This window comes from Seriola aureovittata, chromosome 8 (assembly GCF_021018895.1).
Source record: "Seriola aureovittata isolate HTS-2021-v1 ecotype China chromosome 8, ASM2101889v1, whole genome shotgun sequence".
NCBI classification, from domain to species: domain Eukaryota; kingdom Metazoa; phylum Chordata; class Actinopteri; order Carangiformes; family Carangidae; genus Seriola; species Seriola aureovittata.
In genome coordinates this window covers 3,722,584-3,793,378 of record NC_079371.1, presented here as the reverse complement: position 1 = coordinate 3,793,378, position 70,795 = coordinate 3,722,584, and the positions used below count along the sequence as shown (strand labels likewise).

At 40.6% G+C, this 70,795-nt stretch overlaps 5 protein-coding genes across 18 annotated transcripts in view; 4 read left to right on the top strand and 1 right to left on the bottom strand.

The window, feature by feature from the left end:
- The window catches only part of LOC130173343 (LIM and calponin homology domains-containing protein 1-like), an 89,893-nt gene extending 83,912 nt beyond the window's left edge, over positions 1-5,981 (top strand). For 12 of the 13 annotated variants that reach the window (XM_056382525.1, XM_056382524.1, XM_056382521.1 and 9 more), the window contains 7 exons: positions 43-207; positions 314-408; positions 614-778; positions 1,376-1,471; positions 2,236-2,344; positions 2,701-2,803; positions 3,729-5,981. In XM_056382525.1, the coding sequence (XP_056238500.1) occupies positions 43-207; positions 314-408; positions 614-778; positions 1,376-1,471; positions 2,236-2,344; positions 2,701-2,803; positions 3,729-3,754 (759 nt within the window). In that variant the 3' untranslated portion in view covers positions 3,755-5,981. The remainder of the gene's footprint in view (positions 1-42; positions 208-313; positions 409-613; positions 779-1,375; positions 1,472-2,235; positions 2,345-2,700; positions 2,804-3,728) is intronic. The other variant, XM_056382527.1, reaches the window with a different exon arrangement.
- On the bottom strand, positions 5,526-12,093 carry phox2bb (paired like homeobox 2Bb). The gene is made up of 3 exons (XM_056382536.1): positions 10,203-12,093; positions 9,363-9,550; positions 5,526-8,959 (listed from the first exon to the last, which is right to left on the bottom strand). The coding sequence occupies exons 1-3, from the start codon at positions 10,441-10,443 to the stop codon at positions 8,531-8,533; spliced, it is 858 nt and encodes a 285-aa protein (XP_056238511.1). The 5' UTR covers positions 10,444-12,093; the 3' UTR covers positions 5,526-8,530.
- Positions 12,094-48,278: 36,185 nt separating this feature from the next.
- Positions 48,279-54,810, top strand: tmem33 (transmembrane protein 33). Its single transcript, XM_056383776.1, has 8 exons — positions 48,279-48,342; positions 49,892-49,959; positions 51,170-51,264; positions 51,409-51,596; positions 52,196-52,263; positions 52,589-52,722; positions 53,087-53,170; positions 53,737-54,810. The coding sequence occupies exons 2-8, from the start codon at positions 49,912-49,914 to the stop codon at positions 53,864-53,866; spliced, it is 747 nt and encodes a 248-aa protein (XP_056239751.1). The 5' UTR covers positions 48,279-48,342; positions 49,892-49,911; the 3' UTR covers positions 53,867-54,810.
- Positions 54,811-55,713: 903 nt separating this feature from the next.
- On the top strand, positions 55,714-62,231 carry bbs7 (Bardet-Biedl syndrome 7). Of its 2 annotated transcripts, none has more exons than XM_056382077.1 (19): positions 55,714-56,207; positions 56,543-56,608; positions 56,738-56,800; positions 56,906-57,081; positions 57,186-57,372; positions 57,470-57,542; positions 57,610-57,717; positions 57,951-58,081; positions 58,500-58,584; positions 58,805-58,907; positions 59,050-59,242; positions 59,389-59,463; positions 59,577-59,642; positions 59,931-60,070; positions 60,561-60,725; positions 60,918-61,027; positions 61,128-61,231; positions 61,549-61,672; positions 61,828-62,231. In XM_056382077.1, exons 1-19 carry the CDS (start codon positions 56,172-56,174, stop codon positions 61,959-61,961), a joined length of 2,139 nt encoding a protein of 712 aa, XP_056238052.1. In that variant the 5' UTR covers positions 55,714-56,171; the 3' UTR covers positions 61,962-62,231. The 2 variants fall into 2 exon arrangements, with proteins under 2 accessions (XP_056238052.1, XP_056238051.1); XM_056382076.1 differs by having other exon boundaries at positions 59,574-59,642.
- A 1,124-nt stretch (positions 62,232-63,355) lies between these two features.
- ccna2 (cyclin A2) lies at positions 63,356-67,609 on the top strand. Its single transcript, XM_056383028.1, has 8 exons — positions 63,356-63,973; positions 64,911-65,172; positions 65,319-65,425; positions 65,615-65,838; positions 65,937-66,141; positions 66,313-66,426; positions 66,813-66,946; positions 67,103-67,609. The coding sequence occupies exons 1-8, from the start codon at positions 63,758-63,760 to the stop codon at positions 67,152-67,154; spliced, it is 1,314 nt and encodes a 437-aa protein (XP_056239003.1). The 5' UTR covers positions 63,356-63,757; the 3' UTR covers positions 67,155-67,609.
- The last annotated feature ends 3,186 nt before the right edge of the window (positions 67,610-70,795 follow it).

Sequence of the window (70,795 nt, the reverse complement as noted above, 5' to 3'; positions counted from 1 at the left end):
TGCACGTTGTTGGTAACTCTCCCGACTCCCCCATCACGACAGGAGCGTAAGATACTGGAGGAGACTGTGGCGCCTCTCACTCCCCGCTCCTCAGCCCTGCCCTCCCCCAGCCGAGGGGAGCTGTCCTCCACCGCCGCGCCCCAGGACACCATCGTCCGTTCGCTGGCTGACTGGGAACGTAAACAAGAACTTCTGGAGAGGCAGTCGGTGAGTAACCGATTGATTATGGATAGCTGCTTTGTTAGACGAATGCTCGGTGGCCACGTTTGGCTGTTCGGCTAACTCTTTCCCTGTTTCTGATTGGATGGCGCAGAGGGGGAGCACGGAGAGCGTGGAGGCGAAACGGAGGGAAAATGACAGGACCAGTGACATCAGCACTGCTGACGACAGCATGAAGACAGCAAGAAGGTTGGTGAACGGCGTCTCAACAGTGACTTAGAATGAAATGTTAGAGAATTTTATTGTGTCTTCAACTTTTATCTCAGTTCTGTTTTCAAGTCGGTTTCGCACCGAGGAAAATGGATCTGAATGGGATTGGTTCAATAAAGAAAATATATGTATGTGATGTATATTCTTTTCCTTTCTTTCTTTCTCTTCTTTCTGTGATCCTCAGCTCGTTGAGTCAGAGCAGCAGTCAGACAGGAACACTCACAGCTCACAGTTTGCAGAACGGCCAGAAACTTCCTGCGGTGTCGGCCAAATCCTCAACTCCGGTGAAGAAGCAACAAGATCTCACAGCAGAAAGCAACAAGCCCAGCCGGCCTGCAGGAGACAGGAGGTGTGTGAATGTGTGTGTGTGTGAGAGAGAGACAGAGAGAGAGAGAGAGACCTCCATGAGTCAAAGATTTGGTAGTTTGAAAAAGACGCTCTCTCTTCAAACCAGAGTTCAGTCCTTTTTAAATCTGGCAAAGGCCGTTTATATTGTGTGCATGAAAGTCGTTACCATTTTTGCTGTAAATATTGTTCTGTTTTTGCCATCTTAACATTTGATCCCAGGTGTAAAAGCAGATTTCAGATGGTTAGAATAGCAACAAGTAGAGTTCTGGTTAGTGTGGATCTTCCGGCAGCACCTCCAGTTCACTTGTTTGGCCAGCAGGTGGCATCATGCACCTGTAATACTCCCTCACAGTCCTCCACCATACAGTGCAAAGCTGTATTACTGCATGTCAAGATAAATGTGTTTCAGACATTATCATTACAATCATATTCTGCACACTTTAAAGAATAAAGTGTGGTTGGGTTTTGGCCAAACACCGCTGAGTAGCTTTGGCGGCGGTGGCCCAGGCCTGGATTGGTTCACGTCTGACTCTGGCAACCAATGGTGTCGCTGTATCCGTGAGTCATCATCATGTTGCATGTTGCTGTCCATTTCCAGGAGTGGTCCCATTGATAATAACATGAGCCGCAGCTCATCAAAGCCTCCTGCAGCATGTTCCCCAACTCCAGACACACTGCCTCCAACTCCCAACAGGTACTGCATCACAAACAGCCCACATGGAGGGAGGGAGGGGGAGAGGGGAGGAAAGGGAAGGGGGTCATTTCTGCATTGTCATTTTCTGCTTTGCCGCCTACATTTCTCCATCCATGTCATAACATGCAACCACTGCAACCTGCCTCCAGCCTGCCTGGAGTTTCAGCTCAACAATAAAACCAAGCAGAGGTTTATTTATAGTTTTTAATTCGTTCATTTTACAGGAAGCACATTCATAAACATTGCTGCAAATGCACAAAAATTTTTTCTACAGTTCAAGATCAGATGTCGATAAAAGCATTACATGAAAAAATGGCACACAGCAGAGAGACGTGTAGAACAGTATCAGCGATGGGAACACTGGAGCAGTAAACACGCGATGACGTCAGCTGTGCAGAGAGCGAACACACACTGACCCTGATGAATATTAGTGAACACCAGGAGCCTGATCAATAGAAACACAAACGAAAACAGCAAAGACACAGAGTAACGAGCTGAGCGAGGATGTGGAATATACCCCATATATAAATACACATCACCACACTGGTTTACTATATAATAAAAGTACTTTCTGAAAACTTTCTGCAGCCAGTTGTTACACAATATTTTCCTCTTCTTGTCTTTATTAATTTTCCAGTTTGACATTAACTCTTTGTTGCTTTTCTAATATTCACTGTCGACATGGTTTAACTGGAATAACGGGGGAGAGCGGCACTTTACACGTATCAAAGGTTTTCCATCGCTCTCCCTCCCCTCCCCTGTAGGTCCGTCAGTGGGAAGAAGCTGTGCTCCAGCTGTGGGCAGCCGCTGGGAAAAGGGGCGGCCATGATCATAGAGACCCTCAGCCTCTACTTCCACATCCACTGCTTTAAGGTGGGCGACACAGAAAGGGATGAACGTCCCCAAGTTCTTCCTTTCATCAAAGATTCAGTCGTGTTCTGTGTTTGATTTGATTTAGAAGTTTGAATGCTACGTTCACTAAACACTACAGGACACAGCTGTTTTTAGGGAAAATGACTGAATCTTTTTCTTAAAAGATGAAACTTTTATTTTTAAAGATTAGTTTTTTTTTTAAATAGGAGGGTTTCATGGTATATGTTGACAAAAAACAAGAAGAAAAGATACAGATTAACATCATCTTTATCCTTTTTAATATTCAGCTGTAATAACGACTAATTAATGAGTCATTAATATTAATCTGAATGCCTCCTCTGTTCCTCTCTCTTCAGTGTGGGGTGTGTAAGGGACAGTTAGGCGACACGACCACGGGGACGGACGTCCGAATTAGAAACGGCCTCCTCAACTGCCACCAGTGCTACATCCGCTCCCGCTGTGAGTACCACCCCACCCCACCCCCACCCCCCCATCCTCACCCCTTCATCCTCCTGTGTTTCTCTTGCTTGTCTCTTTATCTGCCATCTCTGTACGAATCTTTCCATCCATCCATCAAACCGATTGAATTCTGAATGTGGTCAAGTTCTGTCAACACGTTCCAAGGAAATCAAAAAAAACAAAAACAAACACAACCACCATAAATAAATCAACAGCCTCCCTGTTACATAACGCTCATAAAGAGAGTTTTATCATTCTCTAACGTTAGCAAAAGGATGAGGCGTTATTGTTCCTTATTGTTCGCTAATGTTAAGCCATATTTCACTTTTAATGAACAACTGCAGTTTTCAATAACGCAGTGAAGACAGTCATCGTGAAGCAGGTAGAAAAACGGACAAAGGTTTGTTTGATTTATTGTTTTCAAAGTAAACGTGACCCTATTTTACGATTAATACATTTAAGGTGTATTTCAAAGGTTTCATCCTTTATTGCAGCCCTGCTGAGAGGCTGATAGGACGAGGGAGATTTTAATATAAAAACTTTTGCCAGAGCAGCTTTAATAAAGACGTGTCAGACACGGTGAGGCGGTGCCGAGTGGAGGGATGGATCAGGCGGAAAGAAAGGCTGGTGATGTTGCAGTTAGCGAGAGGATGACTGTGACTTTCCGTCCCCCTTTCACCTTGACTGCACGAAAGCAAAAGTTCATGCTCATGTGTAAATAACCTCTGAGCAGCTGTTAACATCTGGAGATCAGGAAAACCACCAAATCAAATCAAAAGACTCTGGAGTTTTTATCCACAAATTAAGAGGTTTTCCTTTTTTTCAGACCTTCATGTCCATCACATTAAAATCCCTGAATACAAATGTGATTCTGTAAAAAAAAAAAAATATGGGTTTCCTTGTGTTTCTGTTTTTTCCTTTCAAGCGGCCGGACAGCCCACCACATTGTGACGCTCAACAGAAAAGCACAAGGTTCACGGAAGATACCCCCACCCGCACCCCCCCATCCCCATTTTAACCCGATTATCTGCAAATCGTGTCCTTCACAGCGTGTCGGGATCTCTGCATCCTCTGCAGCTCAATAACCCATGAAGATTCATCATGTCGGGCCGAATGGGGATCTGGGAACAGTCAGACGTTTCAAACAAAAAAAAAAGAAAAAAAAAAAAATATATATATATATATATATATATATATATATATTCTTCGTGTTTATGTCATCTGATACGTGAGTGAAATCTGGATGCGATTGGTCCACGTACCACCACACAGACTCTTGTTTCATCATGCAGCGAGAGAGAGAGAGAGAGAGGGGGAGAGAGACTGTTCCGGGGCGGCGGCCATGTTGAAAAGAAAACACAATAACATTTACAGATGCTTCAAACACAGGCAGGCTGTGTTGACCCCCCCCCCCCCCCCCCCCGCCACTATACTGTCAGAATGAACACACAGAAAGAGAATATGGTGTGAAGTCGGTTCAGATCTAAGTTTCCTAGATGGAAAATATTTACCATTGAGTTCCATATGATGGAAATGCAAATATGTCATATAGTTATTGAATCAATTTTTATCATTTAACAAAAGTTTATTTTCTTAATTTGAGATGAAGCTAGAAAAAAAAAATATGGAAAGATACGCAGTGAGGCAGCTCAGATTGGACGTTTTAATTTCTCTAAACAGGCTGGATCTGAAAAATATTATTAATTTGATTTCCCCTTAATGAAGTACTAGATTAAAACAAAACAATATACAAGCTTCATTTAGAAAAGTGCAGTGAAGGTCACTATAAACCCTCCGTTTAGATCCACAGGCTCAATAAAGAGTAAGTTGCTGTTATTTGACCCTTTCGGCCCAAACAGTGATCTCTCGTGTCTCTCGTTCTGTGCTCAGAATAAAATGATCTTTATAATATAAACACATTATTATGGATGTAGTTCATCGTTAGGGCAATAACACGACTCGTGAGCTGTTGTTGTGCGTCTGGGTCGCAGCAGGTTGTTCCTCAGCGGGTCAGCTTGGAAAGTCAGGACTTTAATGTGCCTTAGGAAAGAAAGGTGATGCAGGAAAGAAAACACCAGCTCTGTGGTGTTTTATTTCTCCTTTTTTGTTTTTTATCATTATTATTTTTGGGGTGGAGGGAGGGATTTGGCCAAATTTGAACTCTTAGAACTGCAGACAGTCGGGCTGCAGCCCTCCCTTACATCACGCTTTACTTCAGTTGATAAGTACAGTTTTATTTTCACATGAACAACAACCTTTGATTTCACATTTCTCCCCTGTGATTCCTCTGTGATTTGCAGTGATAAACCCAGTGCAAAGAAAGGAACACACTTGTTGTCTATCTGGAAGAATACACAGTATAGAGTATATATACACTGCAGGGGGAAACCATTGATTGAACTTTGAATGTTTTACTCTAGAGCGATATAGACTTCTGTATGCTATTAATTGAGGTAATTTTGATAATTGCTCAGTGGTAGGGTTCATTTATAAAATAAAAATGAAAAAAAATAAAATAAAAACATAAAAATCAGCAGTACATGTTACATCTAGTTAAGCAGCAGAGGTAATATGAACACACATACCAGCAGCAGTTGCACCTGTGCAATATTTGGTTGGATGAAAACTAAAGATCTGTGCCGCCAGCTGGACATTTTAAGTCACTTGCTTCTTTTCTTTTTATGATCTTGTATGAGAAGAGCTCGGTTATGTATTGTGGATGTTTTAAAAACAAAAAAAAAACAAAAAAATGCACGTTTAAGCCTAAAACCAAATGATTTGCTGTATGAAAGCAAACTAGCAGCCTCCTCCTCCTCTTCCTCTTCCTCTTCCTCCTCCTGAACTGCGTCCTATAGCCAAGCTTCTCCTCCGGGTTCATCTCTCTGATCTCCAGTATTTTTAAGCTTCTGTTCCGATTGTGTATTTTATTTTTTATCCTCATTTAGTTAATGAATAAATCTCGGCTGAGTCTCTTATAGCGGGATCTTTGAGACGGAGCTCTGTATCCAGACGGTCTTCTTTCACAGGATAGTTGGGGAATGAAAACCTTTACGTCTGTTCTGTATTTATTGTAATATTCACCTGAACACTATCCGAAATATAGATTAATTTGATGTTTAAATGCAATGGCATTTATAGCATACTGTATGTTTATAAATAAAATGTTATAAATTAAAAATCTGCGTCTGTCTTGTAATTTTGCAACAATGCTAAAAAAAAAAAACATGAATTTCCACAAATATTTAAATAAAGCAAAGAAAGGCAGCAAATAAACACTTAAAATATGTAGCTGAACTCTTGCCACCGGCTTCAACACACTGCAGGTGTGTGAACGAGGAAACAGTCAGGTCTTTTTTACAAACCTGTGCTTTGTTTGAAGTTTGTTTCCCCTTCAGCTGCTGCCTGGTTTTCTTCTCTTTAATATAATCCATCAATGACGTTGGAAAATCAATAATACAAAATTAAACAATAAGAAAAGAAATAAACCTGCCACAATGTGTTTCCAATATGACTTAATGTGGCCTATGGACAGACACAACTAACCACTGTATTATTATTGTCACTTATTTATGGCCCATTCTTGGGTAACAGGGTAACTAAAAATAACCAACAAGTCAGAGATTTAGTCCCAACAATAAATTAACTCCTGATTCCAAATTGATCAGTCTGATATCTGTGATCAAGCAACACAATTAATTACTGGATTTCAGACTGGGTCACTAACTGTGACCTCAGAGGAACATCAGTCTCATGAATGTTGATGTGACTGTGACATGTGAGTCTTTTCCTTGAAGTTGATTCTCCAGTGTGTCACAACGTGACGCGGTGCACATTTTCATAACATCTAGTTCAATATTTATATCTAAAAAAAAATGTTATAAATCCATCACTGAGCTTTTAAAATAATTTTTTAAGTTTTAATATGTATGATTACTGCTGTCAAGTTCTGCCGTTTCCTTTCAGCTCAACTTGGTTTCCATTTTTCTCGGTTTTTTAATGTTTTTCTTCTTTCAAATTAAGTGATTTCTCTCGGTGTCAATGAACTTTTTCACACTGTATTTTACTTTAGGAGACTGACACTCACATATGCATGTACTGGAATAATTCGTGCATATAATTTTGTGCATCTAAAGGCAAATATTTCCCCCCTTTTGTTTGTTAAAAATAAATCTTGAAGTCTGGATGAGGCGGCGCGGTGCTGTCCGTGGTGCTGAACCCTCGGCCCTTTTCAAACGACCATGACCGAACAACCTTTGAATTTATGAGCAAGAAAATACAGAAATGGTATAAGGATAGAAAATGCAAACCTGTTTTTATATTATAACCAATAAGCTTGTAGTTTTATCCACAGTTTGTCCAAAGAAAACATGACAAAAACAACTTGGACTATTTTTTTTTTTTTTTTTTTTTTTTTTTTTTTTATCATCAACAACCATTTCAATGGTACACCTGGAAAACTATGTGCACATGTAGAAATATTTCCTTCTTAAATATAAGCATTCATTACCTACATATAAATAACTTTCAGATCCCGGACAAAACATGTTACATAATGCTCACAAAATGGGAGGGAAATCATTGGAAAATCAGACAAAGAGACAACATGCAAATTATATAGAAATAAATACAATGTTTGCATCCATTCCCTTTTTTTACCCAAAATAAATTCTTCCAAGGGAAATTTTTGTAAAACATCAAAAAGACTTGTATGATCGATCTACGAGGGAGTATGGCCTATGGTTCAACTATAGGAGACAATAGTACGTATTAACACTATACAATTTGAGCCACAAAAACACTGCCGTAGAAAGACACACAAAACATACAGATTTCCTGTCAGAGGTGAACATTGCAGTAGTTTGTGCCTTTTTTTTTCTCTCTCGAGGAAATATTTGTGTTTATATCGATAATTTAAAGAAACTAAACTCTCAGCAGCCCTGGAAACGAAACAAACCCGCAGCTGTAAGAGGCTGTTTCCGCACAGCACGTCGTGTCTTTACGGAGAACAGAAAAGCAAAATGGTGTCAGCGTCTTGTTGGATTGTTGTTGTTATTGTTTGTTGTTGTTGTTGTTGTTGTTGTTGTTGTTTTCGAGGGCGTGGGTTTGTGAGAGAGCATCCTCAGTCTGAACGTCTCTCTGACCAAACAAAGCAGCTGTTGAACTCTGACACGTTGCTCGCTGATGGCACGATACGCGTTTTCCAGTGCGCAGACGTCTGTGTTCGCTCTTAAACTTGGCCAAAAAATATTCATCTGAACAAGTCACTTCACCAGTATTCAGTCTTAAACATGTTGAGTTTTTTCTTTTTCTTTTTCTTAAAACACGAAGGACATTTGGATTTGGGATGAGATGCGTAATCTTGCATGTGTGTATCCATGAATAACCTCAACAGATGTTTCATTTTGTTGATATTAGTACAGTAAAATATCTTATTCTGCTTTATTTCAGGATATTTCGTCCTAAATAAGACTGGAAACTTGCGCTTGTAAAAACAAAAATGTTATTATAAGACAATATGACTTGTCAAGGTGGATATTTTTACAGCAAAGGAGTCAACGAGAAACGGCGCAAGGCATAAAAATAAAATAACAGAGTTGTCATCTTCTTTTTAACTGCTTATTATTGTCCGTGAGTCTGTCTTGAGCAATTGCTTTTCAGTCTCCGGGGAGGGAGGAAACTCTTCTCTTTCCCTCTGCTCCGTGTCTCTCCCCCCGCTGCACAGCTTCATTAGAACATGCTGGTCTTTACTAATGTAGCTTTGGCTCCGTTCTGTCTTTGCAAAGACGACAGTACGCTGGCGAACGGCCCGCCCAGTGAGTCCGGGATAGAGGTGATGGTCCCCGGAGCGGTGGCCCAGCCTTGGCTCGGTGCTGTCACCCCCATGCCGGTGGACACGGAGGTCTTCACTTGGTCCACCTGTCCGTTCCCGGTGTTGTTGACCTGGCCTCCGGTGGGGCTCGGTCCGCCGCAGTTTGAGGTGGGCACCGGGTTCGGGCCCGGCCCCCCTGTGCTGTCGGGGTCGGTGGATTTGGTGTCTTTGCTGTCTTCGTCTCTGGAGTCGGACTTCTTTCCGGAACTGGACTTGGCAGCCGCTGCGGCCGCTGCAGCTGCCCGCTCCTGCTTGCGGAACTTGGCACGCCGGTTTTGAAACCACACCTGGGAAACAGAGAGAGGGTTAAACCACTGTGTATGGAATCACCAAAGTGGCTCTTTGGCAGAGTTGATGCCAATTATTGAATCATTTTGCTTATAAATGTGTTTGGTGGTTCGAATATCTGAAAATGTCCCCAAAGAAATGCGCAAACTTTTTATTTTGCGCATTAGTCCTTCACAGTATGAAATGATGCCAGCACGTGGAGGCCAGTAGCTCATCACGTGAAACCAGTAAAGCTTTTATTTCACTAAAATCTGTTAAAAATGAGTGATTGTGTTTAAAGCTTTAAAAAAAAAAAAAAAAGTTTCTTATTTGCATAATAAATCCACCCGTGCGTAATTGTGCGTAATTGTGCGTAACAGGAGCAGGTTGGCGCCTGTTGAGAGAGCCGGTGGCTCCTCGTACCTGCACTCTGGCTTCAGTCAGATCGATTTTGAGTGCTAGCTCCTCTCTGGTGTAGATGTCCGGGTAGTGAGTCTCAGCGAAAACCCGCTCCAGCTCCTTCAGCTGGGCGCTGGTGAACGTGGTCCGGATGCGCCTCTGCTTCCTCTTCTCGTTCAGTCCGCCGTGATCCGTGAAGAGTTTGTAAGGAACTGTAAAAGGAAATGAAATGTCACCGTTAGACCTGCGGTGGTCTTATCAGTGCAGAAACAGGGAGACATAGGAGCGTGTGTAATTGTGATGTTGTCAAATGGAAGTAAATTCAAATTCGATATTTTGTATAAAATCCGGTTAAGGACGAAGGAGCTGAAGCTTTCAATCGCATTATGCCTTTGATTACCTGTGAATTAGTTGTGAATTGATAACGTTGCTGACCTGTGATGTGGTTAATTGTAATGTTAAACTAATTGTTGCTCCTCAGATTGAGGCTCAAGTTTGAAAACTTGTCATAATGTTCCCATCCGCCCCGCTTGTTGCTACTGTAACTCCAATTCGGTGTCAATAATGAGCTTTAGTCTTTGGTTATCTAATTATTTTCGAAGCTTTATGTCTCATCGCAAAGTAAATAAATTATGCCTATCATTTTGGCAGCTTAAGATAATTCTGTTGGCGGTTTTGGGTGTGACTGGGATAGTATAACCCCGTAACCGAATTACCGCTTGCCTGCAATCGCTTCTAACGTGATAAATTCTTTCATTTGTGTAAGCAAATTTCGTTTGGTAAATACTAAACACATTTCCATTTTCAAATGCAATCAAGGCGTCCTATAATACGCCGGGTTGAGGCTCCGGAGCCGCTGCTTACCTGCGGCGTACGGGCTGCTCTGGTGGTCCCGCAGGGTCCCCAGGCTGCAGGACCCCGGCGTGAGGGACGGACAGCCGGAGGTGGCCCCGAAAGTGGTCCTGATGGGATTGTACTGAAACCCACTGGCTTGACTGCACGAACTGAAGTCCGCATAGGCCGATGCCAAGCTCGACGTGTCCATCCCGGCCATACATGACTCGTAGGCAGAGGAATTTAGGTAAGAATACTCCATTTTATACATTTGAGAAAGCTCGGTGGAGATAGAAAGCTGCACTTCCAGGGAAAAATGTCAAACAAAAAACACCCAAAAAATTGGGTTTGAAAGAAAAAAATAATAAAAAACCAAAAATGAGGAGGACGCGCGGTCTGAGATGGGGGGGAAAGATGACTTGTTTGGTTTGAACTGGTTGGAAGGAGGCTGGACGGTGGGTAGATGTTCACTGCTCAGCGCCTGCTCCAAAACTGGCCTCCTTTATAGGAACCTAGCCCTGTTTTATGAAAAGCCCCCTAAGAGCCGCCTAGCCCGAGGTCTCTAGAGCATATAGTCCTCATAATAAACTTGGCTCTTTCCGCTTGGACAATAGCAAAGCGTTTGGTCTTATTGCTAGCGCTTTTTTACATGACAATAACTCATCAGTCTATTGGGCTGGCACTGGGGGCCCGGGCTGTCCAACCTCCCTATCATTGATCCCCTGCATCTCTAATTAGAATTTAATACCACGCCATTACGCACCCCTCCACCGCCGCCGCCGCCTCCCCTCCACCCCTCTACCCATCCACCCCACTCCTCTCCAACCACCATCTTGCCCTTTAATTCAATCACACCACTTGGAAATAATGAAAGTTGGGTGACGATTCTCCCTGATCCAATTTTCTCCAAGCTTTTAAGCCTTTTAAGCGACCGTATACCTTGGGCAGGATTTCACATAGTATTCCCCCTCTGCCTCTTCTTTCTGCCCGTCTGCTCCGACTGTTTTCACTCTGCTTTCCACTCTCCTCTCCTCCACGCACCGAGGCAGCAAAACACCAACATTTTCTATCCAGTGATAACGACCTATTTTGTCTTTTAGATATTTAAAATCCTGTTTTTGCACAAAGAAAATTGTGCAACAAGAGTTACACCACAATCAAGTTGAACTGGTTTACAAAACAAATAAAAAAACACCAAGTGTGACCCGCGTTTTTCTGCCTCCTCTCAGGGAAGACTTGCGAAAACCCCCCGAAACAAACAGACATACACTCAGGTGAATTATTTCTCTTCACTGGATGATTTTTCACCCTTTCCTGTTTTAGAAAAATCAGATTTTAACACTGAATGTGCAGATAAGTTCAGGTGTTCAGGTGTATTTCCCCCAGTGTCTACACACCAACCACATCCAACCAACACCGCGTTTGTTTTGATTTCTTTTTTGTTTTATTCCCCCATAAACTGCACCGGTTATTACTTCTTTGTTTTTAATTAGCAGAGTTTTAAATCAGAATATTATCATTTCTGGTTCATTATGACGAGGCAGCTGAAACTGAAGTGAAATTGTCTCAATGATTTAAAAGCCCGGGACATTCAATCTTGCAATTTACTCACAGTAATAAACACATTTAGCGGCTTCCTTCTGATCATATTAGTTGCCCCCTTTTTTTGCCAAATACACACAACGTTTTCCTAATTCTTCCCCTGCTCTGCTGCAGCATAATCTCTGCTAAACTTCCGGGTGTGTTTTTATGATTCAAATGAGTTTGTAATTGTCTTTATTACTTTCATTATTCCGTTTATTTGGCAAATAACATCTTTCTAATGAAAGTAACGAACTGGCGCGGCAGTCATCGGACCTCTTAGGCTCACAATATTGGCTGAGTGGTTAATTTGGTTTGTGTAATAAGGTGAACCGTTTTGTATGGCGCACACACACTCGGTGCGTTTCTCCTCTTTTTTTTTTTTCATTGGACCGAGTTCAAGTCCTCGTTTGAAGCTGCGGGTTTTCTCTCTCTCTCTCTCTCTCTCTCTCTCTCTCTCTCTATCTTTCTCTCTCTTTCCCAAATTACACGAAACACGAAAAGGCGCAACAGCAACGATGGCGCATCAATTCAGTTTAGTAGATGAGTGTTTGATGTTTGACTTTCTTCACCAGTGATTGATCTGTGTGCTGATGTTCTTCTTCTGAGGCCCTACATCCAAAAATCCCTAGAATATTCTCCTATAATAAAATCCTACAGGGACTGAGAGATGCTCCACACTTGGTTTATATCAGAGTTTTTCTCACGCGTGGCTCTGGTGTCAGTTTGGACACTATTATAAACGTTTGTCTCACAACCTAATACTATTTATTATAGAATTATTATAGATCTTTTGCTTTGACTCAGAGTTATTTGATTTGATTTTGTCTTTCACAGTATTGATCTTATTTTTCATCATAATTAAAAAAATATATATTAAAAAAAATAATTGATATCTTAAAATCGAGACTGAAGGCAGATATTTAAAAACTAATAATATTAATAATAACAGTGATAAACCACGCAGGTCAGTGTGTGAGGTCTACAATTTTGTTTAAAATCTTTTTCTAAGAAAAGGTGATTCTGGCGCAAATGTATTTTAATTTCAGGATAAATTTTCTCCAAACTCAAAAGGCTGCACCTGCTGCTAAAGGCCTATTACAAAAGGAGATTTAAATATTGAATATGGCACCAAACGCTTTTATAAATCAGACATTTTGTCCATAAGGCTTCAGGCCACACGGTGCAGCGCCCGTATAATGTGTTAAAATAGAGAAGACCCGCTCACATTTGCCATCAATTATTTTTCCACACAATTGCTGACGCGCTGCAGTGTGTTTCTCCCCTTTCTTCCGTGTGTACATTGTCTTTTCAACCCGAGTAAAAAAAAGAAAAGTTAATTCTTTCTTGACACAACCCGCGGTCCCTATTATGTAAATGTTTTCTTTTTTTATTTTCCCCTTTTCCACACACGAGCTGGGACCCAAAAGTTGTACCAAATGGTTAATTTGATTATTGAAACCAAAGAGCCAAATGGTTCACCGTCCTCCCTCCACGCGTCTGGCAGCGAGAAAAGAAACCATCTCTGAGAATTAATCTAATAACGCTCAAAGAAACGAGAAGTCTTTTCTGATATTTCGCCGAGGCAAATACAATTATAGCTTTTAGCCATCGGTTTCTTTCACTGCAGCCGCTCTTTATTCTAACGCTCTATAGTCCCTCCACCACAGTCCACCAGCTATTGAAACGCCTCCTCCTTTATAGTTTCAACATCTTTTAATTCTTTCAGCTGGTTCGGGTGAGCAGAGCACGGGATGATGTTTTGATGTGAGAATATCAAATCCGAAAGGCGGGACTCAGTAGTCTGAGCTGATTTAAAGAATTATTATTATTTTTTAAATCTTTTGCAAGATGCAAAATGTGCAGCCAGTTAAAGTGCAGATAGAGGCCTGGTGGCTGCAGGTTGGCGCGCATTTATATGAAGCACCTTGCGTGAAAACAGTGATTTACAGTATCATAATGATCCTTTACTTCAAGTAAAGCGGTAGTTAATTTCTAATTATGAGGCAAATAAAGAGCTTTAACCGTCTGCCTTCACTTAAATAAATCAGCAAAATGCGATGTGTGCAAGACCCTAAATTCCCCCGGCAAGTGCCGGACAATAGCCGGGATATGGGAGCAACTCCTCTCCATTTAGTGCGCACTATCGTTGCTCAGCAATATAGGAATGCGGGTCGACAGGAGGGACAAAAAGAGGAACAAAATGCCATTGTCTCTGGATGGATTGGATGGATCCACTCCCCCGAAAAGGCAAAGGAACAGAGGAGGATAAAGAGAGAGAGAGCGATGGGAGGGTCCCGCTGTCACATTTCACCGACAATGTCTCACTCCTCCGCCCGAGGAAATCCTACGCTTATCAAAACGGTTATTAATAAGGCCGCGTGTTGCAGAGGAGGGGCTCGCGAGCAGATAAAAAAAAAAAAATCATTTTGAGGATGCTCTCGTGACAATTTAGTGTGATGTCTCAATTTGACGGGATGGATAAAAGGCGAGGGTCGCGCCTTCACCTGCAAAATACGTGAGAAGAGGTGGAAAAGAATGAATTCCTGTTCCCACAATAACCATCCAGTTTTCATCCAAAACACTAAATCATAACCCGTTTTTATATTTAGTCTTTTTTTTTCCTGTTAGACACTGAGGGAAAAAAAGGTGTTTCAGGTCGGTGCGTAAACAGGCGCATCGCGTTTCCAAGCACACAGATGGAAAGTGACATCTGGAGAAGAGACGAAATTCAATTAGAAGCTGGTGTCTTCTCTCTGTGTCTGAAGGAAGAAAAAAAAAACGTGCAGCACAAAAGACGTCAGTGTTTGAGGCTGCCGCGTGCAGACAGCCTCGGTCATGTTGTTGTTATTGTTATTGTTATTAGACGGTGTTTTCTGCCGCATTTTCACCTGATGAGTCTTTGGCACAAATGTGTGGGCGCGTGAGTGACGGCGGTCTGCAGGGATGTAGAGAAGAATAAACCTAGATTTGATCTTTGATGCATTAACTGTAGGCTGTTTCTTTTATATTTATATTTATAACTCATGATAAATGTTAAAATGACCTGGGGTAAGCATGAAACCATGGGTGGAGGGGGGCAGTTTATCAACCTTATATTCAGCATGTAGAAATAAAGTGAATCATTTACAGATTCTACACGAGGAACCAGGTAAATCTTTTATTCTCATTCACCACAAGTTGTGTTGTTTTGTTATGTTTCTCTGTTTATCTCCCATTAACTCGTCCCGTTGTTTTTCCAGATGCTGCAGCCAGCTCCTGCACAGCACGGCTCCTCTCTCCTGGCCTCTCCGGCCCCTCTGAGCCTTTATCTGCGCTTCCCAAGTGACCAGGAGACCAGCCAGTGGATTAACATAAAAATCTTATTCCGGGGGATAAGATTAGGAAACATATTACCCTCAAACGCGGCCTTGGCACGGGCGAGAGCCAGGCAAGGAATCAATTACTAAATTACTCCAACCTCTAAGTCGACATTAACGCAGAGAAATGCCATCGACCGCTTCTGAAATAAGATTTCGCAAAGATGTGATCATTAAATCTCTTGCCAGTGTTCAAGAATTTGATTCATAAAATCGTCTGAAATGAGATGGAATTAAATTCTTATCGGAGCTCTTGTCATCGTTTCATCCCGCGCTGTTTAACGTGGGTCAATGGCCTTCATGAGATTTTCCCTGTAAATAAACTTAGTAATTGAATCCGCCTCTCCACGACACATTGTTTGGTTGTTATTAATTTATTGCAGCCGTGCAGGCGCACGGATGGAGCGCGCGGGCCTGAGTGTGGCCTGGATGCTGCTGCAGAGTCTCTCAAAATGTTTGAAATCACAGACACTGTGTTTCAGACTCAGTGGAGCTGCAACAAGCTTTGAGGGTGGGGGGGCTATCTGGAACATCATCTGTCATTTTTCTTTTTCTTTTTTTTTTTTTGCCCACTGCATTTCACCCCCAGTGGGGTCAGGGCATATTTTATTTAGAATAGTCTACTGGCATTACCCCCCCTCCCCCCCAACCCCCACCCCAGCATTAGCAATTGACAATTATTAGCCCCAGCCTCATAAATCAGCTGCGTGACCCGTTATTATTGTTGAATTGAATAGCTGTTGGGGAAGTGAGGGTCAGTGTCATTAACTTGCCCCCTCTCCCTCCCCCTCCCTCTCCACATCCACCACCCCACACCATCCTCGGGCCCCCTGAAGGCATTTGGCCCTCTATACAAGGACCTGCTGGCTAATAATGCCGTGTGGTCGGTCTAAAAGCTTAATCACACATGCATTAAGCGGCGGACAGCGGCCTTTTGTGCGCACGTAGGTTTACTGGAATTAAGCGATTAATGGTCATCTGAGCGGCAGGCGACAAGGCGGCGGATCGAGAATGATGGAGCGGTTTTTAATGTCAAAAAGAGAGAGAGAGGGAGGAAGAGAGAGAGAGAGAGGGACTGCTCTGTAGGAGCGGAGGCGTCAGGGTGAAAGGAAGAAAAGAAGGAGGGAGGAGTGGGCAGCAATTACAGTAGGCCGTGTCTCCCAATCCATCATAAAACGTCAAGGTCATTGTGAATTATATTGATTATTATACAACGCATTGTAATGTTTATTACACCCCCACCCCCCATCCCCCACCCCCTACTTCCACATTATAATATGCAAAAGAAACCACATGTAAACACCTGCTATCAGTTTCTAAAGCTGCTAATTTGTCTCGCCTCATGCATGCACCCCCCCCCTTCTCAATTTCATATTCTTTTAAAACACATGGCCTCAGTTCTACATGAGACTCTTTTATTTTGCCCCCAGCCTCCATCTGCATAAACCATCAGGCGGCTTCTATGAATTATTATTTCCATATAGTCAAAAGAGTCCCAACGAGGGTCGGCAGTAGTCCCGCCACACGACAGGGGACACAGTCTGGTCATGTTGTTTCAAATAAACACAATCATTCATCAATAATTGAACACATCCTTGAATGATCGTGCTGCATGTTGACTGTGATGATTCAATATTATAACAACGACCAACATTTAATACACATTTCTTAAAGCCGCCTCCACTGTTCATCCACACAGGTGTTTTGAGTTATTGTGGCTGATTAGGCCTCTACTAATCAGGTGTGTCTAATTGGCATCTGCCTCATTAACCTCTCCATGCACCTGTTTGGATGGAGCAACTTAAACCTTTATGATTCTTTCCTCAGCAAACTTCCTGCGGCTCCACCCAGCTTCAACCTGAGCCGCCGTCTAACCACCCGTGACTGAAAACACCTGTGTGGGTGAGCAGGGCCTTTCAGCAACGAGCACACTTATTTAAAACTCAGCTTTCTCTGACTTTACAACTTTAAATGAACACACTGTAGGACTACTTCAAATACACCTCAGGCTAGTGGTGATTGAACCTCTCTCTGAGGTCATCCTGATGAGCACAAGCAACATTTAGAGCTCGTCTACATGTCAAATCAGGTTGTTTTCCTCCTTCAAGTTACTTTCACGCAAGTCCTACCTTCAAAACTCCATCCAAAATTGAAAAGGATAAATGTATTAGCATTAAGAAACACACACATTACCAAAAGTAAAAGCAGCCTACTCATTATGCAGATTAATGTCGTGTTTATTACGTTATTGGAATATGATTATTGATGCAGTAATGTGTAATCAACACTAATGTTGCAGCTGATAAAAGCAGGGCTAAGGGGCTGAGTTAATATTAACTAAAGCTTCCAAAAAAATAATTAAAATGTAGAATATTTCCCTCTGAAATGTCGTGGAGTAGAAGAATAAAGTAACGTAAATTGGAAATGCTCAAGTAAAAATACTATTACCTCATAATTGTACTGAAGTATTTAGTACTTAGCTACTGCAGATCAGTTGGAGTTTATTCACTCAGTTGTAACTGATACTGTGTCATGTTTTTCAGATGCATTTGCTTGGAGTTTTGTAGTTTTTTAACTTGACTTTTAAACCAGAACTGCATGAAATAGAACTACAACATAGATATTATAGATTCTACACTTGACAGCACGCACAGACTCTTTATCTTATGTTATACGCAGTAGAACATTACTTTAGCTAGCTAGCTTTCCTGCTGTAAGAATAAACCAAGTACAAAAATAAATATATTTTGTTTCCACTCACTTAATTTTACTTACTTTTATTTGTTTGTATCATTTGCTTGTTTGTCTTTTGATGTGTTATTGTGCTTTAATCAGACTCTCAACCTGCAGTTGATATGAATGATACAGTATTAATCCAAATGGTTCGATAAAAGAGCCATTTTACTTCGCTAATTTCATATTTGTGCAACTCAAGCTGGAAGCATTTCTCATAAATAATTCCTATTAAAAGCAAAAAAGAAAAGTGGTATTGAAATGGACTGAAGTATGAAAATTATTGATAATTAATTGATAGAAAATACTGTGCAGCTCTACTGGGTCTCGTTACTAATAATTTGTGAATAATGAAGAAGGAAACTGTCTGAAATGAGAAATAATGTTCAGTCAGATTAACTCTAAAACAGATCTTAAGATGTTTCTTCTTTAACAAAAGATGGAAAAGTATTGTTATCTACTGTTTATTGTGTTCAGGAAAAGCCTCATTTCAGAGTAAAGGTGCAAAACAACAGCTGATAATATGAGTAAAAACAACAGCTTACACTGAGGCCAATAAATAACTTTATGATACCAGGCGATAACATGAATATTTCTGTTTGTTTGTCACATTCATCTTTGAGCGCTTCGGCTCCTCGCTAACAGAAACCTCAAATTAGTAAACTGTATATTGGACATGAGGAAGTCAAGTTCCTTGGATTTCATGTACGCTTTGTCATTATTGCTCCTCCTCTGAAAACCCATCCATATTGATGGCAGAGGGTGATTTATATTGCCATGACCACCATCCAATGGCAGCGCCTGTTGATCAATCAACCCTAATTTGATTGGATGGAATACTTAAAGAACAGCCAGATGGGAGCCATCAGTGTCTGTCTGTCCACTGCAGACTCTGATTCACTTCCTGTTCCCAGAAGGCCGTTCTCTGGGCTCTGAAGGATGATGCTGCACCACAGAGCTAGAGCAACTAGATTGGATTTTCCCACTAAAAATCAATGTGTGGATCGTGAATTGGCTGCTACTCAAAATGGGTGTTTTGTATGTGTTAGTGTTAGCATTGCTCAGGGCTGAGTAATAATTATTAGCAGCAGCAGAGATCAATGTACAGTGTTTCTGAGTCTACAGACTAATCTGGCAAATGAATAAAAGTCAACAATAATAAATGGTAAGTCACTGAACCTCTATGTTTTTCTCATTGTCATCAAATCCCATAAAAAAACCAAAAACCAACAATATTTCAACCCTAACGAGTCTGTTTATTCTTGTTTCTCTGCCACAGAGCTCCACTTTTTCTAAAACTCTTTAAAACACGTCAGTGTTCGTCTGTAAAAACACTATTTACTCCCAGAAGTTTGAGGAAAGCACGAAATGAATGAAACTGTGCACTTGTGTCCTGTTTTAATGATTTATATCTTCAGTAGGAATTCATTGGGATGAGAGCCACGAGGACGGAGAATCAGACTTACACTGGTTTTGATCTTTTGGCAACACGAGACGGATCAATAGCATTGTACTAGAAAAGAATAGTTTGTACTAGTTCGTACATTCGAAGGTGGGGTGAAAAGCTGTCAGTCACAGCCACAGGGGAGACATGGTGGTAAACATGAAAATTGACAGAGATAGCTGGGTAACAAATTTAAAAAAAAAAAAAAAAAAGAGAGAGAGAGAGAAATTCAAAACCTGGTGTCTTTCTCAATGTTGGATTGTCGGTTTTGGAAAGTTACAGAAATGATCTGTCGCAGCCTCTGAGGAGCATCCTGAAGCTGGATGACCAACCAACGAGCGGTTCAGACGAAGCATACCGACTCTACAGCCATGCTAGCAGCTCTGTGATGCTGTACGCAGCACTACAGTGGTTTGAGGTAAATACTAACATGTCACTCTTAGTCTCAACATCCTGATTTCACGTTAAGTCCATCCATTAATTGGCGAGACATTTAACTTAAAACCACATACTGTAAGTCAACCTCATGGTGATGCTTTAGATAAAGTGAGGGGATCACCAAAAGTGAGTAGGACTCATTGTCTGGGCATCATAAATGTTTGTACAAAATATCCTGGTGATCGATTCAGTAGATCTGACCAACAGCAGCCATCCACAGAGCTAAGTCGCTGCCATGGCTATAAATTTATGCTAGCTGTGATAGCTGTACAAAAAGAGAGTGCAATGGTACGCCTCTTAGCTTCCTATCTATCTCATGTATTTCTATGCTGTGTATCTTCCCTCCCCTGTGGAAGCTTGACGTGACAAATAGCTGGATCTGCACTTTTCTGCAGCAAAACCAACATGCCCCTCATCATCGCTGGGTGCAAATTTGATCAGAACACACCCAGAATCCCTGGGCTGCCTGATGATGAATTGGCATATTAGGGACGATGTTTATGCATCAGGCCAGCACTCTCCGGCAAATGACAGTAAATTGCCTCTCAGACAAATCTCTGGTCTGGGATTCCGGTGACTGGGGATGAATTGAAACTTCTTCGTGGATCCCACTGGTTCCAACAACGCCTTTTGCAGGTCATGACTCGTCTTTAGTTGGTTGGGATTTGCACGTACTTTCCTCTGAAATCAGTCACTTTCAACTCATTTGACGGAAAACAAAGGTGAAATGAAACAAAAACCAAACTGCACAGCAGCTCCTCCAGTGCTGTTTAAATGAAGACTGAGGTAAAGCTACACTTAAAACAACCACTTTCATATCTACACAGTATGGTGTTCAGAGGTGTTTTGACATTTGTTAAAAGTATCAGGTCAAACAAACCTGAATACACAGAAGCACAAGTATAAATTGATGGTTACTGCTACATTCATCCGCAAATTATTATTACTGTTGATTTACCTTTTAATAAACTCTGTCAAATGTTTTGTCCTGTTGATGGAGTGAGCTCGTGAAGTCAGGAGTTGAACTTGGCTGTTCATATAGCTTTTATATGAATTAACGTCAGTGTAAGCTGGTCTAGCTCGGCCTGGTCCGGGTCCAGATTGAAGCCACAGAATGAAAACCAATAGCCCTGGGCTGATATAGAGTAGCAGTGAGAAGACAGAGGGAACCATAAGAGGAGCAATAAAGCTAATGTGATCAAAGAAAATGGCTCTCTGAATAGAGGTGGGATGAAAGCCATACCCCTTAAATCTGGGTTTGCAGGGCCTGGCAGAGGTGACAGCATGATGAAGTTTCTATTGGATTTCCTGAGAGTAGACGCAAAGTAGCCCTAAACCACTGCCACACACGTGTTGGACCTGAAATTGATAGGCAGTGTGTGTTCATAAGGAAAATCACGTCTGCAGACTTGATGAGATTGTGGACCCGTAAAACATCCCAGATTCAAGAACCTGTGGTTTATACATTACATGAATCTATTAACGGTTGTCTGTAGCATTTCAAGTTGTATTGACATCATCACCTGAAGTAACAGAAGTTAATTAGCTGTGGTAGCATAGTATTGTGGTAGTACAGTATGTTAGCCTTTAGCTATAATATACACTAGGTAAAATAATTTTATCGGCTTCAGAGATTTTGGGAATTTGTCAAAACTACAGAAATAGAAATAAAAGAAATACAGAAGTGTGACCTGTCACCTCCGATATTATCGATACAGATATTTAAATCTGAGCTATACTGATTGTTTCTACATAGTCACTACCAAACCACTATGTAACACAATTAAAGAAATAGTTAAATCAGGCTAATTATATGAGTCACTACAGGTCTGGTGTGTCAAGAGGCTGGAGCGTTAGTCCCAAATCAAAATAGTCTTTTTAGTTTATTGCCATTCTGCAGACATTGCATGTCAGAGCAGCATTAGCATGTTAGCATGTTATACATATAGTTGTCATGATAACTTGCAGCCATTTAGCATTATATAGCATGCTAACATTTTTGCATGTTAGCATGCCGTGTTGTATGTTAGCGAGAGTAAGACAGTAAGTCATTGGATGAAGAGGTAAACTGTAATGACCTGTGTTGTGAAAGTGTCAATGACCATAAATGTACATTGGCAATCAATCCAATAACAGACCAACAGTGTCATATACAAGTGCTGCCACAATGTAATTGAGAATTTGATGAATATGTGCATTAGTTAGAGGAATCAGGTTGATTTGTGTTGTAGCTTCATTAGAGTAACAGCTAATCTCATATTCTGATTATGACAAACTCAGTTCACCATGGACGGTCTATTACATTACCATGGAAACACAATGTACTGTCTTTCACTGTGTTCACTGATGGCAAAATACAGAAAGCAGTAAACAGGATTCCACCATGTTTGTTAAGAATACGTCCATCGTGGTCTGTTTGTTTTCAGCCTCTTTTTTTATTTTATTTTCTAAGTTGTTTATGTATCTGATGGAATAATATCACAGATAAAGATGCTTCCATAAAGTATAGAGGTAAACAGCCCAAACTGAATATCCATATCTGTGAAGCCTCTTGAATCCTTTTGGGTTTTACAATCCAACACAAATGATCCTTGTTTCATCTATAGGGTATCTATAGTATTTATTGACCACCAGCAGCATGTAACACCAGTGGGCAACAACTTGGGTTGTGTTGAGGTCTTGTTTAGCCCCCCATTCAAAAGCAATCACAAAATGCCCACCAGTTTGCAACCGGCGTTTGTCCGCCCTCTCCTTCCCCTGGCTGTGTTTGCAGGTTTGCATCTGAATCAGGGGGCTGGCGGGGGCCCGAGCGCTCAGCCACGTGGACCAGATTGATGTCATTGTCTCGGCACACTGACCTTTGCTGTAATACCCACGACAGACATCACAAACTCTCACATCAATTTAGCCCAATTGGATGTGGCATGTCTTGGCTAACTCAATTTGTGGAGAAATGCACCTGTCTCTGCCTTCCCTCCCTATAGATTTACTCAAGGGGAGGGGGGGAGGTGGTATTGCAGGGAAGAGAAAGAGAGAGTGAGGGGAGGGTTTAGGAGTGGAGTTGGCTGCTGATCCACCACCTCGCTCTCCCCTCCTCACCACCTCACCCACAAAAACATTCACCCACATGCATATAAACACCATACACCAACTTCTCCCTCTTTTGCTTTCTCTCAGCTCTTTTCCCTCGGCCATACTTTGCAGATGTAGCTCCTCTGCAGCAGCAGCACACACCCTGAACACTGTGTGTGTGTGTGTGTGTGTGTGTGTGTGTGTGTGTGTGTGTGTGTGTGTGTGTGTGTGTGTGTGTGTGTGTGTGTGTGTGTGTGTGTGTGTGTGTGTGTGTGTGTGTGTGTGCGCGTGTGTGTGTGTGTGTTTTCCAAGGTCTGGGCAGAGCGTCTGGGAGGAGCAGAAGGAGAGCCATTAGCCCAGCAGTAATGAGATTAGGGCGACGTTAAAGGGGGATGTGAATTTAAACAGCCAGCAGAGAGAAGAAGAGGAAAAGTTGGAGGTGTTATTAAGGTTGTTCATTACTCATATGCTCTCTCAGTGTGTGTGTGTGTGTGTGTGTGTGTGTGTGTGTGTGTGTATGAAGCATATGCTGAAGCATGGTCTGCAAGGTCACTTTTGTATGCTGCATATGTTTTTCACTCTGTGTGTTCATACAGTATATGGGATTTGAGGAGCTGTAAAGTATGTACACATTCATAACAGCCTGTTGGTGTAGGTGTGTGCGTGTGCATGTGTGTGTGTGTGTTTTATGCAAAGCAGAGAGTTGTCAGAGATGAATAATATGTGTTGGGATCTGAGCATTAGGTAATGAGCAGCATGCTGTGAGGTGAGGCATAAGCCCTCCATCTGCACTGATACTTGTAACCACAAACACGCAACACATTCCTTCTGCTATCCCTGTGAGGACCTGCGTCTCATTCTCCACCCACTAATCTTTGCCAGAATTGAATGTTAAAGCTGCAGTTTTACATTAACACCGGTTCGTGTTACTTAGACTGAGGTCAGTCGAAGTGATGAGTTGACGGAGATCACCTCCTCTGCAGCTCTTCTGAGCCTTTTAGTCTCTTTGTTTTGGTTTTGTAGCACACAGAGCATGTGCATATTTTTGAAGGATTTATGCCAGGAGATATAGTTAAAGCTGCTCTAATCATCACTTTTATATTAACAATCAATCAAATGACTACATGCATGTGAAAGGAGTCACTCTGCAGCTTTACGAATGATTTCACAATCTTTCAACTCACGGTTATCGCGATAATTTTTTCATTTTTTCGGTCCCTTAGTGGCCAAAAAATGTATTATGGTCCCTTTAGATTTTAACTAAAAGTCAAGTCCTGAACCGAAACTATCAAGGACCATCGAAACACTCCTCTTTTTGAACTATACTCCTCATCTTCTATTGTTACATGAACAACTAGTCTCTATAAGTAGGCTGTAGCTATGCAAGAGGGAGGTACACTGGTACAATACAATGCACATTATAGTTAAGCATATATAAGACCTTTAAGCCTCACACGCACAAGTGAACGTGCACGCCCCACGAACGGATGTTGAGATAACATTTGCAGGCTGTATAGATTTTCCCTGCAGCGGTATTGACAGGCGAGTCAATAAGGCAGCAGGGTAAAGGCAAACCTAACCTTACTATTCACTTAACATTGACTGGACTGGAATCTCCCGGACAACACAGTGAAAAGAGCGGCAAGCCATAAAATACCAAAACGCCTCGCACGTCAAAAATGTTAGTGGTGTTCATGTGATCAGTGTCAAAACATTTAGTGTTTCAACGTGGCTAATAGAGCCGCTATTACACTGCACAGTAGGTAGATAGGATTTTACAGTATATTTAAGTGTTTGTTACCTGCCACTGCTGCAATTTAAGAATGACTGTAAACGCACTGAGGGAATGGACGGACAGCTGAGACAGAGGACTGAGTTTCTGTAGACGTTTAAATTAGAATCCTTTGGATCCAAATTCAGGTTCACTAAAGGTGCCGTTTTCTACCAGCAAGAAAAGTACAATTGTTTTTTTCTTTAAGCCACATTTCAGGCCTGGGGAGTTGAGATTGAAAAGTTCATCCTTGACCTTGGAAACAGCAGTTGACAGAACAGTTTTACCGCACGGTCCATTTAGTAGCAGTTCTGGAGCTTTTGATCGTATCATCCTCTACAGGAGGTTGGAGTTGGCCCAGTTGTCATGAGATTCTTGTTGTCCTCTGTGAACGTTAATGGACTTCTCGCTCATGTTGATGAATCAATCTCACCAATATAATGTGACACAATGAAAATTAATGATACGATCAAAAGCCACTGATTGGACCTTGTTGTGAGACTGTTTTGTCAACTACAGGTACAGGGTGGTGTCTGATACCCACATCATAGCTTGGGTTGGAGGATGTCAAAAGGCATTCTGGGAAATGTAGGAAATCATTAACTGTGGCAGAATTAGACTAAGCAGGTTGAGGAAACGTTGGTTCACCACAAGAATAAATTACAACACTGCATCGCAAAAATGAAATGTACTGAACATGACGGATTTATAATATCTGACGGAGTCTCAGGGCAGTTTTTATGCACGCACACACACACACACACACACACACACACAGACCCTTCCCTTCTTGTTCCCAACCAAAGGTCCAGTCAGTGACCTATTACAGCCAGGCTTCACAGAGTGACCCCAGCTGCCCCCCTCACACCACCACCACCACCCATCCCTTTGCCCCGCTCCCCACCCGAATGCTGAGGCATCACTGCTTCTGAGCACACAGTCCTGTAGCACCCCCTGACCCCGCGCTGTCCCCCATTATAGAGCAGTCAGAAAGCTTTTAGGGGCTCCGGTAACGCTGAAAGATTGATGGCGTAAAATGGGGTGGAGGAGGGGGGAAGAGCAGGTGGTTAAGAAGAGAATGTCCTGCTTAATGGGTTGCCAGGAATGTAATTCAATAATTATGAAAAGTGACTCAGGAGAGCTGGCTGGATGGATGGATGGTTGGATGGCTACTGAGGGAAGCAGGGAGGCTGCCAACCCTCTCCGCACATGCCTGAGCATCCTCAGCCTCCTGGTCCAGCAGAAACAGGTGAACTGATTTCTCTTTCACTCATTCATCCTTAATTTGAAACTTCCACAAACAGCTGACACTTTAGAAACACAGAGGACACAAATTCAAAGCGACCGACTGACACGACCCCGCCCTCGCAATGAGAGCAAAAAAAAAACTCCCATTCAAGTTCCATTCATTTTTCCCATAGACAAAGTTACATGACTGACAGTTGATAAAGTTAACTACAACTCCCAGGGTGCATTTTGGCTCAAACATCCAATCATAATTCTTAAAAGTATTTTAAGTAAGTAGCTAACGGTAAGTGGAAGATAAAGATGACACCGTTTAGGAAAACTGCCTAAAACAATTAACTTTTCAATTCTGGGTCAGTTTTTGATGAATTCAGCAACTACGGCGATGTCTTTAGTTTACCAGCTGAGGATCATGGGTACTGTAGTATTTAGATGTGTCTGCCATGTGTAATTGACTGACAAAACACTTCCAAAACCATCAGCTCATCCCATTTTACCACTCAATTGTTGAGTGCTATTTCTAAAGGTTATGTTTGGCAAATTTCCCACTCAGAATTTCTTGAATTGATGAATCATTGATTTCAGACAGAAGCAAAACCAACCTTGCATTTATCATCTGGAATATTTCTCACTTTCACCAGGTGAAATGACAACTGTCCACTATCTAAAACTTACTTATTAGCAGCTGTAGCTAGCTAACTCATTCAGCTAACGTTAGCTCCCTGACTTGTTTGAAAACGTTGACTCTGGCTTATACATTTTAATGTTTCCAGCGGACTCAGTCTAAGTCATGATCCCAGGCGAAAAGCTTCATTCACTGTTGCATAACCCTGTTTGCTTCACTTGAACAAGAACCTGCAGAGGTCAGATTTATGCTTTATTGTTTGTACTTTCAAACAGCAGCTTGTGTCAGTTCTTATGTTGAAAGAGAAAAAGGCTTTTGAGATGAGGACTAAACAATGTGACTGGCAGAAGTTACTCTGTGCCCCTGTGTTATTGAAGTGTGAACAGGACAATGCTGCTACCGTTAGCCTCCACTCAGATATCGCAGTATCTAACCCCAGTTTGTGCCCCTCCTGTTTTAGCGTACATTCAGCTCACAGAGCTAACCACTGTTTTTTCCTCAAAGTAAATTAACACATTTCCCAAGTTGCACCTCTGCTTCCAAATCAAAACAAAGATGGCATCCAACCAGCCACCTGGAGTCACCAGTTTTAGAAAAACAAAACAATGGTTAGCGCTGTATGCTAATCCATGAGGGGCACAAACTGGAGCTGAGCGCTATCAAGAACCAGATTCCAAACAGTGGATATGCTAGTCATAAAATGGGCCTTTAGTTTTTAAATGTAAATGTAGGTGGTAATCTAGTTAGCCAGACATGCTAATGTTTAACCCATTCCAACACTCTTGTTATTGTGTTTTTGTTTTTGCACCAGACTCTTGATGTACTGATTGTCAGGCCTGTTGTGCCTCGTTAAAGTTATGATTGGACTGTTGCTGTTCATGGAGTGGTTTAGCAAACAGGGTGTTATTTGTCAGTATCTCTAAAACCCACACTGAGGACATGATCTCTGTGCCCTCAGTGCTACCTATGATCCAAATCCATAATTTTATCTGAGGTTCATTATTCAATAATCCAGTTTGATGGGGCCAGTACAGTTGGGTCACTGTCAATCTTCATAGTCTGAGGTGATTGTAGATAAATTTATATATATCTCTACTATTATTGTCTGTTTGTCTATATCTTATTACCAAACACAAACTCTCTGGCTGCTCTGCTGCTTTTTTAAAATCACATTTCAGGATGGATTTCTTCAACTGTCCATGTTTACTGTCTGACTTCCCTGATCAGATTAAAGCTATTGCTTTGCCTCAAACTCTGTGTGTCATCAGTATTTTGCACAACAGATGCAAAACACTGCGGACCCGCCGCATCGCTTTAAAGACTGTAAGTATGACTTTGGGTTTTTTTTTTTTTCTTTGAGTCTGTCAGAATCACTTACAGAACAAAAGAAACAGAAAACTCCTTGTAATATGAGTCTGAACTGAAGCTATGTTAATGCATAGTTATTGTTTTTGTGTTATCGTGTACAGCAGATGTTTTGTTCAGAATAAGAACATTATCTATTGCTGATTGCAATATTGTTTTTTTTTTTTTTTTGTTCTTTTGTTCAGACACTGTAATTTATCTGATAAATGAGCCTCATAACTTTTGAAACTTTTCAGACCAGTACAAGTGCTCACAGACAAATTGGCTTTTTTTTTTTTTTTCTGTGCAAAGGCACTTTTGCTTTATTTTTTATTCGGCAACAGCGAAATGTTATTTTTAATCTACTGTACACGCTTTCCGTTTCACATTTCAATACATACACATTTTATTTACTGGATTTAACAGGCGCAGAATAAAGTATCTTCTGTGCAGGAGCAGTACTTTACAGTTTTGATGTGATTTGCAAACTGTTTATACATCTGACCCCAGTAAGTCAATAAATCCCTTTTCCAGTTGGTGAAAGTCTTCCCATCAACTCTTCCTCATTTTTCATCTATTTCATCCTCCCTCTCTCTACCCAGGGTCTACTTTTGCTCTGTCTTCTTACTTTTGCTCTCCAAGATGTATTGATAATTTCCAGCAAAAATACGATTTCAGTTTATTCTACAGAGCAAAAAATCTAATAGCTGAGTCCTCAATTCAATTGTGTTTTACCGGAGTGGAGAACAATAAACAAGGAGGAGGGCTCCGTTCCAGACGTTCACCATGAGATTATTGTTCAAAAGAGATCTGATATGATTACAGGAAGCAATAGATGATAATTACATCAGAACATGACTTTTCCTCAGCGAACACTTATATTCATCTGGGTTATGCATCGGTCCAAAACTGAAATGTGGCAATGCATGAGATGACATGGCCTACTATAGTCCCAGAGACTGGCTGTGTGAGGTGGTGTTTGCAGTCATTGCAGGGTCATGAGGCTGGAGTCCATTTATGATGTTTGGTGGAGTTGTTTGTCCAAAATACTCCACTGCGGCATCCCTGTGTGTGTTTCATGACACAGATAGAGGAATTAAACCCGTCGCCCTTACAGCATCAGTGTGACACAGAACCACAATTTAAAAAATGTAGAAAATCTCCTTTAAAATGTTTGTAAGTAAACATGTGTTTTAATGGTTTTATGTTGAGTCAGATCATTAGAGGAAAATCAGCGTTTTTATGCATTTATATCATAATCATAATTAAAGATGTTTACAGACATGACTGATGTAAACAAACTTTTCTCAGCATCAGAAAACATTACAGACTTAGACTGAGTTATTGCCCAGTTTCAGAGCTTGTATTAAATAAAAAACCTGATACTCACCAGAATATTATTATTTTTTATTTTATTATTACTTTCCACTACGGTTGTGGAAGAAATATTCAGTAAAAAAACAAAAAATACCACAATGTCAAAATACTCAATACAATACTCATAACGGACCCTTTCAGAGTTTTGTACTGTTATTATATATTATTTTATTATAATGTATTAACCTGTAGGAGCACTTTAATGTTGTAACTATTTTTAATTTACTGTTGAATAGTTTAATTTAAGAAGGCGTCATTTCTTATAAACTGTACGTTATAATCTGACACTGTTGAGAAATCGGTAACGACTGTAGTGGAGTAAAACAGTACGATATTTGTTTATGAAATGTTGTCAGGTACAAGTGACATAATGGAAAAGGTCAGTGAATGCACCACTGCTTGTCTGCAAAGAGCTTGACTGTGCAACAGTACATGTTGTATAGACTGTTATAGTGTAATAATCTGACATGACATCAGTTTCTTCTTTACATTACAGACAGGGTTATAAAATTATTGCAGTCACAAAATGTGCAGAGAAAATTTTAATATAATTATACTGTATTTTATCTGGTAACAAACATTAACATAACATCAGCCCCCACAGTGAAATTAAAATGTCACTCTAGCAAAAGAACACATGGATGCATTAGATGGATAAGACAAAAAAAAACTAGACCAGGCATCATGCATCATATATGTCACACGTAAACATTAACAATGAAATTGTATTGTAGAAACACAATGACAAACAAAGTGAGAGGATAATTAAGTTGTGAGGGATAAATATAAAGTTCAACTAGAGAAATGGGTGATGAATGAAGTGTCCTGTAAACTCTCAGCTGTGAGCACTGGTCCCCGCGGTGATTGAACCTGTATGTTGGCGTGGCACCAGCTTCGTCTCCGCAGGTGAGCCGGTCCCTCAAAAAGTTGGCACCACAGTCCCTGAACACAACCTGTGGAGAAAAAGCAAACAGAAAAACAAACTTGGAGTAATGACACTCGCAGTTTGCCGGAGTCGGCTGTTTGGCAAAGAGCGAGTGGTGCTGAGGGCCAGGCGATGAAAGATGGCCGCTTTTACAAGGCAAGACAATGCAAAAGAAAAATAACAAAACTGGCCAACTTTGATGGCCCCTGAATATATTGGACACTCTGCCTTGGCTGTGTGTGTGTGTGTGTGTGTGTGTGTCTGTGTGTGTGTGTGTGCCTGCAGCAGCGGGTGGGGGGCAGAAGGGTTAAGTAGGATAGAAGGCACCCATACTTCAGATTGGCAGCAAGCTGCCGCAAGGATAATCTAATCAGGGGATGCAATTCAATTAGCCAAGGGTCTCTGGGGCCACTGAGCCAGGCAGCCGGTGGCAGCGCTGCTACCGAGGGGGCTGCTGCCTCCACACCCGACACCCCGACGCTGGTCTCCACTGGGTCCTGGCCGCTGCGCATGAATGCAGATGAAATTTGAAATATGAAAATCTCCAATAATTTATGGAAGTTGTCAGGAACACAGAGCCAAGCTGCTGCTGCTGCTGCTGCTGGCTGAGGGGAGGGAGGGAGGGGAGGTGGGGGAGGTGGGGGAGGTGGGGGAGGTGGGGGGAGGGGTGGGTGAGTATTTTTCTATGGAGTTAAAGTTGTCTTACAGCTGCTGCTGCTGCTGCTGCTGGGTGAATAGTGACATTATAACACATATTACAGTTTAGTGTTTCAGTGCTGTAAGGAGAAAAACCTCGGCGTTTATTGCCATTTTAGTGTCTGTCATGTTTCCTGTTTCTGCATCTTTGTTACGAGTCAAGAGTAAAAAATAAATAAACAAGTATCATTAAGGTGAGGACTAAGCTACCACTGAAAAATAAATCCAACACTGAAGTGCCAAAAACTGCAGTTCCTGAAATGACCACTAGAGTCTGGCTCCAACAGTGAGTCAGTCTCCATAGACTCCCATGTTAAAATGTCCAACATGTTTACAGTCCTGTTCTGTCATTTATCCTTTTTCCTAATTCTAAATGTTTCAAGATTTTTCTGATTTCTTGAAACAAGACAGAATAAAGCAGATTCCTGCATCTGAATGAAGAAAATTTACACTAGAAAATTCTTGAATTTGTGTTGAAGATTTACATTTTCTCACTGCACTGGCAAATTTGCTCAGTTAAAAAAAAAAAAAAAAGGAACATTATGGGAAATATCCTTTAGCTTTCTTGCAAAGTGAGATGAGAAGATTGATACGACTCTCATATCTTTCCGTTCAAAAACTACAGCCAGTTAGCTTAGCTTAGCATAAAAAGTGGGCACAAGGGGAAACAGCTGGCTCTGTCCAGAGGTTAAAATATTGTCTACCAGCCCCTCTAAAGCTGGAGACATTATATCATGTTTGTTTAATCCAAACGAAACAACTAAAGTTGTGAATTTAAAAGTGCAACATTGTGGTTTTTGTTCTTTTGTTACCTTTGGACAGACCCAGGCCAACTGTGTCCCCCTTTTCCCTTGTCAGTATTTATGCTAAGCTAAGCTAACCAGCTGCTGACTGTAGCTTCATATTTACCTGGCAGATCTGATAATGGTATCAGTCTTCTCAACTATGAACCTATTTCATAAATTCCTTTATGAAAATGTCTTGATAAGAGGATGTTCTCTGCAAGTGCATTACACATCCTGGTGATCGCAACGTTTAATATAGAAATCTCCATCCCCAAACTCCTGCACACACCTCGTCTGTCCTCCTCCTCCCTCTTCCATCTCTGTGTCACATGGCTGTGACATGCACCTCCTCAGGATAAGAGAAGAAGCTGATGAGAGCTGGAGTAGGGGGGGGGGGGTGGGAGGAGGATGGTGAGACAGGATGAGATAGAAGATGGAGGGAGAAACCAAGCAAGAGAGGGAGAGAGGAGCTCTTAGACAGATTATTGCTCATTAGAGGCTGCCTTGCACCGTGCCATTATGTCAGGAGGAATCCTTTTTCATTTGCACAAATTTGCCTGGAATTTTTCTTATTTAGCCTGGCCTCCATTATCAGAGCTGGAAATCAGATTAGCCTATGATTATTCTCTGGCTCGCTTGCCAACATTTCCCCATGCGGCCAACGCCGGTGGCTTGGATTTGTCTTGGCCTTTTGTTAACCTCTGCCCACCAACAATGCACACAACAGCAGCCGCAATATGAAATTATTCAGTGCTGCATGATGGCTCCGCCTGAGCACCCACGCACGATTGGATTTGTTCATGCTGCAAACAGATGTTTTCCACATCGGCCATCGCAAATCATATCTGGTTTTGGATGCATAAGTCTAGATGTCTGTGATGTATATATATATATATATATGACAGTCTGACTTCTTTTTAACCTTGTTCATTTCTCGAAACATGAAGGGAGGGCCAGTGGTGGAAATGAACTAATTACATTTATCTAAGAACTGTACTTGAGTAGAATTTTAAAGGGGAAATCAAAGTCTTTACTAACTTGTATAAATCTGATTGTTTCTCCCAGGATGGCCGTGTCGAGTCTGAGGAATAAGTTGAGCCTGAAAACTACGAGTGTGAAAAAGAAAAACCTCTGACCACACCTGTGTAACTCCCCCTCCTCACCTCTGCGTGAGGCTAGCAGCTCCAGGCTACATTAGTTGCTGCTAACATAACGCACCCCAATCTCTGCCAGAACAGTTGGTGTTTGAGCTGCATTGTGGGTAATGTAGGCTCCAGAAGAATGTGTGGAATACATAAACAATACAGGTACTTGTTACTTGTTCCCTAACACTTCATATCTTGTTCACTTGTACGCACATAAAGAAACTGTACAAAACATTACACTGGATTTGGGAAGAATATATGTTGCAGGACATCTTAAACATAAATTAAAGTTTTACATTTAAAAGATATGATTATCTTATGAAATACAACACACTGTTAAAGATTAAACCAGACTTTTCTGTGGATGATTCCCTACGTAAAGCAGTGCAGAGTTTTGGCTCCTTGTCATGTTTCAGAGTTTTTAGCAGCGACACCAAAGAGACATTTCCCTCTAAACTCCTCACATGGTTTCATTTAAATAACAGTTCAAGGTTCAGGTTCAATTGCTAATAATACTTATTTATATATTGAATACAGTCATTTTTACACTGTTGCATTGGTACTTTTACTGAAGTAAACCTTCAGAGTACTTCTTCCATCACTGGGGAGGATGTAACGGCACATGTCAGCATGACTATCAAACACCGTTGATACTACCAGAAGTACAGAGGAGGAACAGGTGGAATGGTTTCCCATTGCTCAATAATCACTCCAATTAGGCAATTAAAATCTGAGGCAGAATCAAGTTATGGATACCCCACGAATAAGCCCCCCACACTAATCACAAATCAATAAAGACACATTAGACTGTTACGCTCTCATTAACCTACTGCTTTTAAACTGCTCACACAGATTTTTTGTGGCTTTAATTGGCTGTAAAGCAATAACAGGTAATTTGTTGTTAGTTTTAGGTTCATTAGTAAATGCTGCAAGTCATTGATTCCAATCATGAAAGTTAATAATGAGACAAATATAAGCAGGAGTAACAGTAAGCAGCCTCACACTGCACCTGAACAGGTATTTTAATGTGGCTCTTCATTTGACTCTGTGTCTTACAGTCAGGACTCTTGTCCCGTCAGCAGTGCGTCAGTGTGTGATGTGTGTTTCCAGCTTTTCTGTCACTTCCTGACGTTTGTTTACGATTTCTCGTCACAGGTCTGCAGCTCCCTGCAGCAAACTCACCATGGAAACACCCCCCCCCCCCCCCCCCCCCCACCCCCCCGATGTTCGGATGAGACCTTTCAAATGAGGAGATTCATTCTTGACCTCGGGGACATGTGCATGGTAAGTGTGCAAAGACATTATGTTCAGAATATGTACCACTGTCTTTTCTTGTGTATGCCTCCACTTTATGAGTTGTCATGGTAACATGCAATATGTTTAACAATTTTTCTCCAACCTTTTTTTTTTTTTTTTTTTTTTAATCTCTCTATTTTAAAAAACGCATTTGTAGAGCTGAGACTTGGACTTGTCGTCTGTGAGTCCTGACTGTTGACTGACTGACTGACTCAAAAACTAAATCTTCATTTGTTTTGACCCTGTAAAGCAGAAACAGCTGAGTCTGCAGCTTTGTGTTCCTTCAGTGTTCATGCTGCACAAAATGTGCACCAGTAGTAAACAATGTGAATTAATGGAGTAATTCTGATTGAATGAATGATTACGGTTGTTTACTAATCAGTCTGTGTAGCCCTGTCTTCTGCTTTGCTGTCGGCCGCCACAGAAACGTCCGGCTGCAGCTCCACCTCAAACGTTTAAAGTATAAATAGTGAAATATAATCAGTAACAAGTTAAAGCTGTTCCGTTAACGGATTCGTTTTTGTGTCATAACTTAAAAAGACTTTGGACATGGAGTCTACTTGGAGTTCTTCTTCTCAGACGACTTGAGACTTAGAAACAAATAGTCAAACTAATGGCTGCAGAAGAGCAGAACGTCACAGAACAGAGAGCAGATGTTTTGTGGAAACTTTGTTGAATTTATTTTCATTAAGGACATTAACATTAGAATACATCACTTACTTTACATATGATACGACAAGTACAGAGGACAATACAAATGCTATTAAAATGCAAATTAACATTCACATTTCAAACATTTCAAAATGTTTTAAATCTAATTTTGATAAACAACAACAGCTGAGACTTTTAGTGCCTTTGGGAACTTTGATTCGGTTTGTTTTGATATTGTTTTAACTTTAAATCAGTTTGAATCAACTCAGATCTTTGAAACTCAAATGTAAATGCAACACATTCGGGGTTTGTGCAATGATTTCTCATCTCTGATCTGTCTGGACCCCGGAGACTGGAGACGACCATGAGGCCGTCACTCTCCGGCCCCGCCGCTCTCTCAAGCCTCCGTCCTGCCAACTCCAGCCAGGACGGTCTGCAGGACATCGTGTAGCCATGCTGGAGTCACTCAAAGCTGGCTTGGTAGGAGCAGATTGCTGCCTAATTGTGCTTTTCAGAGCCGCTGTGCACCGGGGGTTACAACAGGGCTGCATGCGGTCTGGGGCCACAGCAGTGGACGCAGCACCGAAGGGATCCAACCTTAGCAGGGTCTCATTGATCTGCTGAAGCAAAGGTCACCACAGTTATGCATCTGTAGGCTGAATGACGCCCCACCAGAGCAGCACCGGACGCGTCTTATCGCTCTCTTCAGGCGCTAATCACTTTTCTTTTTTTGGCTTGTGATCATTTCTAGCGTGTGTGAAAAGCAGCCTGCGGATTTCATTTCCAGTTTGGTTCATCCACTTCCCTTTTTCCCATTATGCATCCTGAGACTGGATGATCCATCTCTCCCTCTCTCTCTCTCTCTCTCTCTCTCTCTCTTTCTCCATCTCCTGCGTCCCTGCACCCCCACCCCAGCCCCCTCCAGCACTCCACCAGCCAACCCCTGCTATTTTCACCCCACACACATCCGTCGCTGCACTTATCCAGCCTCAGACGGCTGCTGGCTCGATAGCTAAACGGATTATCCAACAACAGAGCACCTCTCCTTCTCCCTCTCTTCCTCTCCCTCTCTCTCTCCCTCTCTCTGTCTCTCCATGCACTCCTCTAGCCGTGGGTCCTCGGAGGCGGAGGGGTCCTATTGAGCGGGGCCCTGGCTCTCCACTAGCCAGGCTCTTTATTGAGGCGTCTATGGGGCTTTATGCTGCCAGCGCTCGGCCTTGCCCTCGCCATCATCAATCATCCTCGGCTCCAGGGCTGCTATCACTGCCCAGACAGGCGGCCAATCACAGCCTTCCAGGAAGCTCTATAGGAGATGGAGAGAGAAGCAGAGAGGAGAAAAAAAAATAGAGAATCAGTTTGTTTCTGTTGCTGCCAGTCTCAAGTCTGATTTGATTGGCATCTTCTGTACCTTCTGGGTGCATGACAACACTGGCAGATCGGCCTGTGTGGTATTTGATTAGATCATGAACTGAGAGTCTGAGTCATGAAAGCACATATAACCATGTTAAAATAATAATTGCAGAAGGCATTTGGCAGCAATAACAAAGCCTTTTATGACAGATCTATATTAATCTTATAAGTCTGAATTTTAGAAGAGGGGCTCCGTGTACAAATATTAAAGCAAAACTATAAATCCCTAAAGGAATAAAGGAATATTCTGACTGATAAAACCTGATAGGGTCCCTGAAGACTCACTGCTGGGTGCCACAGCCACACTGGAAGTTTCTGTGGGAATAATATGAGTTTATTTAAACAAAAGTCGAACAAAAAAGAGGAGAATTTGTATGTTGAAGCTCACTCTCCTCTTTTCTTTTTCATCAAGCCTCAACAGGAGCCTATGTCGAATTTCTACTTAACTTTTTTAATAACGATTTTCTTTTTCTCTTTTCTTTCTTTTTTCTTTTTTTTTTTTTGCCCCATCTCTCTGCACAGCCCTGAGCTCTCATCCTGCTCCAGGAGAAATAGGCGGAATCTGATTACAGACCTATTTTACAGCAGACGCCGGGGCGCAATAAAGGGAGAGAGAGCACGGAAACGGGACTCGGCCCATCAATTAGATCTCTATTAGCAGCCAATGCAGACCTCACCTCAGGAAACGCCGGGGCCCTGAAATTAAGCAATTCTTCAAGCACGACAAGCCAGTCAACTCTGCTATATCTTTGAGAAAAGAAGAGGAGGAGGAGGAGGAGGAGGGGATGAACTATCCTACAATAAAAAGCATAATAGGGAAAAAAGGAATAAAGCCTAATTGTGGTGATAAAAAAAGAAGCATAAAAGCCTAAAACCAAGGTAAGGTCACTTCTCATGACCAAGTGCAGACTATAAATCCTTATTTTAATCACATACAAATGTATTAATATGCTGTTGGATGTTTCTAAAAGTCGTAACGTGCAATAAGGTCAAAAGGGTCTGAACAGGCTGCAGAGACACAGTGTGACTGACCTGCTAAACCTACCAGCAGAGTCAACATATGAAGCATTATATTAGTATCATAGCAATAAAACAATGATTTTTGCCTTGTTTTTTTTTTTTGTCCTATAACCTCCTTCCGGTGCCATTAATCTCCAACTGTTGACCCGCTGACCTGAGGCGGGACAAAATGTCAATATTGGATAATTAGCGGCGGCATTAAGTTAGAGAGGACACCTTGAGAGGCGTCGGCATGGCCATTAAATCATAATTGCTTTTTCAGGAAATTAAAAGTTTTACTTTGCAATTTGTTCAAATTTCATTCCAGGTCTGTTCCAACCAGAGCTGCTGCGAGACGCCAGTTAATTGGGTTTCAGTCGATGGGATGTGGTATTTCCATGTTAACAGGGGTTTATTGGTGGGAAGACGTGCAGGGCTACTGGACCAGCTTCCAGCAGTCCGGGGCCAAAGACTCCTATATATTTACTATATATTTATGGGTCCTAATCTGGTTTGTTACACCCAGTAACCTGGTAAGAAAGACCAGTATTACTGGGATGATATCTGGCACCAGTAGCTCAACCTCATATCTGTCAGTGGAAGAGGTGCCTTCATGCTCTTGCTGCTACTGTTGATATTTGTTTCCAAAAATAACAAACAAAAAAAAACAAGAAGCAGGAAAAGACAAATTATTCTGTCACATGTTGAAGTAAAAGGAGTCAGGTCAGAATATTCGCGTTCGAGTTTGACATTATTATAAACGTGTGCACTGGAGGTTCTTCCTGCTTTAAGTCTCACACATTTGTCTTGGTTTGGGAAAATGCAGTTGGTTTTACAACCTAAAGTTTCTGGTCGATTCATTTCAGGCATGATCTGACGCAAGAGCTCGAGTCCTCCCTCAACAATCTTCGCCTGTTTCTCAGTCCTGTGGCACGTATTTCTTCTTATTTGCTCAATCAAAGGATGGCCATTTATCATCGAGAAAGACAGCCTCGTATTTTCTACCTTGCCCGCTCGGTTCCAGGACCAAATTCAGCATTTTTATGGAAAACTGCAGTCATTTTGATTGATGAAATCCAAAGATGTCCAAAACAATCCGGGGGATCCCCAACTGTGGCGCACCGGCGGGGTGCTCCAGTGTTGTCATTGTTCCCCGGGAAGAAAGGAGCGCGTCCGGAGAACACCAGGGGAAAAAATCACGATTTTCAGTTCAAAAGGGCCAGAAAAGCAGCATTTCTTTACAGGCAGTGGGAAAGTGGAGGAAAACCTTTTCCACTTGCAGACGACAACAATACTTGCTTGGCTTTTTCCTCTTGATGCATTCAGCTATAAAGGCATGGGCTAATAGAAACAGGCCAGAATAATGAATTGATTATTTTACTGTGAGGGTTGATGTTGTTTGTGTTCTCGCCTGTGCGGCTGAATGGCTGGTGCGACACATCCCCCTGCATTCATCCGATTTGCGCATATAGGCTCATTGTGTGTCATGTAGCCGCGAAAAGTAAAATAACTATTCCTTCAAACCGATTTCAGACCAGCGCCGCTCGTAGCTTTTATTTACCCGCGCTTGTCTTGTTTGCAGTGATTCATAATGTCACAAGAAATGTCACCTGTCTTGGCCTAATTGGCACCTTCTGTTATTAATACCGGGAGTGTGGCTCCCTTTTGCACCCGCGGTAATAAGCCTATATTGCGTACTTAATACAGCGTCACCCAAAGGGGAGATTCAATAAATCTCCCTTTAACGGCGCTTCCCCTCAAAACTCCTTCAGGCGAGTGGAGGCCGTGTCAAGATTGCGATTGTGCGCCAGTGCTTAGGACCAGCTGCTCCCAGGACAGACAAGCCCTTGTCAATTAGGCGGTGACAAGCAGGTCCTCCAACTGCCTGCAGGCGCTCCACCAGCCAGCAGTGTACAGTCCCCGCAATTAGTATCAATTTCTGTCGAGACCTCCTCGGAGCGCGCAGACACAGGCCGGGTAAATGGCCAAACATTGTCCAAATAACACCGAGAGCCACAAATGACAACGTGTAATGGGCCAGTGTTAAACGCAGCGCGCGCCGCGGAGAAAGAAAAACGTTTGAATTTAGGAAGAGCGGAACAAAAAGCCGGGACAACATCAAACACCTCATCACTGTTGTTCAGGGTTACACACGTTACTGCAAGCGCCGTATTTTCCAGTGGAAGACTGATATTATATTGTGACTTTATTTCATATTTAGTTGAAATATAATCTGGAGCCACACACACCTCATGTTTATCCTGTTGATGCTGTTTGTAAATGTTGGTGAAACATCGATGAATTTAATGAATTTCTCACTTTAATAAGCCATGAAGTCTTCAGTTCTAATAGATAATATATGTAATGGGGACAAATCAGTGATAGACGGTTTCAGTTGTAATCGTGAATAAGAGGCTGATAATGGATGGATGACAGATCAAAATCCAATTATTAACCTCTTATTAACCCTTAATAACTGCAGACATGGTGAGTAAAACCTCTCATTCATGACTTACTGACATTTATAACTCAAGTATTGGGCTTATGAGAAAGTAAAAGAAACATGGTACCACTTTCTAATAAAGCACTCTTAATAAAAGGCATATAGGTTGCAACTAATGTCTTTATTAATGATTAATAATGATTTATAGATCAGTTATAAGCCATTAATTAAGAACAAATCTGTGCTTGTCAGTTTGTTTCTCCATTCTATTTGGTAATAATGTATTTATAGATGTTCATTCTTAAATAAATGATTAAAACACACCAGTTAAAGCCTGTACAAAGAGTTGCTTATTATAAACGTGGTAAGAAGTTTTGATTTACAGTAACAGCAGCTCGGAGGAGTTGGAACTAAACGCGTCTCGGTGCTCAGACCAAAGCACCATTTTTCGGTCCTATGAGAGAGTAAATAAATGTCAGGCCAGCACTGTCACAACACTGACAACCCATAGAAGGATTGTTCACCAAGCCCCCTTTTGTAAATGGTGTCACCGCAAGCAGCTGGTGGTGGCATTCCCGGGCCTCGGACGCTGCCCTTTGGCCCCTGGGGGGTTGGACTCCGGACAGGGCGGTCCAGCCGTCTCCACAGCGCCGTGATAGCTCGGGTCAGCGGGGCCAAGTTTCCAGCAGGAGAAGCTGGGGCAAAGTCGGCGAACAAAAACCCCGGAGCTCACCAGGCCAGTGGGATCATTAGTATGAGCGTTTGTTTAACTAATTAGCAAGCTGGGCAGCCAGAGGGAGGCTTGTATAGGCGACATGGACGTCATATATGGCAAAGGTATATGGGCATCCGTCATTCTGCGTCAACAGAGGATGAATGCAGTGCGGCTGAAGCGCGGGAATCGAGTGCAGATCGTATAGTGACCATGTGAAAGCCTCAGCTCGTTGGGGACATTAAGGAACACCTCATAATTCATCACAGTGGCCGAATCATGACGCTCTGGCTGCCCGACATCCCTCTGCTTCCCTCCCAACAAACGGAGGAGTCTGCAGCGGCTGAGTGAACTGACTTCATGGCTCTGTGAACAATACGTCGTTATTTTCGGGGGGAAGATGGTTCCGCAGGGTTCAAAGTACAGGATGGGGACAGGGCAGCTCACTGAAGTTCAAGAACAGTGCAAACAGCACATGCCAACAAAAGGAGCCACAGAGCATTCAGCTGTGGTGGCGCAGGAGAAGCTGGGTGGGGGGGTGGCTGTGGGTCCCGCGTTAAATATGGGAAAGTTTGGGGAACGAGGTCGACGGGTCAAGAAAAGTCAACAAGAGAGCAGTCTTGATGACAGAAGGAATTTAATATCAAAAATACATAAATCTTCAAGTGAGGGCAGCCGCATAATGGGCACAAAGGAGGCGAGTGTTAGAGTCAACACTGATTTGTTGTTGGTGATTAAATGGATCAGGCCAAGTTGTTAACATTTAACACAAAACGTTGGCACTAGAATAGAGGCTGGGGCAGAATGGAAAGGGGGTTTCCTGGATGGAGCCATGACATGCAGAGAGACAGCTCGGGTGTCGGGACAGATCAGCCGCCACACCGGGGACATTCGATCGGTTCGCGGCAGCAGGAACGTTTAAGAATTATAATTATATTAGGTCGTGTTTAAGTTGGATTTGTGTGGCTGAAAATAGTCCATCTGTTGATCATTTGATTTGCTGCTGCGTGTGGCTGACTTTGGCTTTGAGTCTTCCCTGCAAGAGATTTGGGGGGGGGGGGGGGCTCTTGTTGCGCATTTACGCACCAATTTTACGCATTTTGTGAATCTTTAGTGGTGCACACTGACGGGTAAACCAACTCCAGCTTGTTGAATCACAGTGTCACTGCATGGACATCTTTCTTCTGGTACAATGTAGAGATTAATCTTCCCATCCTGTAGGACATAGGCCTACATCTGTCCCCACATCCCACACTGGCCGCAGCGCTGAGAACTCTGTCTGACCTTCGCCCTCGCCCCTGCGAAGCCCTGCAAGTTCCCCGGCAGTCGCAAACAACTCTGAATTCCATAATTCTTCACGAAAAGGCACTATTAGGGAAAAATCCTTCCTTTTTGACAATTTAATAGTGCAAACTAATCATCTGGTTGACACGGGCCATTCATCTCCGTACAGGCAGACAAAGACAAGGCCTTTTCCATAGGTTCGTCTGGATCCTGCAGTCAGACCAGCCTCTATTTTGAGATCAAGTGCACAATAAAAGCATTGTGACTGCCTAATGGCTATGTTTGTGAAGCCACCCAAAACCCAGTGTATTAAATGCATTTTTTGCAAAGAATGAAAAATAGGCCAGCGTGGACAGACTGCCGCAGAGCTGCGAATAAACCGGTCTCCGTGAGAAGCAGAACGGCACCAAACTTTGTTCGGATACTTAAAGCAATCAAAACACGAAACAAAAGAAAAAGATCGGGGACAAAAACTGGTCGCCACAAAATTGCTTAAACCCCCCAAGTTATGAATTCGTTTCTGAATCAATTTAGCGGCGCAGGCATTTTCCAAACATCCTCTTGCGGGAGTAACAAGACAGGGAAATTGATCCGGTGAGACCTCACCTCTCGGTGCGCCTCAATAAAAGAGACATCAGCCTCTCTCGACGACTGTATAATTTTTAATATATATGCAATAAATGTTCAATTTGTTTCCAGAAATGACGGGAAATAATAACGTCAAATTTTAAAGCCATCCATTACAGCCAAACAATGCTCGTGCATACTTACTCTAACGCAGAGTGCTTTGATTAATTCACATTTTGATTGTGTTTGATAAAGCAATAACGTTACAGCGCCTGATTTTGGAGCAGTTGCACCATTTTCCATCCCGGAGAACAAATATGATGCTGGCTGTGTTTTGATATGTAGCTACTTTATATTTTAAAATTACATCTACATTTAATGTGTTAAGCCCATTTTTAGAGGTTCTTCTCTTTGTTGTCCAGGTGGGATCTGCCCCCCCCCCCCCCCCCCCCCCCCCCCACACACACACACACACAAATTATCCAAATTATGAGTGACATCTAACCATAGATGTCACTATGTGTCTTTAGCAGTAGTGATTTAAAACTCTAAATCCTCAGGTGCAAAAACTCATAATGACATATTCATCAATTTCTTGAAGAGGTTAAATTAGTTAATTACATACAACCTTTAATAGTAATTAGAGGTTGATGTCCACATACTACTCATAAAAACATCTCATGCTGTTTCCAGCTTTCTTCCACAGTCCTCAGATCCAGCCATATAACATCACAAATCTACCCTCCTGAAGAAGCACAATAGTCGACCCTAATATGATATAAAATACATTTAAAAGTGATAATTAATGATATATTTTTAAAGATCCATTGAGTAAAAGGTCACAGTCAGTTCAGGTTTTAGTGCCACATTAAAAATCGTCAGGAATATGACTGTGTTTTCAGTCTGGTCGCAGCTCATACGAAGGTATGTTGAGATGGAAGCAGAGCAGGTAGCAGGAGGCCGGGGGTCTCGGATCACTGTAGACTTTGACACAAAGTGCATTAAGTCGGCTGATCTCTCTCAAACCATTTGATTAATTCACTCCCATTCAAACCCAAGCGAGCAAGGAGTGGAGGGACGTGACCAATGACATAATAGGCTCTGTCAAACCGCCTTGCAAAACGCCCAGACCATTTGTGGTGACAATCCTGATGCCATCAGTTCCATTATAGGCCCCCATTCAACCCAGAAACAAACATAGCTTTACTCCAAAAAGGGAAAAGTCAGCTTTCTGGTGGATCCCCTTTGCTTTCTATGTCAATAGCTTTTGGCTCAGGGCTGGATGTGGGCATCAGATTCCCTCCAGCCTCTGTAGCAGTGACTGAACACAAAATGTAGTGCAAACATTAAATAAACAAGTGTTGGATACAGACAGACACTGAGACCAAAGAGGAACATTACAGTGATTAGATGCTTCAGAATATTATGCTGCTTTTGAACTGGGAGCATTAAAGATTTTCAAAATAAATCTCGCTGCTCTTCTCTGAAAATGCATTAAAAATAACGATATAACACAATACACTCTTCTGCTGTTAAGAGATGATAATTGTATTATGATTTAACTCTTTACGTTCCAGCGCATGCAGGGAAACTCATTTCCTCTTTCCTGAAATCACTTTAGTGATAATTACGTCAATCAAAACAAAGAAGAGGGTTTATATATAAAGCTGTTTCTGAGTCTATAAATATATAAACAGTAGCACTCAGTGATGAAGAAGTGGAGCAAATGTAGCAGCAGAGACTTTGCTGTAAAATGGATGACTTGCCTGCAAGGACAAGGCTCATGAGGAGAGCTGAGAGGCCAAGAGTCCAGCCCGCCTGAATCTGGGCTCCTCAGCCGTATAACAACCACGTTAGAGAGTCAGACTGTCGACCACCTCTGCAAGAAAACATTAACAATCTGCCCCAAATATACGTTTCCCTCTAATCCGAGTAGAATCCTTTGTGTCAATCTCCCTCAAGATGGTCAAATACTCAGAGTCTGCATGTTGAATATCGTTATAAGGTGTTTTACATGTTTACATGTTACAGGGATTATAATCGTACAAGAGGAGCAAGTGAGTCTCCGAAAACATTTTTGGAAAATGTTGCACGGTCAAGATTAAGATAAGCTTTATTTAGAAAATGTATCCTGGCTTCAAAGTTACTGCAGCACAAAAACCCTCATCCATACAGCACTTACATTACATTACATCCAACACATCAACGCTCTCATGCCTCAGTGCAGTAATAAGGAATCTGATAAAAAAACATGTTTCATTAATACATTTATTTTACCAGCAACATCCTATTTTTTTTTCTCTTTCCTGCAAAAATTGATGGCAGATATCAACCTATAATAATAGTAATAATAATAAATAAATAAATCAGTTGTAATCTGCCAAAAAAACAAAAGAAACAACAAACAAAGGACATGAGACTGTTGCTTTCAACATGTCACTGAAGTAAACAACCAGTTTAACTAATGAGCTGCTGCAGTTGGTGCAGAATGCTAATCAGAGCCTTCACCTCCATTCTGTGAAAATAATATAGGCCTATATATTATTTAATAATAGATATTATATATTATTTTTAAGAGGAATCTAAGTGACTTTGAAATATTTTGCAAATCATAAAAAGGTAAAAGCATTAATGTAAAAGTTGCTTCTGCTGAGCTGAAGAACATTCACACAAAGTCCAGCTTTTAAATATTTTCTAAGTCGCACATTGTCAGAAACGAGCAGCATTGATCTAAAATTTTTATTTTGCCTTTTTTTTTTAATATTTCAATCCCTCAGAGAAATAAATGAAATAGGTAAATGGTGAAAGTGTGTGAAGACCTTTCTTTTATCCGCTATAAATCCTTCACATCGCAGCCCATCATGAAATAATCTGAGCGGGTTTGTGGCTCATGTGAAACGCCTTCTTACAATCGGACAACAAAGAGATAAAAGGCAGAAAAGGTCTGTTGATAACTCGCTTTATTGTTTCTTTAACCAGTTTGATGGAAATCCACCGTGTCCTTCTTTTCCACACTATCAACCCGACTCTTTCTTCCCGTCGTCTTCCTCGCTTGTCCCGATTTTCATCCCCTTCCACACCCTGTTTGTTTTGGCCGAATAGAGCCAGACACTTGGATACACAGCCATTACAGGCGCTTTCACTCCACTATACACCGCGGTTTATTTCTTTTCTCTCACTCACTCCTCTTTCTCTTTTCAAAACTGTTGACGCAGAAGCTTTAAAGGGAAAAGATTAAAGGCGGAATAAAGTGCTCAGGATGAAAACCTTTTTGTTTACACTGATGTCAGAATGAAAGAAAGCGAAGAGGGAAAAATATAAGGCCTTATTATTGTAGGTATACTGGTGATAATAGCAGCGCTGATAACAGATACCCTCAATATGATAATAATGATAATAATAATAATAATAATAATAATAATAATAATAATAATGACTACATTATTATCGAGTTTACAGAAATGTCCAACATAAACTGCAGAAGCCCACATTGCTCATGCAGCATCATGTAACTTTGATTTCATTTCATTCTTTTTGAAAGTATTATTATAAAATAACCTGTTCATATGCTGTTCATTTTCTTTTCGATTGAGCTGTTTGGGGTTTTTAAGTAGATAGCAATGTCACATCCTTTAAGCTGTAATAACCTGTTTTTGTTGTAGGACTTTAGTGATGCACAGAGGAGGAGAAAATCTCATAAATTCTCCGTTTGTCATGAAAACAAAAATGAAAACGAAGGGATTTATCTCAAGTGCTTTATTCTTTAAATAAATCGCTCGACTCTGGCATCAATAGATATTCATATATAGGCTATACGGTAAAAATGCTTTTTGTTAAATCGTTTCATTTGCAAACGGCTACAAGTGGCTCAGGATTTAAAAAGAGAAATGTTATTTCAGTATGAGTCTGAGCTGATGCTCCTGTAATGTCCCTTCAGTGAAGCGCTCTGCGGCTCTGGTACTCCTCAGTACCACCGTGGCTCTTTTTCAACATCCCTCTCATATTCCTGCAAAAGCCTCTATATCTATAATTCAGTGGTGCAGGGGATTTTTCTCTCTCTGAAAACGCATCAGAGCATCACTCCGTTCCTCCTCAGGAGCCCGGCCAAATTAAAAGTCGAGCAGAAAATGTTGTCTCATTTAAATTCTCACCTTGATCTCTCTGGTGGCTGGTAATGGTCCGAGAGGAGCTGACGCTTAAAAAATCATCAAGGTCTATTCTGACTGTTCGCTACGGTTTGGAAAGTTCTGTCAAGCCCAACAAATGAGACTCCACGGTAAAGAAAAACAAAGCAACAACAGAAAATAGTGACATTGTTTTTGCATCAGGCAGAATCATCAATTAAACATAGAAAATGCATGCGAGGCAGGGCGCTGCAGCCTTACTTACTCTGTGCTGTGCTGAGTCTCCGCAGTTTAATTACAAGCCCTAATTTCCCATCGCAGATAGTGTCAAAAAATCTGCGACTATTTCTCAGAGATTCCCTTTAACAAGTGGAAACTTAGTGTCCTCCTGCACCATTTTATACATGATGAGCCGTCAGTAATGGGATTATTAAACAAAAACGTTTCAGGCGCTGGCGTTAACCTTTTTTAATGCCTAATTAGGTTTTGCAAAGAAATAATTAGATTCTACAGTGCTTACACTGCCTATATTTTCAAATGGCATCTGCAGCAAACACATCATCCTGCGACACTGGTGCCAATAATCTGCGGATATATTCGCTACAGTAGCAGTCAGATGTAAGATTTTAAAACATGTTGGGACTAAATAAGGTGCACTTAAAGGTAAAATAATTATCCAACACAGGCTATAGGCCAACCTGCAGCGACATGATCGTCTGGTCGACTGCGCCCTCTTGTGGTAGCTTCCCAAATAGCATTTAAATTTAATAAAGCAGAGGATCATCTGGATGAAAGTACGAGCAAAGATGCAAATACTGGACAAATCTGCGATTCAAATCAAACGCTGTAAATATCAGAATCCTGATATTCTTCAGCTGTGAAAAACTTCAAGAAAACTTTATGAAATGAAGTCAGAGAGTCGGTTTCTGCTCCTCAGATGTGGGCGTTGTCCACGGCGCAGCCGCACTCTGCAGCTGTGCGTCTCTAGATGTAATGCTCAAAATACACTGAGCACAGTCACCGGTGTAGCTCTGTGAATCTCAACACTACCAACGACTGTAGTACAGTCTAATAGAGACCTTTGATTATTAACAATTTTATAACAAACACTGTTGTCGGTCTCATATTCTGCAAATAAGCAACAGAATGTAACACACCTTTGCCCTCTGTTCACTACTTTAATCATTGTTGTAATTAACATTTGTTTCATGGGTGAAATTTCAACATGCAAACCTCCTCTTTTTCCTCTTCTGCTACACCATAGTTCCAAGAAATAAAGGATTATATGGGCAGAAGGTTGACAAAACAAAAAGACATCCAGTGATAAAATACTGTATCAGGAGAAACATATGAATACATGCATTAAACAAAAGCCTGATATCAGCAGATAAGAATAACTTAAAGTGAGACTAAACCTGACTATCTGTGAAATTCTAATAGCAAACTGTTGTACATGTTCAAACTAAGCTTGGAAATCCTGGTCTTAAACACTCCTCCTTACAAAGGGAACGAGTCACAAGAGACATTCAAGTGTTTCATTTGAAGGCTTCAGAACATTCTCAGATGTTCTGATAGCCACTTGTTATTGTTTTATTCGGAAATAATTTGGTCTATAAATTGGTCACAAAGACATACAGCTAAAACAATGTCTACAAAACTAAACACCGATAAGCAAACATGCTGTAAATGTTTACAATGAAGCAGCTAGATTCACATATGGCTGATATGCTGATATACAGTGTCTATATACAGGTCACACTGTAAACTGTATACACAGTATTATTAATAGTACAACGGTATGCAAAAAGTGCTGGAATAAATAGAGCACAAGTAAGAAGTTACTATTTATACAGTAGCCTACATACTGTGGCTTTTTCTGTACAGTGCATGCAATACATTTAGTTTTAGGTAATTTACAAAAAAAATTAATCATTAAAATTTAATCACACAATTTTTTTATTTTGGAAAACATTGAGCAGGCCTTGAGTTTCATTCTTTTGTCCACTAGAGGGAAGTGTTGCCCGTGAGCCTGTGAGATCTAAAATCTCGCGAGAGGTACTTCTCTTCTCGCTTTAGAAGGTCAGCTGACCTACAGCCTGTCAGTTGCCCAGCACGCAAAGGACCAATTCGCCGCTGTAAGCTTGGTAAGCTATCCGTTTTATTACTCGTAGATATGTTCATATTACGTACTGTCAACCGGGAGTATCAAGTCCGTACGGGCCTCTTTAAACAGCCGAAACAGCTAACGTAAAATAGAATTAATGACATGGCGAGAGACTAGGTAGCTAACGTTAGCTCGCATGCTAGTAACGATGGTAACAGAATATTCTAGACCCACCTGCTACTAACGTTAGCTGCTAACGTTAGCATCCATATGATATATAAAAAAAATAGAGAGGAGCTCACTGGTTATTTACATACCTAAGTCTCGACTGATCCTCTTCGATCACTAGTAAGGCGTTAGGTTTTTCCATTGAAATTTAAAGTAATGTAACGTTAATCATTAATTTACCCAAAACAGCGAAGGCTAGGTGAGCTAATGTACCTACATCTTCCTCCTAAAACCGAGCAAATGCAGAGAAACTGCAAGTGTCTAAAACCAGTGAATTAACTGTCCCTGAAAAAGGCATTAAAGGCATTAAAAAGTCATACATGTGAGTGGCAGAAATATTAAATATATTCTCCCTGCAAGAGTAATGTTAACTTTAAGTGTTGACTGTCTGTAGGGAAATGTTACATCCTTAAAAACTGAAAGTGGGGTTATTGTAACAGTGGACTTAGTTGCAGGAGGCTGTACAATCCGGTCAGCACCATCAGTAACTCCCACTACTGCAAGCTATTGGAGGCTATCTTGCTCCTACTGGTTCTCCATCAGACTTTCATTCATACTTTGACCAGTATGAGCATGAAACAGGAACTAAATTGAAGTTTATGTGATCTTAAAAAGAAAGAAAACCTGAAATGATGGCTGTAGTTAATATACCATTAGGTCAGTGACTGTGTTGCTCTTCCTATGCAGTTTCATCAAGATTCAGAAATTTACTCTTAAAAGCTACTCAGTACTACTCAGTAGTATCAATAGATACATTGAGGATTTTGGAATTTTGTTATACTACTACTGCATTAGGAAATTCAAAATTCACTTCATTGTAAATCTTTACATTATTCTCTAAGTCTTAATTCATAGCAGAAGTTACTTCAAGAAAAAGCTCAACAGATATGGATGTGTACCTCACCTCTGTTAAAAACTCAGCAAAGAGAAAAGCTATGAATATTTTTCTTAATATGTATTCAGATTGTGATGTAGTGAGAAGTAACTATAAATTAGTTTCATTCTTGACTGCATCAAATCACATTTCTGGCCTTTTTTTTCTTCTCTCTTTTCATTTTTAGTTATTTATGTAGTTGTTGAAAGTTGTTTTATCAGGACTTTGTAACACCTATTTCCTGTTGTTATGCTGTTGTAATGACAAGACAAAGACAAAAAGAAAAAAAAATCTTTAAGCAAACTAGTGATCATAAGCATAAATTGATTTGAAAAAAAAAATTCAAAGTCAGAATCCCCTAAAAACTAACTAAGAACAGAGACTAGTGGAAGGTTTGTGATAATATAAGCTAACAAGTATTTAGCCCTGACTGCTGTTGATATGACTAGTCATTATTGCTTCATAATGTGACTGTTCTTTTCTACAGAAAGATCTACACTCCCAAAGATGGCTGACACAAACCAACAAAGCCCTCCTCCCCAGCTGGGGCCCATGGTAAGTTGCCTGCTTGACAATTATTTGCAGCTATTTCTCACCTTTTTAAGGTGCAATCTAGTGATTCAACTTTAAAGATTCTCGTCACAAGGAGTACTACTCATCCTAGAAAAACATTTGTATAATGACTTCTTTGGAGGGTGATTTCTGAAGCCCGATTAAGCAGTTGCTTGAGACTTTTTAACAGAAAGCCAGCATTACAAACCAGGGACTGAGGTTATTTACGTAACAGGGAAAGCCTAACAAAACACACTATTAAGTTGCATAATGGAAACTGTTAGATCCAGTGTTTTGGGAGCTTTACCCATAGCGAGGAATAAAAGTCAGGGTATTTTGGCCTCAGCTTCGTTGATTTTGTCTATGCTGCTTTTATTCTGCCTCTTGCATTGTCATTGGAGTCTCTAATTGCAAACACTCTTGGAAAACATTTACTCCTGCTGTGCCTGCAGTGCTAACTCTTATGTTCGCTCACAGTACATATGACACAGTTACCCAATCTTGGTATTCAGAGTTCAATTAACAATGTTTCATCACAAATTTAGTTTTTTAACGGTGGGGTAAATGTTAGCGGTGCAGTACTGGATTGCTTTATAATGTGCAGGTGATTCTTGTTGTTGTGTCCACCACATGCAAACATACAGGTTTATTTTATCTGAAAGAAAAACTGTTTTGTTTTTGCAAGTCAGCACTTACACAGCAGCAGATCAGCTGATAATGAAGCTGATGTATTGATTTGATTCTTTGAATTTGAGATAATGGTACATTTGCAACCTTTCTTCGTTCCTCAAACTGTGCATTCAAACTTGTCAGTTTATGTAGAACAGCTGTATTTCGGCCATGTCAGCTGAAGCAGAAGGTTCTTTGATGAGTTACAGCTGCATCTTATGACCTGACTTCTGATGAACGGGTAGTAAAAGTAACTGCTAGATTGAATTAAGTTGTTTTTTAATTTAGCTGGTTTATGCTAACCCTTGAGAGAACCATCAGTGAATCAATTTTCAGTATACATGAGACTCACTCTGTCAGTTCAAATGCTAAAACAGCGAATAGAAATCACCCAGCTCTTTCGCTGGATCTCAAGCTGTTACACATGTTATATCATATGATATGATGTTGATGATGTTATATCAAGTGATATGATACCTGGAGCAGCACTTTCTACTGTTATATTGCCGGATGACATAAGCTTATTTTTTTCTTTCTTCCACAGCAATTTTTAATGAGCAACAAGCTGGAAACTGCAATGTGGCTGTCACGGCTCTTCACCGTCTACTGCTCCGTAATGTTTATTCTACCAATTTTGGGGTGAGTGCACTCATCGGCTCTTTGTTAATGTACTGACATCATAAAAAGACCGACATCTGACAGAAATGCACTTCTTTCAACTGATTCTCCTTTCTTTCAGCCTGTGTGGATATCCTAATATTTGTCATTGCTCATGTTTTTCAGACCTTATGCAGCAGCAAACTTCTATCAGAGAGCCTTGTTAGCGAACGCCCTCACCAGTGCTCTTCGCTTGCATCAAAGGCTTCCACGCTTCCAGCTGAGCAGAGCTTTCCTGGCCCAGGCTCTTCAAGAGGACAGCTGCCATTACCTGCTCTACTCACTCATCCTGGTCAACTCCTACCCCATCACAAGTATCCTTTCACCTTGAAATACAATGCTGTTTACAGTATCTCTCTATAACTGGTTAAAATCATGATGTCATACATAGATACTGAATACAGGACAGTTTATGTTGAGGTTTCCATTTAGTTATTGCTATTGTTGTAGTTAATGAAAGTTTCTTGTCTTCTTTAATTGTTAGTGATTTACTTTAAAGATTCGAGCATTTGTTCTTTCTAGTCTAATTCTAATTTTTACTTAAATTTATATTTAGTTTGTTGTGAAATTTTTTCCCCTAGACAGTCTGTGTAAGGTTTCTCTTCCGTCCTCTCGAATAATCTCGTTACTGATTTGCTGTGTATAAATGTGTTTTTTCCGATTATCCACATAACCTGATTTCTCTGAGTAACCTGTTTAGTGAAGGGCACGTGAACGCACTGATTTTGATAACATGGTTGCACTCTACACATTGAGTGGTTCCTCTTTCAGGAGGATTCACCATATAGTAAATGCTTCAGTATCAACATGATTCTAACCATTAAAACATATTATCATGCACTAGTAATCAAATCAAACTACGGTGGGAGGTTTGTTCTGTCGTTTTATGTTGATCTTTAACACTTGTATCCAGTGAGCATCTTCCCAGTCTTCCTCTTCTCCTTGCTTCATGCAACGACCTACACAAAGAAAGTCCTTGACGTGAGTATGAGGCAACAATCACCTGCTGTGACTTTTAATGTTATTTATTAAAATGTCTGACAGAAAGCCATTTGCTGAATATTATTTAACACCAAGGTGGGACATTACCACCAGCCAAATGGTGTTTTAATTATCTACTCCATCAACCAGCCATTACTCAGGGACCAAAACTCAACCAAAAAAATCTAATAAAAGCTGATGATTGATAATGTGATTTTACATTTACTTTGTATCATTATTTCATGTAAACTCTGCGCCTCACTGAAAACTCACCTCACAACAGTTTTGTTGTCAGCTTTTGACTTTCTATCATCTCTCTTTGCAGTCCGTGGGCCCCAGCAGCCTGATGTTCATCAGAAACCTCCTGGACAAACTAACATCCAATCAGCAGAACATCCTGAAGTTCATCGCCTGCAATGAGATCTTCTTGATGCCAGCCACTGTTTTCATGCTCTTCAGGTATTTGCTCACAACTGAAGTGAGAAGTTGTTTATTGTCAGGAAACATTGCAGATCCTTTAAGTACTCATACACTCACTGAGCACTTTAATATGAAAACCGTACATCCATAAGATGTTGGAGACTTTCCTTAGAGACTCTGCCTCATGTTGAAATGACTGCATCACATAATTCCTGCTGATTTGTCTTTCTGTCAACAGAAGGGAACTGTTATTGCAGTTTAGAGTAATGAAATAATGTAATAAAAAATGCCTAACAAATAAAGTTTAATATTTTTGTTATTTTATATTATTGAAATATTGAACAATCCACAATTGTGTAATGTCAGTTTAGTTTTATTCATGTCTCTCAAATCTTGTTAACAGTGGCCAGGGAAGTTTGCTGCTGCCTTTCATTTACTACCGATTCCTCACTCTCCGCTACACATCCAGAAGAAACCCATACTGCCGGTAAGATGTTATCACAATATATCATAATGTAAATGATTCTATACGTACAAGACAATCATTATTTCATAATGATTGCCAAGCAGTTTGAAGAACATAAAACTTTTTTAATGATTCAGTACTTTTTTTCCCACTGCTCCTAACCTGAAACATTCATCACTTGACACAAAAAAGTTTTAAACTGTTTTATAGCAAATCAAAAATAAATTAAAACACCAAAAGGAAAGTACTGTTTAAAGCCATGGAAATCTTTTCTTTGCACACCGAACTGATATGATCAACCAACATCAGCTCATCTCAGACACAGTATAGCAGTATTAGCGAGTATTGGCCAAAAAGTTACCAGGAAATTTTCATTATGCCAGACATAAGTTTGAGGTAAGTCAGACACTGTGTCACCAGTACATGAGAGTTCACTGTTCATTTTTATTGATATATAATTGATGATATGTTATTTTAAAACAAATCTAATTGAAATTGTTCTTGGCTTTGTAATTTCATTAGAAATGAAATGTACAAGTTGTCTTAATGGCAAACTGATTATTAAACACATCTTCTTTCCACCTCAGCACCTTGTTCACAGAGCTGCGAATTCTTCTGGAGCACTTCATCATGAAACCTGCCTGTCCCGCCTTCTTCAGGAGAATGTGCCTCAGCAGTATCGCCTTCATCAGCCGCCTCGCCCCCACGGGCGTCTGATTACACAATGTAAAAGTTTTGTTTTCTTTTTGTTTTTTCCACCATTTAGGATGTGACTTAAACTTTGATGGGGACAGACAATGCCATCAACAGAAGGAACTGTTTTCTGAATGTCAGCTTTACAGCCTGTGCTCCAACTTCTCTGTATATTTGAGTACAGTTGAAGAGCAGCCAGTAATGCACTGAAGTCTCATGGTGATATTTCTTTTCCCATCTTCCTAATGTGACCTCATTCACGCAGTGGACACCCCTCACTTTGTTACGTTCACTGAAAGGAGCACAGTAAACATCATCTGTGTTCGGCTGTTATCGGCTGTTGTACTTTCCTTTTATGTCCTTATTTATTCATGAAAATTGCTTATTCTGTGATGAAACATTAACATTCTGAGATTAGTAACTTAAATGAAAATGTTCTTATACATTATTAAAATTGTTCTTTTTTAAAAAATAATCATGTTGTACTTGAATGGATGGAGAATGCGGTTTGTTTGCAGTTTCTACCTAGTCTAATTTCTTTTTTATGTACAAAGCATCTGATGTTCTAATTTGTCTGAATGCCTGACTTTAAATGTATTCTATCATTGCCATCATTTAACAACATGCAGAATCTACGTAGGTATGATGTCAAAATGGGTGTTGAATTGAGAAACAAGATATCTGCTGTATTTTATAGAATATTTTAAGGCACCAGCCATTTTTCAGTTTGAATGAATTGCACAATGCATGTCATCCTTATGAATGCATTCTGACCTTGTTTCTCAGTTTGAAAACTGTTTTGAATTTACTTCATTTATTTGTTGCTTGTGTAGATTTCTCGCTCTTTGCATGCTATGATTTTTGTTTTTCTGCCATGTTAAATGTGTTTATTTGCCTACAAACAAACCACATTTTTATGACAAGAATAAAATGATCTCTTAATTAAACCAATAAAATATTAAAGTATAGTAATGTTGGTTTGTGCTTATTATTATGATTACTATAGTTGATCATGGCCTAATTATGAACTAATTTTAAAGAGATGAACCAGAGTATCTTGCTACTCGTAGATATACAGTATAACTATTGCTCTGTCTACAACCATTACCTCTTTTCAACACAATATTTTCATTCTTAAACTTGAAAATGGTAGTTTTCAAAAACCGGTGTTGGAAAGTAACCAAGTACATAAGTAATGTACTTCAGTTTGGAGGTACTTGTAATTTACTTAAATACTTCCATTTTATGCTTTTTTAAAAAAAAAAAAAACTTTTACTCTGTACATTTCAGAGGCATATATTGTACTTTTTACTCTGATAACTTAAGTTAGTACACTTTGTAGATTCAGATTAATAATACAAAATATCAACATAAATGATGATGACCATAATCCAATGATATATATTATTATGAAATAGTTGATTTTACATTATCTCGATGCTAATACTTTTGTACTTTTAAAATTTTGAATGCGGTATTTTTACTTGTAACAGCAAATTTGCATAAGTAGCAACACACTGATCCTTACTATACTTATACTGAGTACTTCTTCCACCTCAGTCCAAAACAATCTTTTCAAGGTCAATTTACTTCTTAGAGCTTTCAGCGCCATCTAACGGGCTACATCAGCGAATAGAATTACAAATGTTTTTTTTCTTTGTTAAATTTTGTTGTAGTGTACCTCGAGGCAGATATTACAACATGCATGCATTGAGGAATATTATGTGAAGCGATATTGAGCATTATTAGAAAACAAAGTCCAGGCGTATTTATCAGGAACGAGTCAACCAATCAGACCACAGTTTCAACCTTTGACTCACATCCAATGGGGTCACAGCTTGTTGTGACTACAGCGTTGCCGTAGGCAACGGGCAACTGCGTTTATCTGGTACTCAAGCCAGCGCTGCATTGACAGTTAAAACGTAATATTCGCGTTTAGTGAGGTTTCAATGCTACTTTACAATATACGGTGGAATTGGTTTGATTCATGTGTTATTTATTTCTCTTAGTACATTTTTTAAATTATGATTTTCTCCTCTTCAAAGTAGACAGTTGGCGTGCGGATAAATCGCGTTAGCTAATTAGCTTGCTAGCTAACGTTAGCACGTCGAGCTAATCTCCTTGCTTTTGATAATCCTCGTCTCGCTTCACCATCACTATCGTCTTGTAATTCGGATGGACAATTTTAGCGATAAGTTGTGAAGGCCATACGGCTAAGGTGGACTGCAACTAATGATCCCTGAAGATTCATAGTCGGATTAACTTACTTGGAAGATTTGCATCAGACTTTTCCCTCTCTCAAAGATAAGACTCTCAGTAGAGAAAGAAGATGGAGCTCCACCTAAATCGAGTTGATTATATTCAGGTAACAAGAACTAAAGTCTATTTGATCAGGATTATGTCGGTCTCTCAGAGGAAATGGATTTCGATCATTTGAAGTTACTGTCATACTCGTATTCTGTTGATCTTGATCAGTGGTAGTTTTTGCTTTATTTTTTCTCTCTTGTTATTTAGTTTTAATCCCCTATTTATAATTACTTTATCTTACATCACTGAATTGGTTTAATTCTTTTTATCTTTTATCCTTAGTCCAAGACAATAACAGTAACTTTGACCACAAATAAAGTCTATTCAGGGCATTTTCCTGATACTTTTTTCTTTCCCTCCCCCTTTTTTAATACGTGATCTTTTTCCACACAGGTTGGTGTGACCTCTCAGAAAACTATGCGGCTTCTTCCAGCATTGGGAAAAAAGGCAACCCAAAAGGTAGTATTACTGTCAGTGCAATACCAGTGCCTAACTGAATTTATTATAGTTAGTGGTGTGTGTGCTTTTTTTATCCAGCTCTTTATTATTACAGCCTCATGGTGCTTGATTGGTGTCTCTGTGTTTCAGGTTGCTATTGGTGATCATGATGGTATATTGACATGTTTTGGGATGAAGAAGGGAGAAGCAGTGGTGTGTAACCTGGTTAAGATTTTTATTTCATTATCGTACAGCTAGTTGGATCTTAAAGTGCATAATTTCTGTTTTTAACTGCAAGATTTTGACTTTCTGTTTTAGCCTGTGTTTAAGACGCTTCCAGGACAGAAAATATCCAGGATGGACCTTGGAGGAGCTGTGGGAACTCCACAGGAGAAGATCTTTGTTTGTTCTGGCTCTCAGGTCCGAGGATTCACCAAGAAAGGCAAACAGTTCCTCACTTTTGAAGCCAACCTCACTGAGACCATTAATGCAATGTAGGAGCCACTTCTGCCATTTCTACATACTTACGCTGCTTAACTTGTTCAGAGCTGTATGATTTTTACTTCACTGATTGATGTTGGCTCTCTCTTTTTTCCAGGCACGTCTCAGGCGCTGACCTTTTTGTGAGTGCAAGTTACATCTATAACCACTACTGTGACTGCAAGGATCAGGACTACTATCTCTCTGGAGACAAAATCAATGATATCACATGTTTGTCGTCAGAGAACCTGACACACCTTGTCCCAGTCCTGGCATGCCAAGATCGGGTTCTCAGAGTCTTACAGGTAAACCAAGCTTGTATTTGTATGTATATGTTAATATTTAATGTATATGTATTTGTCCTGAGTTCAGTCAGATGAGACATAGTTTTTTCTTCTGTAGGGATCCGAGCTTTCCTATGAGATTGAAGTGCCTGGCCCTCCATCTGTCTTGGAATTGTACAACAAAGATGGAGGCAAGTTAACTTGTCTATGTGCTAAAACATGAGATTACTTTATATAATGTGAGTGATGTCTCTGCAGGAGAGGAAATCCTCTATGGAACTACAGATGGTAAAATAGGATTGGTCCAGATCGGTGAGGGCTCAGCTGCGACCAAATGGGAGATCGACAATGACAAAAAGAAAGGAGGTATGTTGTTTATAGGACCACACCAGAGTGTTGCGTCTTTTAGCCAATGAAATATAAATCTATGTGATTTTAATAACAACCCTTTTCCACAGCATATGTGTAATTAAATTGCAGCATATGGGTAAACCATGATGTGTCCAAGAATTTCCATACAGCGTATACCAGTATTTCTTCTCTTTGTTGTTTTGTTTCAACCTTTCACAGCACTGTTATTCTTTTCTGTCTCCCATCAGGAATTCTCTGCATTGACACGTACGACATTATTGGAGATGGAGTGAATGACATTCTGGTGGGAAGGGATGATGGGACAGTAGAGGTTTATGGTTTCGACGGAGCCAGTGAGCCCACATTACGTTTTGACCATGTAGGTTTATACCTGACACATTTAATCAGAATATGTAGTTTTCAATGTTTGGGTAAAGAATTACAAGAAACTCTTAATCCATTAAGATCATAACTTTTATGACAGATTTAGATTTTTTTGTCAGCATCATGCAGCAGTAGACAGCATATAGTAGCATACCTGCTTCTGCTTTAGCTTAACTGTAGAAAAGCCAAGCCTGTATGTCTGACTAGTACTTTCCTTAGACCCAGCTACAGAACATTAGCAGCATCCTTTAATTTGCAAAGACATAATCGATTAAATAGTAATCATATTAAATGATTTAATAGCCATCCCCTTGCCTTTTATTAATCTTCAAGTCCATTATTTTTTTCAGTATTGCATGAAATGCACTGATCATAGCGCTCACTCATTGACGACCAGGGTTTCTTCCCTTCAGATACTGTCAGAGAGTGTGACGTCCATCCAGGGTGGTTGCGTGGGGAAGGAGTCTTATGAAGAGGTCTTAACTGCCACTTACACAGGTTAGTTTAAACGAAAATTCAAAACAATAGTGTTCCCAATTTTCTCTCAGAGAAGAAAATGTGTCTGTTGTCCTGCCTGTCAAACTGTCTGCATGACTTCATTCTTGATTGAGAGAAAATTACTGGCTGTCTGGAATGTAGTATGAGTTACTTATAACCCAGTAGTAAGGGACCTTGAAATGCACAGCATATTCTGAATAACTTCCATTACCTCTTCCAGGATGGGTGACTGGTTTGACCACTGAGCCCCAGAAGGCTGAGGCCGGCCCGGGAGACGAGGTCAGGATGAGTAAAGAGATCCAGTCCAAAGTAGAAGCACTCAGGTATCATCTAAATACTGCTTCCTTCCATTATACAATATGTCTTTGTTCCTGTCATGTGTTTGACTTTCTGCATATACACACTAGTTAAGGAAATGACTTCAAAACAAATCCATTCTTCAGGTCAGTATATGGTTCGTTTCAGATCGGAGCTGGAGCAGCTGCAGGTCAAAGTCTTGCAGGGACGAGAGCAATACCAGCAGACCTCTCAGTCGAGCACAGCCGTCTCTGCTGTGCCCGTCTTCAGCATTAATGACAAGTTCACCCTCTGCCAGGACGACGCCAGCTACAGCCTCACCCTGGAGGTGCAGACTGCCATTGACAATCTGCTGCTCCAGGTACACTGAGCAATAAATCTGTGCTGTTACAATCCCTGGTGACAGTTGAACTTTAAGACCCTAAAAAATATGATAAGCATACTCTTGAGCCAATGTTGCAGATGTAAACAAGCAAAATATAACTTAAAGATTAATCTCCTATGCAGAGCGACGTCCCCATAGATCTGCTGGATGTGGATAAAAACTCAGCTGTTGTCAGTTTCAGTGAATGTGACTCGGAGGTGAGCTGTGCAAACTCTTTCTACGCAGAACAAGTACATATGTGCAAATACAGTAAAATCTCAAACCTGCTGCTGCTCCCAGAGGCCTCACTCTCAATCTCGGTTTGCAGCAGCCTAATGGAAACTTCCTCCTGGCCACCTACAGATGTCAGGCTAACACTACCAGACTTGAGCTCAAGGTAACAAGTGCATCTAAACATTTTCTTTTACTTACTGAAGTTGGGATTTCTTAACCTCTATGCAATTATAATGCAATGTCATAGTGGGCCTTCTTTTGTGTCATTGTGTGCCTTGATGGGACAGACAGTGCTCAGCTGTGTATTAAACTAATTGCCCCACCTCTGTAGCCATAATCACATTAGAAAACCTTCCTGATGATGCTGTATATTTAATTGACTTTAGTTGACTTGCTTTAACTATTTGCGGTATGTGACACTGTGGAAATCTATAATAAACTATTTTCATAGGTGAGGTCCATTGAGGGACAATATGGCACCCTCCAGGCCTACATTACCCCCAGACTGCAACCCAAGACCTGCCAGGTCCGCCAGTACCAGATCAAACCACTGTCACTCCACCAGCGCACACACAGCATAGACCAAGACAGGTGAAGACTTCAATGTCTGATGAAAATTTGTGTTTTTATAAGAAGATGCACATCATTTCAAAACACAAGTTTGGATAGTTCGATGCCCCAAATCAGTTTCCAAACACTTTCAACGTCACTGATTTGTTCAGAATGATTGAAGTGACATGAAATGGTAATTCGTTCTGACTGTTAAGTTACTGGAATGGTGGATTCAGGCTGGATTTAGAGGCTAAAGAGAAATATTTATAATAAAAACAACTAATCCAGGATGATGTTAAACTAAAAATGGGTATGTAATCATAACATTTTATTAAAGAAGCTAAAACTTTTCAAGGTCTCACACCAAATTCTGGACCAGTTGAAAGATTAATTTAATAATGAAAGGTTTCAGAGAGCTGCTTTTTAATTTCATTGTAATGCCATAGTGGTACCATATAAGTTATCTTTCAAGTTTTTTTTACCCATGATAAATGTCTTTGTCAGTCTCTTACCTCTCTCTGTCTTACAGACCCATGAACAGGCTCAGTCTGGTGGGACAGTTCAGTTTTGCAGAGATCCACTCCTGGGTTGTCTTCTGTTTGCCAGAGGTGCCTGAGAAAACACCAGCAGGAGAGAGCATCACTTTTTATTTCCATAACACTTTCCTTGGCACACAGCTTGAAGCCAACTACTGGTAAACACTAAGCACACAGTAGAAAGACACAAGCATTGCATATAAATGTGTAGAACGTATGAGATAACTGAGCTTTAGAAATGTTTTGTTTATGCTTTACATATTGTTTTCACATTTCATTTAAATGTTCAGTGGTGATTTGTGTTATATATTTACTTTTTAACCTGTTTTTTCCTGTGCATCTAATTTTAGCAAAGGAGAGGGTCACTTCAGGTCAGACAACATCTCTACCATCTCCATACTAAGTGATGTCCTGTCTAAAGAAGCTACCAAGAAGAAAATCAATCTCAACATTTCATATGGTAGGTGCATTGTTACTTTATTTCAGTGTGTATTTCATTCAAATATTGATAGATTAAATATTGCTCATATTGCCCTTTTGCTTGATTATTTATCTTCCAGATAACAATGATGACTCTGTGAGCCACACCCTGAAAATGATCCATCCAAAGCTGGAGTGCCAGTTGTTGCTGGCTAAAAAAGTTCAGCTTATTGATGCTCTTAAAGTAAGTGTTGGTGAAATATTAAATGCACCATCCTACAGTAGAAATCCACTCTGACAGACTTGAACAGCAGCTGGTGCCATGCTCTGCGAATCTAGTGTTTCTTTTTTTCTGCAGATAACTAGACAAACCTCAGTAAACTTAGGTCAGGGCTTCAGAGTCAGAATGGAAAGTGTAAAATATGGGACCTTTTAATGCGATCACATACAGCAGTCAAGCCCATGTTTGGTTGAAGCAACAAGTCCTCTCACATTCACCCACTGGAGATGCTTATGTTTATCCCTTACCTGACTGACCACCACTTCCTCTCTGATTGGCAGGAGCTTCAGGTTCACGAGGGGAACGCTGACTTCCTCATCCCAGAGTATCGTAACATCTTGGATGAGTCTGCTAATCTTCTCGAGGAGTACAAGAAGCAGCCAGCACACCTCGAGAGGCTTTATGGTAAAGCATTTAGTCACTTTTAACTTTTAACATTATCATTGAAGTTCACCAGCTCTCTCATCTAGAGCCTATTGAGTAGTTTTTAAGTTAAGAATTAAGATTGTTGGTTGCTTGTAACTAATATTTTTTTGTTTGTTTCTTCTTCTTTCCTGTAGGAATGATCACAGACCTCTTCATCGACAAATTCAAGTTCAAAGGCCAGAATGTGAAAACCAAGGTGTCCTCATTATTGGAGATACTCGATAATTATGACTTAAATTCTCTGTTAGACTTTTTCAATGAGGCATGATGTCATACAGTTTAGAGGATACGTAGGCCTATTTATTTACTTGTCTTTGAGGGTCTTGATTTATGCTATTTTTGTATTGTAAATACAGATGTTTTGTTTTATGATAGTTGCTAAAAGTGTCACAATGTCATGTTGTCATACTATCATTTAGATAATGTTTGTTCTATGTATTGTAAACTATGGTGTACAATGATTAGATATTTATAATGTATTTTGATAGCATTTAAAAACAAGGGTGGTGATTAATAAACCACTACAAGTTTTCCCAGATGTTGCAGTATCTTCTTTTAAATAGTTGTTTGGGTTGAGGTTTTAAATTTCAGTCACCAAATATAAGCCAGTGAAAAGTACATCATGTATGTTTTGTATCAGTAGACTGTGAATTCCCCCTCAAAATTATAACTTATTTGTAACCAATGTAAGATTCATCATTCAAGAGGCTGATACTTCATACTCCTCATTTCAGAGGGAAATGTTGTATCTTTTTTATCTCCTTACTTTATTGTTATTATGTTGTTTCACATTAATATAACCAACAAATAAATGATTATGGGATATAATAGATTAATCGACCCAGTAGTATATAAAGTTATTACAATCTTTTCCAGCTGTAGCATTAAATGATAAGTCTGGTGATAGGCTATATTTATTTTACTGTCACCAAATTCCTTGAAAAGACAAAAACAAACAATGGATTTATCCTGCTAGTAGGTGCTGCTTGAGTATCCAGTGCCTGACATAACGTATTCCTCTGTGCTATAGATCTCTGTAGATTTCTCCCTATCCCCTCCAACTCAGCAACAACATAGCACAACCACAACAACAAATAATTACAAACATGTTCAGTCAATGCTCTGCAACAAAAACACACCAGATAACAACCAACATATGACACCATACTACTAACTTATTAAATAAATATCTCCATGGCAATTCATTTCATTTCCTATTCTTTAGCCGATTGTTTTTTCTCATATAATTAAATCCGTGTTATATACATATAAAGTAGAATTTGATATGAAATGAGACATTTCCAGTCCCCTGTTATATATGGTTGACAAGAAAATCTACATTATTGTGAAACTGTTAAATTCTGAAAAAGTATATGTTGATGCCAGCACTTTTACTTAAGTTGAAATGTGAACGCAGAATTTATATAACAGAGTATTTCTCTAGTGTGGTATTGTTACTTCTACTTAGTCTGAGTACTTCGTCCTCCACTGGGTAGATAGAAGTAAATCAACTTACACTAACCATGTGTTTGTATTGATGTGCACATGCGCTACTATCAAACTCAAACCGGTTTTGAATTTATAATTAGGCGAATTGAACCCCTCCAGTTCCCGTACATCTCGTACGTCACTACCTGTGTGGCCTGTGATTGGTCAGTTTCAATCCTCGCGGGCTACTTGAACTGAGAGAAAGCAGTATCTCTGTGTGAATGGACCACGGCTAGCAGCTGCCCTTATTTGCAGGTTGGTGGTTATTGCGAGACTTGTACGAGTATGGCGACTTGAAATCACATTTTTAACCCACATTGTAGATATTGATCCGCCGGCTGTGGGTGTTTAGTTTGTATCACTGCACTTCTAGGTGCCGTTGCCATCTCAACAGCTTAGATTTGATTGTGAACGTTTCCAAAACCTTCCTCAGCAAGGTAGCAGCTATTGCTAGTCTCCATTTAACCTTAAGTGATCTCTTGCAAGTCGTTTAGACTTATATATATTTTTTTTTTTTTTAAACAAGCAAAAAGCACACAACAAGTGCAGCAAAGTAGTTAGAAAGACAGGGGGAATATGTCAGGAACTAACCGAGGACAGGGAAGCGCGGCTAGCGAGCATCACAACCAAGAAAATATGCTGTCAAGATTGAGGGGCTCCTTGAAAGCCCGAACTGCTGCAAACGAAAATCAAGAAAACCTTCCACCGAAACAAGCGGCCACCAGAACAGTCCTGGGAGCCCTGCAGAACAACCAGAGGAGCAAAACCCAGAATCAGCGCGGCACTAAGCAGGTTGGTTTGGATAACGATGATGCTAAGTAGCTCGTTTAGCCTCCAGCTAGTGTTGGCTAATGCTGACTGTAGTAACTGTTGTCACAATGAGGTGCCGTTGTAGGTTTTGGAGGCAACATTTTTTTTCGGTTATCACCAGACCAGTTGATATTGCACTTATGTCTAGATACAGTGGCTTTGCTGCCACTTAACCTTTATATTTTTTTATTTTTAAAAATCCGAAGTTATTTTTATATGTAGCTACCGCTACCTCTTATATCCAGGTTGTCCGCCATTTTAATATCACATTAGTGCTATACTATTTACTTGTATTGCTGCCTTTAACGGTTTATTGTATTTAAAAGGGGTCATCCCGCCATACTCACGGTAACAAAGTGTCATGTCTAACTGGGGCTGCAAGTAACGATTTTAGATGCAAAATCTACTGGTTATTCTATAAAATGTTTGTATGAAATGGTTAAATGCCCTTTTTTTAAAAAAAAAAAATAATAATTTGCCCAACCCCTAAGGCAACGTATTCAAATGTCCCGTTTGTCCCTCCAACACCCAAAGATGCTCAGTCTATGGCCACGCATGACAAAAAGCATCAAATTCTCGCATGAAATGCTGTAGATTATTTTTTTTTTTTTTACTTGTGAATTGGTTATTTATACAGTTATCTGTTCTAGATCTGAAAGTGCTGACATTTTAAGACTTCGATCTCTGAAAACAGATTCAAGTTTTCGATTTATCTCTTGTGGAATAAATACTCCTGTTAATACAAGACATGCCTCTCATATCACCATGCTTATTGTTGTGGATTTTCTTAACTATTATATTCTGTAGCTTGTAGCACCTGCACTTTGTTGTCACTTGTCTTATTTTATTATGCTGCCTTTGCTGCATAAATTCCTACTGGGACATTAAATCTAAACTGACCTCCTTTTTTCACTTCCAGGAATCATCACAGTCCTTGTCTTGTAAAAATGAAGATTTTACCAAAAGCTGCTTTGAGAAGCCCTCTGCCAAGCAGCCCTCTTTCCAGATCCATGTGGATGAGCCTGATGGTGCATGTGCCAAGAAACCACAGCAGGTGGTTGAAGCTGTCAAAGCAAAGCCCATCGCTGAAGACTCTCCACTGACCGTCAACAATGCTGTGGCACGGCTTAGGCAACCCCTCGCCACCATTGACATTCCATCAGCGATGGATGTCAGCTTTGGTGGGTTGTCAATTTATTTTTTTTATTTTTTTTTTTACTAAAATCCTTGTATTTCAGAAATTCATATCAAAATATGTTCATAGAAACTGACCATCCAGATTTGGTTTGTCAGTCTGTGCACTAAATGTAAATTTTTCTTTGATCAGACTCTCCCATGGACATGTCTGTGGTTGAGGGGGAGGAGAAACCTGTCAATGTAAACGAGGTCCCAGAATATGCTGCTGAAATCCACACGTACCTGAGGGAAATGGAGGTGAGATATTTTAAGTGCAAATACCACTGTATCCTGATCTGATGCAGTTTAGACCTGAGGTTGCAGGTCTAAACTTCAGATCTGTGTCTTGGTAGGGTTATGCCAAGTTTGTCATTAGACCTTTTTTGAAATGTAGCTTATCTGAACTTGTCTGCACATGGCTTTTTCTAACAGTGTTGTTGTTTATAGGTAAAAACCAGGCCTAAAGCAGGCTACATGAAAAAGCAACCAGACATCACCAACAGTATGAGGGCCATCCTGGTGGACTGGCTGGTTGAGGTTGGCGAAGAGTACAAGCTGCAGAACGAGACACTTTATCTGGCCGTAAACTACATTGATCGGTTCCTCTCTTCAATGTCCGTCCTGAGGGGGAAGCTTCAGCTCGTCGGGACTGCTGCTATGCTGCTGGCTTCGTATGTGTCCATTTTAAAATGTGTTCAGATTACAAAATGAGTGTCTAAGACAGGCTTTTCATCTTTTGTAATGCGATTCCTTTAATGATCAAATGCAGGAAATTTGAAGAAATCTACCCCCCTGAGGTGGCAGAGTTCGTTTACATCACAGATGACACCTACACCAAGAAGCAAGTGTTAAGAATGGAGCATTTGGTGCTTAAAGTGCTCTCCTTTGATCTGGCAGCACCAACCATCAGCCAGTTTCTCACCCAGTACTTCCTCCATCAGTCTGTGAACAAACAGGTTGAGAGTTTGGCAATGGTAAGCATGCAGTTATTACACTTTTATACAACTGGCTGTGATCAGCACCTCTGGCCATGACAGCAGATAAATCCAATCTTCTTAACCAAAGACTCTGTTTAGTGTAATGTATCTGCATAAATTGCATGAAGCTCAGTCTTTTATTTATTTATTTTTTTTCCCCCCCCTCAGTACCTTGGGGAGCTCAGTCTGATTGATTCAGATCCCTTCTTGAAGTACCTGCCATCACAGACGGCTGCTGCAGCCTACATCCTGGCCAACAACACAGTGACTGGTGGCTCATGGGTGAGTTCTGGGTAGAATAGTAAGGCCATATAATTCAGTAGATGATGGCACTCAAAGTAAATCTTCAAATGAGAAGATTTTCTGCTCGACATTGTTCATGATTGTAAATTAGTTTTGTCTTCCATAGCTTGTTTGTTCTGACAAAACAAACAAATGGAGCTATTACTGTGGTCACAGAACCCAAAATTCACATTTCAACTTATCACTTCTTTAAAGTTGATGATTAGTGTCATGGCCATAAAAACAGGGTTGCTTTGGGTATTTTATTGGATAAACTTTCATCTTGTACTGTTGAAACCAGTATTTCCCCCTGAGTGGGGGGGTAGAGAGGTGGGTTTCTGTCGTGTGTTCAAACATCCAAGATGACTCGGTTATCTCTTCCTCAGCCCAAGTCCTTGACAGAGATGTCTGGCTACTCCCTGGAGGATCTGATGCCATGTGTTGAGGATCTGCACCGAATATACCTCAATGCTGCTCAGCATGCGCAGCAGTCTGTCCAGGAAAAGTACAAGGGCCCCAAGTAAGTACACTACTTGTAAACTTGACATAGGATTTGATGACTTTTTTTTTTTTTTTTTTTTTTTTTTTTTTTTTTTTTTTTTTGTGGTGCTTACTGGTGGCTTTACTTTGACTTAATGTATAAATGACCTAAACACTGTTTTTGTCTGTTTCCTAGGTACCATAATGTTTCCTGCATCGATGTGCCAACCAAGTTGCTGTTGAACTGACCCCTTCCCTTGTCCATGTAGTTGCAACCCCAGTTTTTTTAAAACATTTTTTAAATGATGTGCCAGTTTCAAATAACATGGCCTGCTCTTCTTGGAGTAGTGCTAAATGTTTAGAGTTTTTTTTAAAAATGGTATTTTTATATACTCGATCCTGACATTCAAGCCAGATGCTACAGTTGTGTTGGTTAATCAAGCAGTTTTAATGTTGACTTTTAATCAGACAAAATGTAGAGGTCTTTATTGCCATGCTGTAACACGATGCTTTGATCTGCAGTGTCACCTACTCATCAGACCTGTAAATGTATTCAAACTCAATCTTTTTTTTTTTAATATTTTTTTTCACTCGTGTTGAGTTTGTTCTAAGCAGTTAATTGTTGCTTGTTGCACCTCGAGGTGTAACTGTCAAATATTTGGCCTCCTGAGATGCAGATTAAACACCATTTGTCTGTCATGGAGTCAGCTGTCTCATTACATTAATGCCTTGGGAGTTCACAGCTGTTCAAGGCATCTTCTGCACTGTAAAATATGGCTCTTGTAAATAAAAAAAACTTCATTTAAAGTAAGACTTCATTTCTACATCTTTATGATCACATTGTCCTCACGGGGGCAGCAGAGGACCAGTTTTGGACCTCCAACTATTTCTTCTGATGACCTGGAAACTTTTATTATGATGCAGTCTAGAAGACTAGTTTTTAAATGGGTGTACATGTGACTTCTCTAGACAGGGTCAAAGTGGGCTTGACTGGTTCAGCTTTGTTAATTTAAAGCCTGTGATGGCTTATTGATCTTCGGCCCCTCACCATACTAATTACATGGCATGTGGCTTTAATGGTAAGCTGGCTAAACTGAAAGTGAGTTGAATCCTTGGGCTGTAACTTGCTCTCAAGTGTAAGTTATGAGGCTTTAGATGACACTCGTGCATCTCCACATTTTTTTGGGCTTTTTTTTTTTTTTTTTTTTTTTTTTTAGGAACATGTAACTAAAACCACCATGCAATAAATGCTACCTTCTTGAGGGTTGTAATTTAAGTTGAGGTGTGTATTTAACTTGAACAATAACTTTAGATGCTGTAGTTTGAGGTGCCGTTGAACAGTGTTGCATGATGGGTTTCTATTTTGCGTACCCTCAAGTCAGTTTAACAGCACCACAAACACCAAAGCAGCCTCTAAAATTATACAGACCCGGAACAGCTTCAGACTGAACATAACTCCTGGATTTAGAGGCTTTATTGTATTAGACTGCATTAGTTTTTGCTAGGTGAATCCAACAAATTCACAGATGAAAGGGGAAGAGAAAAAATTTAATAAAACAAATGAAAGACGACCAGAAGTAAAAATAATTCAAGGGTGTTTGAGGGGAAACTGGAACAAGTAAAACAAAATACTGAAATGGGTAAAAATTAAACTTTAAAGATAACTTAGAGACTTTAAAGATTCTTGATTGACATCTCAGCAGTTGTATAATTCACACAACCTTATGTGATGCTATGAATTGTTAAAGCCACTAGTAATAAATGTATATAAACGTCCGTCAAACAAAGCTTGCCCCTTTTTTGTCTGCACGTTTATCACTCAGTAAATGACAATGGGATTGACGTTTTCTACTCATTCAGCAGTGATTTGTTTTTTTTCCCTGTGAAAGTGAAGTGAAGGCAGCCAATGGCGTTGAAGGCATCTCTTGCTCTCCCCCGCCCCCCCTCATGATAAATTGGGAGGCTGGCTTTGTGCGAGGAGTCTGACAGGGAAGGAGAAGCAGAACCCAGCTGCAGAAAAGATTTCCACCATTTCATCTCAGGAGAATGGACGGCTCCAAGACCATGCACACACTCTCCAACAGGTTTACTTTGTCACTGACAGCACACGCTTGTGTCTGACTGGAGGATTAAACCATGGAAGCTGATGGGAATTCTATAACATAACCACACCAGTTGGATACCTGCTTGAACAATGGCTCCTGTAGAAACAGCACAGCATCTGTCTAACCCCTGAGAAGATCCAAGAAGAGGGTGGGTTGCTTCCTAACCTCATGCCTGCCCCCAGAAAATTTCTGGTGGCGTCCACCTCGCTGCCCCTGCCACTTGGTTGGGGCTGGAACTTGAGCTTGTATGTGGGGATGCTCCTCGGGCTCCTCGTACTCATGATGCTTCTTCTCTGGATGCTCTTCAAGCAGCTCAGGAACTCGGTGGCGAAATCCGTGCTGCAGCCCGTCCGCTCTTTCAGACAGCCTTGCTTTGAACAGAGGTTTCAGCACGTGTTGTGAAAAGAAAAAAACGGGACAAACCTGCTGAAACACAGGACTGAGGCTTGCTGGAGTGCTTGAGTGTGCCTTTGCAGATTCATGTAAGAAAATGACTTTAAACAATTGTTTGTTATGGACGCAAGTGCTTATATTCCCTCACAACATAATAAAAACTCATGTTGTTATTTATAGAAACCGCTGTCTATTCTTTTAACAGCTTTACATGTTGCTCCAGCACCATCTTCCTCAGACAAGCATAAAACGAGTTGTCTTATCTATGTTCTTTTTAGTAATTAAAAAATACTGTTGGAGCTACGTCTTTTCATCTCTCAGGTTAATTTACACAGCCAAACTCAAACATCTAAATTGCCGAGTAAAAGCATAAACCAAGATTAAATCTGCATCTCGATTCATGATGATTAAAGCAATGCATTCAGGGGGGCAATTTGCACTCCTCTCATCTCATTGGAGAATTGGAAAGAGGAATATTGAGGATATGCCGCCGCCTGGTTTCTCAAGTCCTGTGTCCATGTCAGGGGACAATATAAATGAGGCTCTTGAGGCAAAAGGCTAATATCAACTGCAAGAGCCCCACATGCTTAATACTGTTTGGTATTTCTCAGGTATTTACAAGCGGTCGCACAACACAGGCAGGGTGTTTGTTGAAGCTGGAGAGATCGCACTTTTTGTTCAGTGTGACTTGGTTAATCTAAGTCTTAATGTGTTTTGGTTTTTTCCCCTCTTCAATCATCAGTCACAGGTGGCCAGGCTGTGTTTGATTGAATACTCTGAGAGGAATCAATAGCCTCTCAGCCCTGAGGGGAGCATGTTAATTACACCTTGACAGCTGATTTCCTTACACGTAAGGTTTAGACGGAGTGCTTCTATGTGTTGCCTCTGCATTGTTAATATTAATCAAAGGGTGTAAACACTGTAATGTGTCTGCAGGGGAAGAAACCATTTGCTTTAACCAAAACATTAAAATTAGTTGTTTTATATAGGCCCTAATACACTTAGCTGATTTTTTCAAGACATCTTTTTTGTGTGTTTTTTCAGCCAAGAGTTAGATCTGTATCTCATGTCCATTCAATATATATCTGCAACCAGCGGTCCAGTTAGCTTAGATTAGCATGACGGCTGAAAACAGTGGGAAACAGCTAGCATGGCTTCATCCAAAGGTAACAAAATCCAACAAGCAGCATCTCTAAAGCTCACTGACTAACACCTAATATCACTTTAGTTTAATCTGTGCAAAAATAAAAAATAAAAAATTTGTTCCCTTCGAACAGAGCCAGGCTAGCTGTTCCCCAAGTTTCCAGCCTTTGTGCTAAGCTAAGCTAAGCTAAGCTAACTGACTGCTGCTAGCTTCATATTCAGTTCACAGCAATGACAGTGGTATCTTT

Bases quoted from the DNA above. Each gene is read 5' to 3' on its own strand.
- tmem33 (XM_056383776.1), top strand. From the start codon at position 49,912: ATGGCTGACACAAACCAACAAAGCCCTCCTCCCCAGCTGGGGCCCATG. The intron at 51,597-52,195 runs GTATCCTTTCAC...ACTTGTATCCAG, and splicing joins CAACTCCTACCCCATCACAA to TGAGCATCTTCCCAGTCTTC. The intron at 52,264-52,588 runs GTGAGTATGAGG...CTCTCTTTGCAG, and splicing joins ACACAAAGAAAGTCCTTGAC to TCCGTGGGCCCCAGCAGCCT.
- phox2bb (XM_056382536.1), bottom strand. From the start codon at position 10,443: ATGTATAAAATGGAGTATTCTTACCTAAATTCCTCTGCCTACGAGTCA. The intron at 9,551-10,202 runs GTAAGCAGCGGC...TTCCTTTTACAG, and splicing joins GAGCAGCCCGTACGCCGCAG to TTCCTTACAAACTCTTCACG. The intron at 8,960-9,362 runs GTACGAGGAGCC...TCTGTTTCCCAG, and splicing joins TGACTGAAGCCAGAGTGCAG to GTGTGGTTTCAAAACCGGCG.
- bbs7 (XM_056382076.1), top strand. From the start codon at position 56,172: ATGGAGCTCCACCTAAATCGAGTTGATTATATTCAG. The intron at 56,609-56,737 runs GTAGTATTACTG...TCTGTGTTTCAG, and splicing joins GAAAAAAGGCAACCCAAAAG to GTTGCTATTGGTGATCATGA. The intron at 60,726-60,917 runs GTAAACACTAAG...ATCTAATTTTAG, and splicing joins CAGCTTGAAGCCAACTACTG to CAAAGGAGAGGGTCACTTCA.
- ccna2 (XM_056383028.1), top strand. From the start codon at position 63,758: ATGTCAGGAACTAACCGAGGACAGGGAAGCGCGGCTAGCGAGCATCAC. The intron at 65,173-65,318 runs GTGGGTTGTCAA...TTCTTTGATCAG, and splicing joins AGCGATGGATGTCAGCTTTG to ACTCTCCCATGGACATGTCT. The intron at 66,142-66,312 runs GTAAGCATGCAG...CCCCCCCCTCAG, and splicing joins AGGTTGAGAGTTTGGCAATG to TACCTTGGGGAGCTCAGTCT.